Source organism: Oncorhynchus gorbuscha, unplaced genomic scaffold (assembly GCF_021184085.1).
Source record: "Oncorhynchus gorbuscha isolate QuinsamMale2020 ecotype Even-year unplaced genomic scaffold, OgorEven_v1.0 Un_scaffold_2599, whole genome shotgun sequence".
Lineage (NCBI taxonomy): Eukaryota > Metazoa > Chordata > Actinopteri > Salmoniformes > Salmonidae > Oncorhynchus > Oncorhynchus gorbuscha.
In genome coordinates, this window is record NW_025747065.1 from 6,615 (window position 1) to 72,059 (window position 65,445).

The 65,445-nt window shown below is 45.1% G+C and overlaps 2 protein-coding genes across 3 annotated transcripts; both read right to left on the minus strand.

Moving 5' to 3' along the window:
- Nucleotides 1-27,827: 27,827 nt before the first annotated feature.
- On the minus strand, nucleotides 27,828-52,589 carry LOC124026110 (dual specificity mitogen-activated protein kinase kinase 6). Of its 2 annotated transcripts, XM_046339281.1 has the most exons (12): nucleotides 52,215-52,589; nucleotides 40,191-40,260; nucleotides 39,564-39,612; nucleotides 38,673-38,786; nucleotides 37,416-37,535; nucleotides 36,551-36,667; nucleotides 36,043-36,094; nucleotides 35,669-35,796; nucleotides 33,625-33,702; nucleotides 33,214-33,353; nucleotides 30,900-30,945; nucleotides 27,828-30,556 (listed from the first exon to the last, which is right to left on the minus strand). In XM_046339281.1, exons 1-12 carry the CDS (start codon nucleotides 52,231-52,233, stop codon nucleotides 30,479-30,481), a joined length of 1,011 nt encoding a protein of 336 aa, XP_046195237.1. In that variant the 5' UTR covers nucleotides 52,234-52,589; the 3' UTR covers nucleotides 27,828-30,478. The 2 variants fall into 2 exon arrangements, with proteins under 2 accessions (XP_046195237.1, XP_046195238.1); XM_046339282.1 differs by lacking the exons at nucleotides 40,191-40,260; nucleotides 52,215-52,589 and adding an exon at nucleotides 39,855-40,060.
- A 2,516-nt stretch (nucleotides 52,590-55,105) lies between these two features.
- LOC124026109 (BTB/POZ domain-containing protein 17-like) lies at nucleotides 55,106-59,591 on the minus strand. The gene is made up of 3 exons (XM_046339280.1): nucleotides 59,344-59,591; nucleotides 56,359-56,645; nucleotides 55,106-56,183 (listed from the first exon to the last, which is right to left on the minus strand). Exons 1-3 carry the CDS (start codon nucleotides 59,422-59,424, stop codon nucleotides 55,115-55,117), a joined length of 1,437 nt encoding a protein of 478 aa, XP_046195236.1. The 5' UTR covers nucleotides 59,425-59,591; the 3' UTR covers nucleotides 55,106-55,114.
- Between the last annotated feature and the right edge of the window lie 5,854 nt (nucleotides 59,592-65,445).

Consider the following 65,445-nt stretch of genomic DNA (forward strand, 5'->3'; position numbering starts at 1 on the left):
CATTAACACATTAAAACATTAACATGACACACATTAACACATTAACACATTAACATGACACACACAAACACATTAACACATTAACATGACACACATTAACACATTAACACAACATGATGCACATTAACACATTAAAACATTAACATGACACACAAACACATTAAAACATTAACATGACGCACATTAACACATTAACACATTAACATGACACACATTAACACATTAACACATTAACATGACACACATTAACACATTAACACATTAACACATTAAAACATTAACATGACACACATTAACACATTAACACATTAAAACATTAACACATTAACACATTAACACATTAACACATTAACACATTAACACATTAACACATTAACATGACACACATTAACACATTAACACATTAACATGACACACATTAACACATTAAAACATTAACATGACGCACATTAACACATTAACACATTAACACATAAACACATTAAAACATTAACATGACACACATTAACACATTAACACATTAACATGACACACATTAACACATTAACACATTAACACATTAACACATTAACACATTAACATGACACACATTAACACATTAACACATTAACACATTAACATGACACACGTTAACACGTTAACACATTAACACATTAACACATTAACACATTAACACATTAACACATTAAAACATTAACATGACACACATTAACACATTAACACATTAACACATTAACACATTAACACATTAAAACATTAACACATTAACATGACACACATTAACACATTAACACATTAACACATTAACATGACACACATAAACACATTAACACAACATGATGCACATTAACACATTAAAACATTAACATGACACACATAAACACATTAAAACATTAACATGACACACATTAACACATTAACACATTAACACATTAAAACATTAACATGACGCACATAAACACATTAACACATTAACACATTAACACATTAACACATAAACACATTAAAACATTAACATGACACACATTAACACATTAACACATTAACATGACACACATTAACACATTAACACATTAACACATTAACACATTAACACATTAAAACATTAACACATTAACACATTAACATGACACACATTAACACATTAACACATTAACACATTAAAACATTAACACATTAACACATTAACATGACACACATTAACACATTAACACATTAACACATTAACACATTAACACATTAACACATTAAAACATTAACACAGTAAAACATTAACATGACACACATTAACACATTAACACATTAAAACATTAACACATTAACACATTAACATGACACACATAAACACATTAACACATGAACATGACGCACATTAACACATTAAAACATTAACACATTAAAACATTAACACATGAACATGACGCACATTAACACATTAACACATTAACACATTAACACATTAACACATTAACACATTAACACATTAACACATTAACACATTAACATGACACACATTAACACATTAACACATTAACATGACACACATTAACACATTAACACATGAACATGACGCACATTAACACATTAACACATACATCAGTGTGGTATTGATTGTGATATAGTGATTGGATCATCCTCCCCCTGACTTGCTCAGGGGTAGACATGTTGAGTCTACATACAGATGAGAAGGTACGTCATGTATAGTACACATCAAGTACTCCCTCTCTCATTCAGGCATTGGTCTGGGACAGTGGTTCCCAACCCTGGTCTTCCAGGACTGTTATATTACTTATATTACTTATTCCTGCCTTCTTTCTCTTCCTCCTCAACTCAACAGTTATTTATACCTGCTTTCCTTCTCCTCTCCCTCCTCAACTCAACAGTTATTTACACCAGCCTTTATTCTCCTCAACTCAACAGTTATTTATACCTGCTTTCCTTCTCCTCTCCCTCCTCAACTCAACAGTTATTTACACCAGCCTTTATTCTCCTCAACTCAACAGTTATTTATACCTGCTTTCCTTCTCCTCTCCCTCCTCAACTCAACAGTTATTTACACCAGCCTTTATTCTCCTCAACTCAACAGTTATTTATACCTGCTTTCCTTCTCCTCTCCCTCCTCAACTCAACAGTTATTTACACCAGCCTTTATTCTCCTCAACTCAACAGTTATTTACACCAACCTTTCATTCTCCTCTCCCTCCTCAACTCAACAGTTATTTACACCAGCCTTCATTCTCCTTTCCCTCCTCAACTCAACAGTTATTTACACCAGCCTTTCATTCTCCTCTCCCTCCTCAACTCAACAGTTATTTACACCAGCTTTTATTCTCCTCTCCCTCCTCAACTCAACAGTTATTTATACCTGCTTTCATTCTCCTCTCTCTCCTCAACTCAACAGTTATTTACACCAGCCTTTATTCTCCTCAACTCAACAGTTATTTACACCAGCCTTTCATTCTCCTCTCCCTCCTCAACTCAACGCTTATTTACACCAGCCTTTATTCACCTCAACTCAACAGTTATTTACACCAGCCTTTATTCTCCTCAACTCAACAGTTATTTACACCAGCCTTTCATTCTCCTCTCCCTCCTCAACTCAACGCTTATTTACACCAGCCTTTATTCACCTCAACTCAACAGTTATTTACACCAGCCTTTATTCTCCTCAACTCAACAGTTATTTACACCAGCCTTTATTCACCTCAACTCAACAGTTATTTACACCAGCCTTTATTCACCTCAACTCAACAGTTATTTACACCAGCCTTTATTCTCCTCAACTCAACAGTTATTTACACCAGACTTTATTCACCTCAACTCAACAGTTATTTACACCAGCCTTTATTCACCTCAACTCAACAGTTATTTACACCAGCCTTTATTCTCCTCAACTCAACAGTTATTTACACCAGACTTTATTCACCTCAACTCAACAGTTATTTACACCAGCCTTTATTCCCCTCAACTCAACAGTTATTTACACCAGACTTTTTTCACCTCAACTCAACAGTTATTTACACCAGCCTTTATTCACCTCAACTCAACGCTTATTTACACCAACCTTTCATTCTCCTCTCCCTCCTCAACTCAACAGTTATTTACACCAGCCTTCATTGTCCTCTCCCTCCTCCCTCTGCATTCCTTGATTTACCTTTGCCATCCATTCGGACCACTTGAGCATAAACTCTGGCCATCACTGTTCACCACAAGAATGTAAACACTTCCGTCTATTGAGTCATGTAACGTGTAATAAGATGTAGCAGCTATGGAGTCTCATATTGGGTCATAAGACGTAGCAGCTATTGAGTCTCATATTGGGTCATAAGACGTAGCAGCTATTGAGTCTCATATTGGGTCATAAGACGTAGCAGCTATTGAGTCACATATCGAGTCATAAGATGTAGCAGCTGTCAGGGGTTCACCTAGGGGTCATGATAGGGGCTGTACCAAATGATTGATGTATTATAGTAATTGATTATGCTTATGTTGTATTAAGAGAAGGGGAGGGGTTATAAGACCCCTTCCTTCTTACATTTATAGTTCCTAGACTACAGATTAACAATATATATATATATTATGAGGTGTAATATTGTTCCACAGTACTTTTCTAGTTTCTGCCTCTTATAAAGAAACTGTCTGAGAAATTATTATGAGTTCAGGGTGTCTGTGGGAAGAGCCTAAAAGATCAAAGAGATGCAGAGACACAGAACTCCCCAGAGAGTGTAAGAGATAAGAGACTAGTCAGACATTCCAGTATAAATCAAATTGAGGAGTGGACATTTACTGCTAAGTTTCTAGATAACACTGAAACTCTATGTTTGTGTCGCTGTGGATGCATGGGCTTGGTCTCATGAGTAGAAGGTAATGATGTAGGTAGTGACATCACTAAGGCTGGACTTTGGGTTTAATAAAATAACTTGGATCCTTGACTATTTTGCAGAACTTACTCGGAAACATGTCTGCTATGTTCCTGTTGTCAACTTCTGTCTGCAATTGCATTAATAAAGGTTTCTGAATGATTTACTTAAAGATATTGTCATAATGCTAATTTCTCCAATGAGCCAATGATTGACAAGAAACAAGGAAACGAACCCCAACACAGCTATGGAGTCACATATCGGGTCATAATATGTAGCAGCTATGGAGTCTCATATTGGGTCATAAGATGTAGCGGCTATTGCAGTCGTGACTCTCTGAGAACAAAGTAGCACTACCATTTGACTGTTGTGTCTGGGGGGTTGTTGATATTAGGTAACCTCTCCTGCTGCTACGTCAAGAGTGACCCATATGCACGCAAAGCCTTGTGTCCAGACCCCAAACAGAACAAGAGAAAGGAAGAGGGAGTGAGTTAAAGTATAGAGATATACTAGAGGGAGTTAGAGGGAAAGAGGGGGGCTAGAGAGAGAAAGGAGAAAGGGAGAGAGATGGTAAACAGAGCATTAAAGACGTTTATTTATACTACTATCTCCAAAGGGGCTCCTTTTCAGCTCCTTGTTGTTGGGTCACAAACAGGCACAGACTTGTATGGAGGCTGTTTCGATGAGTGCAGTGCAGTGTCTATTCACCCAGGGTCGCTGGGGACTCTGGATGTTTCCATTAGGACAGCTGGGCTCTAAATGGAAACTGTCCTCCAGGAGGGGAGAACACCCAGGGACAGCTGGGCTCTAAATGGAAACTGTCCTCCAGGAGGGGAGAACACCCAGGGACAGACGGGGTCAGGAATGGAAACTGTCCTCCAGGAGGGGAGAACACCCAGGGACAGACGGGGTCAGGAATGGAAACTGTCCTCCAGGAGGGGAGAACACCCAGGGACAGACGGGGTCAGGAATGGAAACTGTCCTCCAGGAGGGGAGAACACCCAGGGACAGACGGGGGAAACTCAGGAATGGAAACTGTCCTCCAGGAGGGGGGAACACCCAGGGACAGACGGGGTCAGGAATGGAAACTGTCCTCCAGGAGGGGAGAACACCCAGGGACAGACGGGGTCAGGAATGGAAAATGTCCTCCAGGAGGGGAGAACACCCAGGGACAGACGGGGTCAGGTATTACAGTGAGTGATACCTTGCACTGCTGCTACCAGCCAGCTCTCTCTGTAAACCCCACCATGGGAAACACGTGGGATATGGGATGGCAGACCGTAGCCTGGTCCCAGACCTGCTTGTGCTGTATAGCCAACTCGTCTTATGGTCACAGATCTGGGAGCAGGTGACATAGGCAGACCTGGATTCAAATAGTATTTGGTTTACTTTCAAAAACGTTGAGCTGTTTCCATTGTACTATAAAAAGGGCCGGGATTCAATCTGATCGCCACTTTTCAGCTTCACACCATTTAAGGGCAATTTAAACAACATTACCACAGTCTCTGAGATAGCATTCAAAGTAAACCCGGTCCGGATTCAATCCTTTCCAAGGTCAATCAAGTGCAGCTCAATGAATGAAAAGAATACAGTCATGTAGTGACCTCACTGTAACATCAGCAGCAGCATTCAGCAGGAGGTGGACGATGACGGATTAGAATACGGTCATATTATGTAGTGACCTCACTGTAACGTCAGCAGCAGCATTCAGCAGGAGGTGGGCGATGACGGATTAGAATACGGTCATGTAGTGACCTCACTGTAACGTCAGCAGCAGCATTCAGCAGGAGGTGGACGATGACGGATTAGAATACGGTCATGTAGTGACCTCACTGTAACGTCAGCAGCAGCATTCAGCAGGAGGTGGACGATGACGGATTAGAATACGGTCATGTAGTGACCTCACTGTAACGTCAGCAGCAGCATTCAGCAGGAGGTGGACGATGACTGATTAGAATACGGTCATGTAGTGACCTCACTGTAACGTCAGCAGCAGCATTCAGCAGGAGGTGGACGATGACAGATTAGAATACGGTCATGTAGTGACCTCACTGTAACGTCAGCAGCAGCATTCGGCAGGAGGTGGACGATGACAGAGTAGAATACGGTCATGTAGTGACCTCACTGTAACATCAGCAGCAGCATTCAGCAGGAGGTGGGCGATGACGGATTAGAATACGGTCATGTAGTGACCTCACTGTAACGTCAGCAGCAGCATTCAGCAGGAGGTGGGCGATGACAGATTAGAATACGGTCATGTAGTGACCTCACTGTAACGTCAGCAGCAGCATTCAGCAGGAGGTGGGCGATGACTGATTAGAATACGGTCATGTAGTGACCTCACTGTAATGTCAGCAGCAGCATTCAGCAGGAGGTGGACGATGACGGAGTAGAATACGGTCATGTAGTGACCTCACTGTAACGTCAGCAGCAGCATTCGGCAGGAGGGGGACGATGACAGACTAGAAAACTGTGGAGGATACATGCTGTATTTGGTTGAAAATCGTTTTTTAAATGTAGAGAAATAAATACATGTGGGGGGAGAAACAGCAGAAACCCAAGCTAAGCCAGTCACTATTGTACCCTTTTTGAACCGAGCCAAACTGTGAAATCTTTCACCGTTGATGCCTTATGTATCAGTGATGTGTTTATTTAAGAGAATCAGGTCGGGGTGTTCTCACCGCGGCACCACCACAACTCGCCGCGCCCCATCGACCCACAACACACTATGTGTGACAACCAACGCCAGTGACACCACCACATGGTGTGTTTCTCCCTGGCATGTCATAGAGGTGCCTTGTTTAATCCTAGTATGTCTGGTTCGTGCTGCCAGCCAGGCCTTAAACATCCTGGTTGTTTCAGTGAGTAGGCTGGTACTCTACTTCCCCAACCCAGGGCCTGCAGCCTTGCACCACAACATGACTGTTAGATCAATAGGATCGGGACAGTGTGGCTGCAGGACACGAATGGAAACTAATTTATGCAATGAGGCAAAAATCCTTTTCTACTACTACGTCAGTGAAACAAAGCCTGATGCAACAAAAACTGCCTCGTAAACAACACACATTTGGAACATCCTGTATTTACCCTGATGCTTGTGTCACGTTTCTACCAGCTACCACACTCCTCTCCTCTCTTCCATCCCTCCCTTATCAATCTCTGGTGACCAGTACACATCTCTAATTGGACCAATTATATTATTCTTGGCTCTGACACTCCAGCTCTCTCTTCCCCACCTTCCCCAGCTCTCTCTCTCCCCACGTTCCTCCAGCTCTCTCTCCCCCACCTTCCTCCAGCTCTCTCTCCCCACCTTCCTCCAGCTCTCTCCCCCACCTTCCTCCAGCTCTCTCTCCCCACCTTCCTCTAGCTCTCTCTCCCCCACCTTCCTCCAGCTCTCTCCCCCCACCTTCCTCCAGCTCTCTCTCCCCCACCTTCCTCCAGCTCTCTCTCCCCCACCTTCCTCCAGCTCTCTCTCCCCACCTTCCCCAGCTCTCTCTCCCCCACCTTCCCCCAGCTCTCTCTCCCCCACGTTCCTCCAGCTCTCTCTCCCCCACCTTCCCTCCTCTTAGGCTGGTTGTCACTGTTTGTTGTCACATGTCAAAGAAATCACTCCTAATTCCCCGGGAGGGTTTTGTTTATCTTCCATTGCCGTGCACAGTTCACCATGCAGTGCCCCGCTGCCGTTCACACACTCAACTGTGGTTGGTGTGCTGGTGTTTATGTCATGTAAAGACTAATGAAGGCAGCAATGTAATTGATATAAACACAACTGGACTAGTTTTAAGAAGACAGCAAGAGCCCAAAGACTAGTTGTGTTCTTTAGGGCTTGCAACAGAATATGTATTTAAAAGTTTTACAACTGAAACGAAAAAGTGTGTTTCTTTTCCAAGTCCAAGTAGTCCTTTCCTGTTTCAGTCAGTTTTCTTCATTATGGTGCTTAATGAACATGACCTAAAATGGTAGATACACTATATATAGCTTTTTATTTTTCCCCTCTCTCTGTTTCTTCCTAGGTTCCTGCCTACTTAGGAGTTTTTCCTAGACACTGTGTTCGGTCTCTGCATCGCTTGCTCTTTGGGGATTCAGGCTGGTCATCTGTACCAGCAATGTGTGACAACTGCTGATGGAAAAGGGCTTTATAAAATACATTTGATTGATTGATTGATTGATGTGGGGGCTGTGCTTTGGCAAAGTGGGTGGGGTTATATCCTTCCTGTTTGGCCCTGTCCGGGGGTGTCCTCGGATGGGGCCACAGTGTCTCCTGACCCCTCCTGTCTCAGCCTCCAGTATTTATGCTGCAGTAGTTTATGTGTCGGGGGGCTAGGGTCAGTTTGTTTATCTGGAGTACTTCTCCTGTCCTATTCGGTGTCCTGTGTAAATCTAAGTGTGCGTTCTCTAATTCTCTCCTTCTCTCTTTCTTTCTCTCTCTCGGAGGACCTGAGCCCTAGAACCATGCCCCAGGACTACCTGACATGATGACTCCTTGCTGTCCCCAGTCCACCTGGCCATGCTGCTGCTCCAGTTTCAACTGGCCTGGGCCCTAGGACCATGTCCCAGGACTACCTGACATGAGGACTCCTTGCTGTCCCCAGTCCACCTGGCCATGCTCCTGCTCCAGTTTCAACTGTTCTGCCTTACTATTATTCAACCATGCTGGTCATTTATGAACATTTGAACATCTTGGCCACGTTCTGTTATAATCTCCACCTGGCACAGCCAGAAGAGGACTGGCCACCCCACATATGCTCTCTCTAATTCTCTCTTTCTTTCTCTCGGAGGACCTGAGCCCTAGGACCGTGCCCCAGGACTACCTGACATGATGGCTCCTTGCTGTCCCCAGTCCATCTGACTGTGCTGCTGCTCCAGTTTCAACTGTTCTGCCTTATTATTATTTGACCATGCTGGTCATTTATGAACATTTGAACATCTTGGTCATGTTCTGTTATAATCTCTACCCGGCACAGCCAGAAGAGGACTGGCCACCCCACATAGCCCGGTTCCTCTCTAGGTTTCTTCCTAGGTTTTGGCCTTTCTAGGGAGTTTTTCCTAGCCACCGTGCTTTTACACCTGCATTGTTTGCTGTTTGGGGTTTTAGGCTGGGTTTCTGTACAGCACTTTGAGATATCAGCTGATGTACGAAGGGCTATATAAATAAATTTGATTTGATTTGATTTGATGATTGATTGATTGATTGATTGATTGATTGATTGATTGATTGACATTACACCCTCTACAGCAAGTCAGATATTTCTGAGGCAGAATTTGTCACGCCTCTTAAGATGTCTCCATACCCTTTCAACAACATTGTGGTTAGCTTTTACTGTGCCAAGCTATCTAGATATTTAATTCTGTCAGTGTGCTGAAATATACTGTCATCACATCTCTGGAGGGAGGCTTCTATTCCAATGGTCCAATGGTAATGATCCACATCTCTGGAGGGAGGCTTCTATTCCAATGGTAATGATCCACATCTCTGGAGGGACGATTCTATTCCAATGATCTGCTGAAGAGGTGATCCTACCTACTCAGATGTCTCTTATCCATCTGTTTGTTTACAAACACAGTACCTGACACGCACGCACGCACGCACGCACACACACACACCACACACCACACACACACATGCCAGCAAGCATGCTCACACCTACACACACATACACACCCACAAGCACACACACCCACCTCCCTCTCATTGTGGCCTGCATTAAACCGACAGGGACAGATGTCCGACCTTGGCATGGTGATTTGTGGTGGGTGGCTGCCACCAAGGCATAACTACTGACTACGTCTTCTCTCCAGGCTCAGCTGTCAAATCCACTAATCTATCCAGGCTATCACTTTCTTTCACATCCACATTAAAACAGGGATTGTTTCTTTGAACCTGTGCAAATGAAGCCCCGAGCCTCTGTAATGAATGAATTAGCCTGTAAGACTAGAGTATTTCCAGAAGTTTAATCAGGCAGACCACTTGAGACCCAGTTACACTCAGGTATTTATTTACAACTTAGAGATCAAGCTATCAATGTTAAACAGCCAAGTAGTCCAGTCAGACTACACCTCTCTGGATCTGTCTTTCCCGATGTCCACGTGCTCCTCGTTGGGCCCCAAACCCAGAGGCTCCAGTGCAGTAGGACAGTGTACCAGTATAATCCCATCTGCCCTTGTCACCGCGGTCCCGGAGATCACATTTAAAGTCAAAGCTGCAGATGTCAGCTCAATTGGAAATTACCTTTAAATGTCAACCCGCGCTGCAACGTGGATGTTCCACGGTCTGGACTGCATCCTGGACTTATACTTACATGTACACATATCAGAGGAGGCTGGTGGGGAGTTAAGGAGGACTGGCTCATTGTAATGGCTGGAATGGAATTAATAGAATGATGTCAAACAAATGAACCACATGTTTGACTCTGTTCCATGAATTCCATTCCAGCCATTACAATGAGCCAGTCCTCCTATAACTCTCCCCCCACCAGCCTCCTCTGAAACATATGGGTTACACCATGGCCAGGCTTGATGCATCTACTGAGACATTCAACCCTTTGACAGCCAGGTAATATCTCAGATAATATCTCTCCCACATGTTGGTTATGTAATGGCCTGATACAGTCTCCCTGAGACATCCTTTTGGTAGAGGAGGATCATTTATACACAGGGTTGGCTTTGTTTCCTAACCCTTTGATTTCAGAGGGGACGGTAACCCCCTAGAGGCTTTGGAAATAAGGGATAAAAGTTGGTAAGTACATTATACAAAGCCTATGGTGACCCTTGACCTTATTCCAACACATTTCAATGACATTACCATGGGCTTCTGTGGGAAAGCAAAGCAAAGACCAGTCCCCTCAAGGACAGTGGAAAAACACTCAATCTAAGCGTATGACTGTGAAACATTGTCTGCACCTTTCCCACTGGAAAAGCTTGGTACCACAATCAACGTGTCTGTATCACCTGTCTGTATTACCTGTCTGTATCACCTGTCTGTATTACCTGTCTGTATCACCTGTCTGTATCAATGTGTCTGGATCACCTGTCTGTATTACCTGTCTGTATCACCTGTCTGTATCAATGTGTCTGTATCACCTGTCTGTATCAACGTGTCTGTATCAACCTGTCTGTATCAACCTGTCTGTATCAACGTGTCTGTATCAACGTGTCTGTATCATCGTGTCTGTATCAACGTGTCCGCATCAATGTGTCTGTATCACCTGTCTGTATCAACGTGTCTGTATCACCTGTCTGTATCAACGTGTCTGTATCACCTGTCTGTATCAACGTGTCTGTATCACCTGTCTGTATCACCTGTCTGTATCACCTGTCTGTATCATCGTGTCTGTATCAACGTGTCTGTATCATCGTGTCTGTATCAACGTGTCTGTATCACCTATCTGTATCACCTGTCTGTATCAACGTGTCTGTATCAACGTGTCTGTATCAACGTGTCTGTATCAACGTGTCTGTATCAACGTGTCTGTATCAACGTGTCTGTATCAACGTGTCTGTATCATTGTGTCTGTATCAACGTGTCTGTATCACCTGTCTGTATCAACGTGTCTGTATCACCTGTCTGTATCAACGTGTCTGTAACAACCTGTCTGTATCACCTGTCTGTATCAACGTGTCTGTATTACCTGTCTGTATCAACGTGTCTGTATCAACGTGTCTGTATCACCTGTCTGTATCACCTGTATGTGAGTCTATATCACCTGTATGTGAGTCTGTATCACCTGTCTGTATCACCTGCATGTGAGTCTGTATCACCTGCATGTGTGTCTGTATCACCTGCATGTGTGTCTGTATCACCTGCATTTGAGTCTGTATCACCTGCATGTGTGTCTGTATCACCTGTCTGTATCACCTGCATGTGAGTCTGTATCACCTGTCTGTATCACCTGCATGTGAGTCTGTATCACCTGCATGTGAGTCTGTATCACCTGCATGTGAGTCTGTATCACCTGTCTGTATCCCCTGCATGTGTGTCTGTATCACCTGCATGTGTGTCTGTATCACCTGCATGTGAGTCTGTATCACCTGCATGTGTGTCTGTATCACCTGCATGTGAGTCTGTATCACCTGCATGTGAGTCTGTATCACCTGCTTGTGAGTCTGTATCACCTGCTTGTGAGTCTGTATCACCTGCATGTGAGTCTGTATCACCTGCATGTGAGTCTGTATCACCTGCTTGTGAGTCTGTATCACCTGCATGTGAGTCTGTATCACCTGTCTGTATCACCTGCATGTGAGTCTGTATCACCTGCATGTGAGTCTGTATCACCTTCATTTGAGTCTGTATCACCTGCATGTGTGTCTGTATCACCTGCATGTGAGTCTGTATCACCTGTCTGTATCACCTGCATGTGAGTCTGTATCACCTGCATGTGAGTCTGTATCACCTGCATGTGAGTCTGTATCACCTGTCTGTATCCCCTGCATGTGTGTCTGTATCACCTGCATGTGAGTCTGTATCACCTGCATGTGTGTCTGTATCACCTGCATGTGAGTCTGTATCACCTGCTTGTGAGTCTGTATCACCTGCATGTGAGTCTGTATCACCTGTCTGTATCACCTGCATGTGAGTCTGTATCACCTGTCTGTATCACCTGCATGTGAGTCTGTATCACCTGCTTGTGAGTCTGTATCACCTGCATGTGAGTCTGTATCACCTGTCTGTATCACCTGCATGTGAGTCTGTATCACCTGCATGTGAGTCTGTATCACCTGCATGTGAGTCTGTATCACCTGCATGTGTGTCTGTATCACCTGCATGTGAGTCTGTATCACCTGCATGTGTGTCTGTATCACCTGCATGTGAGTCTGTATCACCTGCATGTGAGTCTGTATCACCTGCATGTGAGTCTGTATCACCTGCATGTGAGTCTGTATCACCTGCTTGTGAGTCTGTATCACCTGCATGTGAGTCTGTATCACCTGTCTGTATCACCTGCATGTGAGTCTGTATCACCTGCTTGTGAGTCTGTATCACCTGCATGTGAGTCTGTATCACCTGTCTGTATCACCTGCATGTGAGTCTGTATCACCTGCATGTGAGTCTGTATCACCTGCATTTGAGTCTGTATCACCTGCATTTGAGTCTGCATCACCTGCATGTGTGTCTGTATCACCTGCATGTGAGTCTGTATCACCTGTCTGTATCACCTGCATGTGAGTCTGTATCACCTGCATGTGAGTCTGTATCACCTGCATGTGAGTCTGTATCACCTGTCTGTATCCCCTGCATGTGTGTCTGTATCACCTGCATGTGTGTCTGTATCACCTGCATGTGAGTCTGTATCACCTGCATGTGTGTCTGTATCACCTGCATGTGAGTCTGTATCACCTGCTTGTGAGTCTGTATCACCTGCATGTGAGTCTGTATCACCTGTCTGTATCACCTGCATGTGAGTCTGTATCACCTGTCTGTATCACCTGTATGTGAGTCTGTATCACCTGCATGTGAGTCTGTATCACCTGTCTGTATCACCTGCATGTGAGTCTGTATCACCTGCATGTGAGTCTGTATCACCTGCATGTGAGTCTGTATCACCTGTCTGTATCACCTGCATGTGAGTCTGTATCACCTGTCTGTATCACATGCATGGAGTCTGTATCACCTGCATGTGAGTCTGTATCACCTGCATGTGAGTCTGTATCACCTGCACGTGAGTCTGTATCACCTGCACGTGAGTCTGTATCACCTGCACGTGTGTCTGTATCACCTGCATGTGAGTCTGTATCACCTGCATGTGTGTCTGTATCACATGCATGTGATTCTGTATCACCTGCATGTGAGTCTGTATCACCTGCATGTGAGTCTGTATCACCTGCATGTGAGTCTGTATCACCTGCATGTGAGTCTGTATCACCTGCTTGTGAGTCTGTATCACCTGCTTGTGAGTCTGTATCACATGCATGTGAGTCTGTATCACCTGCATGTGAGTCTGTATCACCTGCATGTGAGTCTGTATCACCTGCATGTGTGTCTGTATCACATGCATGTGAGTCTGTATTACCTGCAAGTGAGTCTGTATCACCTGCATGTGTGTCTGTATCACCTGCATGTGAGTCTGTATCACATGCATGGAGTCTGTATCACCTGCATGCGAGTCTGTATCACCTGCATGTGAGTCTGTATCACCTGCACGTGAGTCTGTATCACCTGCACGTGTGTCTGTATCACCTGCACGTGTGTCTGTATCACCTGCATGTGAGTCTGTATCACCTGCACGTGAGTCTGTATCACCTGCACGTGAGTCTGTATCACCTGCATGTGAGTCTGTATCACCTGCATGTGTGTCTGTATCACATGCATGTGATTCTGTATCACCTGCATGTGAGTCTGTATCACCTGCATGTGTGTCTGTATCACATGCATGTGAGTCTGTATTACCTGCATGTGAGTCTGTATCACCTGCATGTGTGTCTGTATCACCTGCATGTGTGTCTGTATCACCTGCATGTGAGTCTGTATCACCTGCATGTGTGTCTGTATCATCTGCATGTGTGTCTGTATCACATGCATGTGTGAATCTGCATGCTTCAGTCAATTCATAAAGAACACTGAAATTGACTGGATTGACTGGAATTTAAATGGAATTGACCCCAACCCTGGCATGCAGCCACAGACATTCTCAATCTAATGTATCTCTGCTCCCTGATGACTACAATCCACCTGTCAGATCTGGGAGGACGGTTGCTGCCACCCAGCACTACTTCCTCTTCCACTCTCCTACTACCTCTTCCACCCTCCTACTACCTCTTCCACCCTCCTACTACCTCTTCCACCCTCCTACTACCTCTTCCACCCTCCTACTACCTCTTCCACCCTCCTACTACCTCTTCCACCTTCCTACTACCTCTTCCACCCTCCTACTACCTCTTCCACCCTCCTACTACCTCTTCCACCCTCCTACTACCTCTTCCACCCTCCTACTCCCTCTTCCACCCTCCTACCTCCTCTTCCACCCTCCTACCTCCTCTTCCACCCTCCTACTACCTCTTCCACCCTCCTACTACCTCTTCCACCCTCCTACTACCTCTTCCACCCTCCTACTCCCTCTTCCACCCTCCTACTACCTCTTCCACCCTCCTACTACCTCTTCCACCTTCCTACTTCCTCTTCTACCCTTCTCCTACCTCTTTCACCTTCCTACTCCCTCTTCCACCCCCACCCTCCTACTACCTCTTCCACCCTCCTACTTCCTCTTCTACCCTCCTACTACCTCTTGCACCCTCCTACTACCTCTTGCACCTTCCTACTTCCTCTTCTACCCTTCTCCTACCTCTTTCACCTTCCTACTCCCTCTTCCACTCCCACCATCCTACTACCTCTTCCACCTTCCTACTTCCTCTTCCACCCTCCTACTTCCTCTTCCACCCTCCTACTTCCTCTTCCACCCTCCTACTACCTCTTCCACCCTCCTACTACCTCTTCCACCCTCCTACTACCTCTTCCACCCTCCTACTACCTCTTCCACCCTCCTACTACCTCTTCCACCCTCCTACTACCTCTTCCACCTTCCTACTTCCTCTTCCACTCTCCTACTACCTCTTCCACCTTCCTACTACCTCTTCCACCTTCCTACTACCTTTTCCACTCCCACCCACCTACTACCTCTTCCACCTTCCTACTTCCTCTTCTACCCCCACCCTCCTACAACCTTTTCCACCTTCCTACTACCTCTTCCACCCCCACCCTCCTACTCCAATACTCCCATTTATGGGCCCTGGTCAGAAGTAGTGCACTATATAGGGGATAGGGTGTCATTTGGGATGTAGATATAGATCTGTATATCCTGTGTCAGACTTGGCTGTCGATGCCATCCAATGATGAAGTGCTGGTGAACAGAGATGCTCGGTAGATGAAGTGTTCTAGAAGGGGCTGTTGTAGCTCTGCCATCTAAGGGCACCGTGACACAAGGATAGGGGCTGCATTCCTTGGCAGGGCAGACTGAGAGGGAGGAGGAGGCATGGGGAGAAACAGAGATCTCCCAAACTGCTGACAGACAGACAGACATGCTGACCATCCCCTTTGGGTAGAAGAATCTCTCTCTCTCTAACTACATTATTCCAATTAGTGACCTCTCTCATGTCCCTCATTGTCTGTCCCCAAGAGATAATTACGGGAAGCACTGGAACCAACACGGGGACAAACACTGTGATGGGAAAACTGTCCTTTGTCTCTGGATCTAGTCTCTGTCTCTCTAATGAGTTGCTAGATCACATCCTAAAATAGAGCCTTCCAATGTCCCATGTTTGTTGTTGTTGTTGTAGTAGGGGGCAAAAGATCGTGAGACCTGGCATCAGATTAAGGCTCTAAACATGGAGTGTAACATATTGAACTTTGTCATACACTGTCCAATCCAGCTGAGTCTCTTATGGGGAGATTCCCTGTTACTTTCAAACCCAAAATCTGAGCAGGACTAGACAGGATGAGACTGGTTCTAAGCAGGACTAGACAGGATGATACTGGTTCTAAGCAGGACTAGACAGGATGAGACTGGCTCTGAGCAGGACTAGACAGGATGAGACTGGCTCTGAGCAGCACTAGACAGGATGATACTGGCTCTGAGCAGCACTAGACAGGATGATACTGGCTCTGAACAGGACTAGACAGGATGAGACTGGCTCTGAGCAGGACTAGACAGGATGAGACTGGCTCTGAGCAGGACTAGACAGGATGAGACTGGTTCTGAGCAGGACTAGACAGGATGAGACTGGCTCTGAGCAGAACTAGACAGGATGAGACTGGTTCTGAGCAGGACTAGACAGGATGAGACTGGTTCTGAGCAGGACTAGACAGGATGAGACTGGCTCTGAGCAGAACTAGACAGGATGAGACTGGTTCTGAGCAGGACTAGACAGGATGAGACTGGTTCTGAGCAGGACTAGACAGGATGAGACTGGCTCTGAGCAGGACTAGACAGGATGAGACTGGCTCTGAGCAGGACTAGACAGGATGAGACTAGCTTGGAGCAGCACTAGACAGGATGAGACTGGTTCTGAGCAGGACTAGACAGGATGAGACTGGCTCTGAGCAGCACTAGACAGGATGAAACTGGTTCTGAGCAGGACTAGACAGGATGAGACTGGCTCTGAGCAGGACTAGACAGGATGAGACTGGTTCTGAGCAGGACTAGACAGGATGAGACTGGCTCTGAGCAGAACTAGACAGGATGAGACTGGTTCTGAGCAGGACTAGACATGATGAGACTGGTTCTGAGCAGCACTAGACAGGATGAGACTGGTTCTGAGCAGGACTAGAGAGACAAGAATCTTCTGGACTAATTTCTAATGCGGAGTGTAAATCATTTGGGGAATTGTTGAGCTGAACTTGAGTCGGTAACACGTCAGACTGCCATCCCTCACCCCCACCCATTTACACCTGTTTTATTAGATGGAGTCATGAAAACAAGTCATTTTGAACCCACCCTCCCCTGACTGTCCCCCTGCATCTGATCTGGTGAATGTCTAAAGCCCAGGTCCAATCGTCTGGGTCATTAGGGCACGTAACAGAAAATGTGTTGAAGCACTTTCGCAGCAGAAAATGAGCTCTTCTCATTGGACAAGTCCAGGTAGTCCCTCTCAGTTTCAGCCTGTTTTCTTCCATTTGGTGCCTAATGAAGACGATCCTGCAGTAATGTTCCGTAGGTTGTCTGTTTATTACTTATTAACCTGCTCTCCAGGTGCCACCAGCACTCAACTCCTTGACTTTAGGGAACATATGTGCCTTAAACCTTCTCCCGTAGCCAGACAGATATGTTTGAAGGGAGAGAGAAGAGGGTGTGGAGGAAGTGGATGCTTTTTTCCACTCAATGTGCTTTAATAAAAACACAGGAAACCCCTAGCAAATTCAGGAAATGATTTAGGGCCCGCTTCCTGCCTGTCTGCTGAATTTTTCCTCTACAGATCTTGTCAATACGGAGCAACCATATATGGGGATACCCAACACACACTCACAGGCACACCTACATTTAGGCCTACACACTCAATGCATCCTCTGGCAAGGCCTGAAACGACCTCTGTTATAAAACAGAGGATCCCTTCGGCACCAAGGTTGCCTCTCCATTGGGATATTAACTGTAATGGACGTTGGCCCTTTTCTCTATCAAACCTCTTGAATTTCACTGCCCTTATATAAGTGTTCACTTTGGCTGACTTTTTGTTTTCCTGAAAAGAGTGCCTCCGCTTTGGCTGGTGGCCATGTCATGGACCACTCATCTCTTGAGCCGGCGGCTGCAGACTCCTGGCATTGAGCTTCCCCATGGTGCCGTGAATAGATTGGATCTCTGACAGACACACATTCAGAGTGGAGTGGTATGCACTGGACTGGTCATTTGTTAGCTGTTGCATTGATAGTGAAAGAACGCAAAAAGAGCCATGGAAATGTTATTTTGTGTTTCTTATTATGAAGCCTCTGAAATGAATAGGCAACACAGTCCTCTTTTTGTTTCCATTAAGATGCAACATAAAGAGACACCACTGCAATAGCATCAGGTACATGCACGTGTTATCATAATGAACTAAATTAATTAATATTACTGAATGGGGAAATTGGCTGTAAAGTGAACTCAGATTGAAAAGTCATACCGCAGAGAACAATGAGGTTGTTCCCAAATCCTGTGTGTGTGTGTGTGTGTGTGTGTGTGTGTGTGTGTGTGTGTGTGTGTGTGTGTGTGTGTGTGTGTGTGTGTGTGTGTGTGTGTGTGTGTGTGTGTGTGTGTGTGTGTGTGTGTGTGTGTGTGTGTGTGTGTGTGTGTGTGTGTGTGTGTGTGTGTGTGTGTGTGAGAGAGAGAAGGGGCACAGCTACCATCTTTCCTCTCAATCTTTGAAAAACTCAATTTCATCTGGATGATTTCCTACAATACAGATATGAGCAGGTGTAGACAACAACAGAACCCTACTTCCTGATCATCCTATACAGCCTCTAGTGAGTACTGGAACACTGTTATTCTTTAACATATCTAATGACTAAAGGTTAACCATTAAAAATATTCATGGTACACAATGGAGGAGAAGAATGGAGCTGACGGGACAAGTACTCTGGAAAAGCATCAAAGACTGAGAGCAAGAGGAGGAGGGAGAGAGGAGGAGAGGAGGGGGAGAGGAGAGAAAGAGAGGAGAGGAGGAGAGAAAGAGAGGAGAGGAGGGGAGGGTAAGAGAGGAGAGGAGGGAGAGAGGGGGAGAGAGAGGAGAGGGAGAGAAAGAGAGGAGGGATAGAGGGGGAGAAAGAGAGGAGGAGAGGAGGAGAGAAAGAGAGGAGAGGAGGGGGAGAGGAGGAGAGAAAGAGAGGAGAGGAGGGGGAGAGGAGGAGAGAAAGAGAGGAGAGGAGGAGGAGAGAAAGAGAGGAGAGGAGGGGGAGAGGAGGAGAGAAAGAGGGGAGAGGAGGAGAGAAAGAGAGGAGAGGAGGGGAGAGGAGGAGAGAAAGAGAGGAGAGGAGGGGGAGAGGAGGAGAGAAAGAGAGGAGAGGAGGGGGAGAGGAGGAGAGAAAGAGGGGAGAGGAGGAGAGAAAGAGAGGAGAGGAGGGGGAGAGGAGGAGAGAAAGAGAGGAGAGGGAGAGGAGGGAAAGAGAGGAGAGAGAGATGAGGGAGAAAGGGAGGAGAGGAGTGAGAGAGGGGGTGAGAGCGAGAGAGACTGTTTCTCTACTTTATCTGAAGGATCAGACATCTTATATCTCTCCCATCTCAATCAAGGTGTGGTTTCAGGAAGGATGAACTTAAGTGGAGCCCGTTAGTAACGCACAACTCAGGGTCAGGAGGCTTGAGCTTGATTGATAGAGGACCAGTCTCAATGGCAGATCTAACTGTGACGGCCAAGATGCAGGTTTTATTTAACCTTGATTTAGGCAGGAGTCCCATTGAGACCCAAGGTCTCTTTTCAAGAGTGCACTGCATGACAAGACCTCCAGCAATTATCCAAAGTAATTACAGCAATTACACAATAAAAGTTAGAGACAGATACTTCAATCATGTATTGGAACAGTCACAACACGACTCTAGTATTTATTGGACGACATGTCGACACTTCCTGGCAGTTTCCTGCCAGTCCTAGCATGGACTTCTGGTAACACTATGCCTGCCAGTCCGAGCATGAACTTCTGGTAACACTATGCCTGCCAGTCCGAGCATGAACTTCTGGTAACACTATGCCTGCCAGTCCTAGCATGAACTTCTGGTAACACTATGCCTGCCAGTCCTAGCATGAACTTCTAGTAACACTATGCCTGCCAGTCCTAGCATGGACTTCTGGTAACACTATGCCTGCCAGTCCTAGCATGAACTTCTGGTAACACTATGCCTGCCAGTCTTAGCATGGAATTCTGGTAACACTATGCCTGCCAGTCCTAGCATGGACTTCTGGTAACACTATGCCTGCCAGTCCTAGCATGGACTTCTGGTAACACTATGCCTGCCAGTCCTAGCATGGACTTCTGGTAACACTATGCCTGCCAGTCCTAGCATGGACTTCTGGTAACACTATGCCTGCCAGTCCTAGCATGGACTTCTGGTAACACTATGCCTGCCAGTCCTAGCATGGACTTCTGGTAACACTATGCCTGCCAGTCCTAGCATGGACTTCTGGTAACACTATGCCTGCCAGTCCTAGCATGGACTTCTGGTAACACTATGCCTGCCAGTCCTAGCATGGACTTCTGGTAACACTATGCCTGCCAGTCCTAGCATGGACTTCTGGTAACACTATGCCTGCCAGTCCTAGCATGGACTTCTGGTAACACTATGCCTGCCAGTCCTAGCATGGACTTCTGGTAACACTATGCCTGCCAGTCCTAGCATGGACTTCTGGTAACACTATGCCTGCCAGTCCTAGCATGGACTTCTGGTAACACTATGCCTGCCAGTCCTAGCATGGACTTCTGGTAACACTATGCCTGCCAGTCCTAGCATGGACTTCTGGTAACACTATGCCTGCCAGTCCTAGCATGGACTTCTGGTAACACTATGCCTGCCAGTCCTAGCATGGACTTCTGGTAACACTATGCCTGCCAGTCCTAGCATGGACTTCTGGTAACACTATGCCTGCCAGTCCTAGCATGGACTTCTGGTAACACTATGCCTGCCAGTCCTAGCATGGACGTCTGGTAACACTATGCCTGCCAGTCCTAGCATGGACTTCTGGTAACACTATGCCTGCCAGTCCTAGCATGGACTTCTGGTAACACTATGCCTGCCAGTCCTAGCATGGACGTCTGGTAACACTATGCCTGCCAGTCCTAGCATGGACTTCTGGTAACACTATGCCTGCCAGTCCTAGCATGGACTTCTGGTAACACTATGCCTGCCAGTCCTAGCATGTACTTCTGGTAACACTATGCCTGCCAGTCCTAGCATGGACTTCTGGTAACACTATGCCTGCCAGTCCTAGCATGAACTTCTGGTAACACTATGCCTGCCAGTCCTAGCATGGACTTCTGGTAACACTATGCCTGCCAGTCCTAGCATGGACTTCTGGTAACACTATGCCTGCCAGTCCTAGCATGGACTTCTGGTAACACTATGCCTGCCAGTCCTAGCATGGACTTCTGGTAACACTATGCCTGCCAGTCCTAGCATGGACTTCTGGTAACACTATGCCTGCCAGTCCTAGCATGGACTTCTGGTAACACTATGCCTGCCAGTCCTAGCATGGACTTCTGGTAACACTATGCCTGCCAGTCCTAGCATGGACTTCTGGTAACACTATGCCTGCCAGTCCTAGCATGGACTTCTGGTAACACTATGCCTGCCAGTCCTAGCATGGACTTCTGGTAACACTATGCCTGCCAGTCCTAGCATGGACTTCTGGTAACACTATGCCTGCCAGTCCTAGCATGGACTTCTGGTAACACTATGCCTGCCAGTCCTAGCATGGACTTCTGGTAACACTATGCCTGCCAGTCCTAGCATGGACTTCTGGTAACACTATGCCTGCCAGTCCTAGCATGGACTTCTGGTAACACTATGCCTGCCAGTCCTATCATGGACTTCTGGTAACACTATGCCTGCCAGTCCTAGCATGGACTTCTGGTAACACTATGCCTGCCAGTCCTAGCATGGACGTCTGGTAACACTATGCCTGCCAGTCCTATCATGGACTTCTGGTAACACTATGCCTGCCAGTCCTAGCATGGACTTCTGGTAACACTATGCCTGCCAGTCCTAGCATGGACTTCTGGTAACACTATGCCTGCCAGTCCTAGCATGGACTTCTGGTAACACTATGCCTGCCAGTCCTAGCATGGACTTCTGGTAACACTATGCCTGCCAGTCCTAGCATGGACTTCTGGTAACACTATGCCTGCCAGTCCTAGCATGGACTTCTGGTAACACTATGCCTGCCAGTCCTAGCATGGACTTCTGGTAACACTATGCCTGCCAGTCCGAGCATGGACTTCTGGTAACACTATGCCTGCCAGTCCGAGCATGGACTTCTGGTAACACTATGCCTGCCAGTCCTAGCATGGACTTCTGGTAACACTATGCCTGTCAGTCCTAGCATGGACTTCTGGTAACACTATGCCTGCCAATCCGAGCATGGACTTCTGGTAACACTATGCCTGCCAGTCCTAGCATGGACTTCTGGTAACACTATGCCTGCCAGTCCTAGCATGGACTTCTGGTAACACTATGCCTGCCAGTCCTAGCATGGACTTCTGGTAACACTATGCCTGCCAGTCCTAGCATGGACTTCTGGTAACACTATGCCTGCCAGTCCTAGCATGGACTTCTGGTAACACTATGCCTGCCAGTCCTAGCATGGACTTCTGGTAACACTATGCCTGCCAGTCCTAGCATGGACTTCTGGTAACACTATGCCTGCCAGTCCTAGCATGGACTTCTGGTAACACTATGCCTGCCAGTCCTAGCATGGACTTCTGGTAACACTATGCCTGCCAGTCCTAGCATGGACTTCTGGTAACACTATGCCTGCCAGTCCTAGCATGGACTTCTGGTAACACTATGCATGCCAGTCCTAGCATGGACTTCTGGTAACACTATGCCTGCCAGTCCTATCATGGACTTCTGGTAACACTATGCCTGCCAGTCCTATCATGGACTTCTGGTAACACTATGCCTGCCAGTCCTAGCATGGACTTCTGGTAACACTATGCCTGCACTTTAAAAAACAAATCCAATGCAGACATTTTTATCTCAATATCAAATCATTTCTGGTTAACAATTAAGTAGCTACCTTCAATTAAATTGGTTAAAAAAATGAGCAAAGAGTAATTTCTCAAGCAAGAATTTTGCTTGGACTGTCTGGGATTGGTTGTAGGGAGGGGAAAAGTGAACATGTGCTGTTATTGGGAGAGGTTTGGAACACTTTTTTATTGGTCGATTGGCTAATTTACCACATGGTGATGTCACCAGGAAGGCCACAACTCCCTCCCACCAAAACAGGCTGAAATGTCAGTTTATTGGAGATATATATATATATATATATATATATATATATAGTTCTTACACTAGGGGCATTATACATTTCACAACATTATTACAACCTCAGTGTGTAAATATATACAAAAAACATCTAATTGACTACACTGTGTATTCATGTAGTGTATTCTTCCCTTAGCTCATAGTAACATATCTACTACTGTACATTGCAATGTTTTTACACGTTATTTATACATTGGATTCTCAACATAGCTCACCGTGATATCTACTGCTGTACATACTCTGAGTATATATTTGTGTTGTATAAACTGTTGCACAGTTCACCAAAACCTGAACAGTCCAGGACTGTAATTGTACTTTCAGTTCTGTCAGATGTGTCTCACGTTTGGAAATCAACTAAATCTATTGAACTTATTAGAAAATGTGCTCAAGTTTATCATTAAACTTTATATGACAGACGAGCAACGACACAGGAATGCCCGTCTGTGTGTGTGTGTCTACCACCTTGTGTGGCCGTTAGCAATGCAGAATCTTGATTAATTAACAAAGTAGCCTGTCTACCAGACAGAATCTTGATTAATTAACAAAGTAGCCTGTCTACCTGACAGAATCTTGATTAATTAACAAAGTAGCCAGTCTACCAGGCAGAATCTTGATTAATTAACAGTTAAAGTAGCCCGTCTACCAGGCAGAATCTTGATTAATTAACAGTTAAAGTAGCCTGTCTACCAGGCAGAATCTTGATTAATTAACAAAGTAGCCTGTCTACCAGGCAGAATCTTGATTAATTAACAAAGTAGCCTGTCTACCAGGCAGAATCTTGATTAATTAACAGTTAAAGTAGCCTGTCTACCAGACAGAATCTTGATTAATTAACAAAGTAGCCTGTCTACCAGACAGAATCTTGATTAATTAACAAAGTAGCCTGTCTACCAGACAGAATCTTGATTATGTGCATCAATCCAGGGCTAAGGTCATGAGCACTTTAATGAAAGGGAAACAGTTTTTGGTGCCCTGACATGGTTTAAGCGTCGTTGTTGTTTCCCTGTGTTTGATACCATTCCATTGTTATGAGCAGTCCTCCCCTCAGCAGCCCCCACTGGTAACGAGTATAATAAACCTGGTATCCAAGTCAGAATGATGGTATCGTATAGACGCATAGATTGCATTTGGATTACTGAGTGTTATTTGGGTTGTTAACTGGTTTCCTTCTGACATTTGATTTCTTGTTTGACATTTCTGCTGCCCTGTACAGAGCTAGTAACAAGCATTTCTGCTGCCCTGTCCAGAGCTAGTAACAAGCATTTCTGCTGCCCTGTACAGAGCTAGTAACAAGCATTTCTGCTGCCCTGTCCAGAGCTAGTAACAAGCATTTCTGCTGCCCTGTCCAGAGCTAGTAACAAGCATTTCTGCTGCCCTGTCCAGAGCTAGTAACAAGCATTTCTGCTGCCCTGTCCAGAGCTAGTAACAAGCATTTCTGCTGCCCTGTCCAGAGCTAGTAACAAGCATTTCTGCTGCCCTGTCCAGAGCTAGTAACAAGCATTTCTGCTGCCCTGTCCAGAGCTAGTAACAAGCATTTCTGCTGCCCTGTCCAGAGCTAGTAACAAGCATTTCTGCTGCCCTGTCCAGAGCTAGTAACAAGCATTTCTGCTGCCCTGTCCAGAGCTAGTAACAAGCATTTCTGCTGCCCTGTCCAGAGCTAGTAACAAGCATTTCTGCTGCCCTGTCCAGAGCTAGTAACAAGCATTTCTGCTGCCCTGTCCAGAGCTAGTAACAAGCATTTCTGCTGCCCTGTCCAGAGCTAGTAACAAGCATTTCTGCTGCCCTGTCCAGAGCTAGTAACAAGCATTTCTGCTGCCCTGTCCAGAGCTAGTAACAAGCATTTCTGCTGCCCTGTCCAGAGCTAGTAACAAGCATTTCTGCTGCCCTGTCCAGAGCTAGTAACAAGCATTTCTGCTGCCCTGTCCAGAGCTAGTAACAAGCATTTCTGCTGCCCTGTCCAGAGCTAGTAACAAGCATTTCTGCTGCCCTGTCCAGAGCTAGTAACAAGCATTTCTGCTGCCCTGTCCAGAGCTAGTAACAAGCATTTCTGCTGCCCTGTCCAGAGCTAGTAACAAGCATTTCTGCTGCCCTGTCCAGAGCTAGTAACAAGCATTTCTGCTGCCCTGTCCAGAGCTAGTAACAAGCATTTCTGCTGCCCTGTCCAGAGCTAGTAACAAGCATTTCTGCTGCCCTGTCCAGAGCTAGTAACAAGCATTTCTGCTGCCCTGTCCAGAGCTAGTAACAAGCATTTCTGCTGCCCTGTCCAGAGCTAGTAACAAGCATTTCTGCTGCCCTGTCCAGAGCTAGTGACAAGCATTTCTGCTGCCCTGTCCAGAGCTAGTAACAAGCATTTCTGCTGCCCTGTCCAGAGCTAGTAACAAGCATTTCTGCTGCCCTGTCCAGAGCTAGTAACAAGCATTTCTGCTGCCCTGTCCAGAGCTAGTAACAAGCATTGCTGCTGCCCTGTCCAGAGCTAGTAACAAGCATTGCTGCTGCCCTGTCCAGAGCTAGTAACAAGCATTGCTGCTGCCCTGTCCAGAGCTAGTAACAAGCATTTCTGCTGCCCTGTCCAGAGCTAGTAACAAGCATTTCTGCTGCCCTGTCCAGAGCTAGTAACAAGCATTTCTGCTGCCCTGTCCAGAGCTAGTAACAAGCATTTCTGCTGCCCTGTCCAGAGCTAGTAACAAGCATTTCTGCTGCCCTGTCCAGAGCTAGTAACAAGCATTTCTGCTGCACTGGCTATAGCATCTGCTAAACTGTGATTTAATCACGATTCTACGATAATGGTCAACGAATGATAAAACGGGATAATCAAGAAGTTTGGTGCGATAACAGTAATTGACAAGGAGACATTTTTATTTAAGAATAAAGCCTTTATTTGGTCTTCCCACAGTTCAAGTTTGTCAGAACCACCCAATGACTTGGTGGCATGTAGAGTGAATGAAAGAGGTAGACCATCAGTTCCTCAGTTCCATCCACCCAGTCGTCAGCCTGTACAGTTCCATCCACCCAGTCGTCAGCCTGTACAGTTCCATCCACCCAGTCGTCAGCCTGTACAGTTCCATCCACCCAGTCGTCAGCCTGTACAGTTCCATCCACCCAGTCGTCAGCCTGTACAGTTCCATCCACCCAGTCATCAGCCTGTACAGTTCCATCCACCCAGTCATCAGCCTGTACAGTTCCATCCACCCAGTCATCAGCCTGTACAGTTCCATCCACCCAGTCATCAGCCTGTACAGTTCCATCCACCCAGTCATCAGCCTGTACAGTTCCATCCACCCAGTCATCAGCCTGTACAGTTCCATCCACCCAGTCATCAGCCTGTACAGATCCATCCACCCAGTCATCAGCCTGTACAGATCCATCCACCCAGTCATCAGCCTGTACAGTTCCATCCACCCAGTCATCAGCCTGTACAGTTCCATCCACCCAGTCATCAGCCTGTAAAGATCCATCCACCCAGTCATCAGCCTGTAAAGATCCATCCACCCAGTCATCACCCTGTACAGTTCCATCCACCCAGTCATCACCCTGTACAGTTCCATCCACCCAGTCATCACCCTGTACAGTTCCATCCACCCAGTCATCAGCCTGTACAGTTCCATCCACCCAGTCATCAGCCTGTACAGATCCATCCACCCAGTCATCACCCTGTACAGTTCCATCCACCCAGTCATCAGCCTGTACAGTTCCATCCACCCAGTCATCAGCCTGTACAGATCCATCCACCCAGTCATCACCCTGTACAGTTCCATCCACCCAGTCATCACCCTGTACAGTTCCATCCACCCAGTCATCACCCTGTACAGTTCCATCCACCCAGTCATCAGCCTGTACAGATCCATCCACCCAGTCATCAGCCTGTACAGTTCCATCCATCCAGTCATCAGCCTGTACAGATCCATCCACCCAGTCATCAGCCTGTACAGATCCATCCACCCAGTCATCAGCCTGTACAGTTCCATCCACCCAGTCATCAGCCTGTACAGATCCATCCACCCAGTCATCAGCCTGTACAGATCCATCCACCCAGTCATCAGCCTGTACAGATCCATCCACCCAGTCATCAGCCTGTACAGATCCATCCACCCAGTCATCAGCCTGTACAGATCCATCCACCCAGTCATCAGCCTGTACAGATCCATCCACCCAGTCATCAGCCTGTAGTTCCATCCACCCAGTCATCAGCCTGTAGTTCCATCCACCCAGTCATCAGCCTGTAGTTCCATCCACACTGTATTACTCCATCTTCTCAACACATAATGAATCAGTGTGTTGTGAGGAGCCTCTGTACTATGTGGAATAGTCCCACTCCACTTCTAGATCCTTAGGCTTCACAAACTACAAAGTGACCCATAAAGAACTAACAGTCAGTCGGATAGCCATGAACACATTGTGAATGGGCCCATCAAGCTAGGTTGTAATGTGTTGTTCACTGCTCTCGTCTGCTTCACTGAACTAAAAAGTGGAACGGAACTATTCCGAGGACGACAGTGGTCCACTTCTAAGATGGCCGACACAAGAAGAAGAAAAAAGGTCAAATCACAGCAGCTCTTTATTTGCTTTCCCTTCTTTACTCACATATTATAAATACTCCTCATCCACCAACTTTGATAAGAAGCCCACTACAATGTACGTCAGAGAGGCTGAGAGAAGAGCGGGTAGGCTTACCAGTTACAGACCAGGGCTGTGTCTGAAATGGCACCCGCTTCCCTAGAAAGAAGAGACAGGAAATAGGGCATCCTTTTGGGCGCACTCTAAAAACACTACGGGCAAGTGCCACCACCACCACTGGTGGTCACATGGCAGGATTCTCATAGTCCTGATGGAAGACCTGAGGGCCACTGCATAGCAGAGTCCAGAGGGTTGAGTTCCAGATCAACCCAGAGCCTCCCTTCTCCCCAGGGCACTTCTAGAAAGTATGGAGTGGAAACAGTAACCAATATGGTGATTACTTCACCTGGTTATAGTGCTCATACCTCCAAATCGGTCTCAGACCTAGATGATTGTCTAGGGATTGGGGGGGGGGGTCGATTTGGGATTCAAGCCTAGATGGCAGGTACCCATTCACAGCCTAGCATGATCTCACACATTAGTAGTCTTCCACCATAATGGGTTGCGTTCATTGGGGCATGCAACGGGAAGCGTCTAACATTTTGCAACGTGGAACCGAACATTAGTTCCTCACTGTTTGTTTTCTTCCGTATGGCACCTAATGAACGCAACCCAGCGCTGAAGAGAGGTACAACATGGTGGGGAAATAAACATGGCCGCCTCCGCCGACTTAAAGCAGGGCATTGAAAACCTGAGAGGTGGCTGCAGCAGATCGATCAAACAGATGATTACAGGAGGAGTCAGCAGGCTGCGTTTGCCTCTCTCACACACCGACTGCATTAAAACCAACGAGAACACATCAAATCAGCCGCGTAGCACACGACCACACGTCCTCTCTGCCGCCACGTTGCCAACGTTACATTTAAAAAGAGAAAAAAAGTTGTCCAAAATAGTATTTACATCTTCAACACACATAAATGATGTTCCCTGACGTCCTGTCCGTGTAAAGGCATGAGGCTTCGTAGGCCTCTGTGCTTCAGGGACCAAACACCATACTGACACGCTCCTGTCTGCCACTCGGGAAAAGGAAATTGAGAAAAATTACAAATGTAAAAGTTAAAATGGGTTAAACAGCAGCCCCCAACCACATCCAGGAAAACAAGTGATAAGAGTCACAATGAATAATGAAAATACAGCTTTTTAAAAACGGCTCGGAGGGACTGGAAGATAAATACAGCAGAGTCTGGATAGTTACATTATCATCTCCCAATTACAAGTCCATGTACTATATGAGAATACACTGTTCACATACTCTTTACAGCACTCTTGGTGACAGAGCAGATGGTTAGGAAGGGGCGGGGCAGAGGGGCGTATACAGGTGGTTAGGAAGGGGCGGGGCAGAGGGGCGTATACAGGTGGTTAGGAAGGGGCTGGGCAGATACAGGTGGTTAGGAAGGGGCGGGGCAGAGGGTCAGATACAGGTGGTTAGGAAGGGGCGGGGCAGAGGGGCGTATACAGGTGGTTAGGAAGGGGCGGGGCAGAGGGGCGTATACAGGTGGTTAGGAAGGGGCGGAGCAGATACAGGTGGTTAGGAAGGGGCGTATACAGGTGGTTAGGAAGGGGCGGGGCAGAGGGGCGTATACAGGTGGTTAGGAAGGCGCGGGCGTATACAGGTGGTTAGGAAGGGGCGGGGCAGAGGTGCGTATACAGGTGGTTAGGAAGGGGCGGGGCAGAGGGGCGTATACAGGTGGTTAGGAAGGGGCGGGGCAGAGGGGCGTATACGGGTGGTTAGGAAGGGGCGGGGCAGAGGGGCGTATACAGATGGGTGAGGGGGTTGTATATAGGGTCAGATGATAACAGATGCCTTGCATTCCCATGCCACCAAAGAGACCTAGGTAGGACTTGCAATTCCTTTTGTACAGGGCCCCCCAGTCACGCTTTCACCTTTGAACTTCCCTCTACAAAGAAACTTACTGAGTCTGACCCCTCCAGAGCCTCCCAAAACCCTGCCCGACGACAGCAGCTGCCGTCCCATTACTGACCAATCACAAGAAGTCGAGACGAGAAATGTAGGTCACCTCTTCCCCTCATGATACCATTCAGAAAGAGTAAAGACACACCCTTAAATTCATATTTGATGAAAATATACAGTATTACAAACTGTATCAGGAAAAACAAAAACGCATAAATGAAAAATATATATCTTTTCAATTCATTATACAGAGACGAACACATTTCACCGAATTCTTTTTGGCTTTCTGTGTAATTCAGAGTGATGGACATACAGTATGTGTAAAGAGAGATTTTCTTCCTGCTGACAGACACTGTCCAATCAGAAAACTGGTACAGTGAGGAGTTTGAATCAGTTCAGTTTGTAGGAGTAGAGGGAGGGAAAGGTTTGTTGGACCCGTGGGTGAGTTGACCATCTCCAGTTTGGGTGGACACCATCAACATCTTGAGTTCATATTACAAGCGCTTTCCCACGTGGCCTCTGTGAGCTGGCGTCAGTCTTTGGGGAAAGAAAGTTGGAGTTGTGTGGCAGATCAATTCCAGTGAGCTTTCTGAAAGGCCTTGGATTGGTGGGTGGGTGGAGAAGTCCCGCCTACCTCCTACCCTGGTGGGTGGAGGGGCCTGTCAGTCTGCCAGGATGATCTTGACAAAGCTGGCTACGTCCGTCTCTTTGGAGTCATGCAGGGTGAAAAAGGGGTGTTGCTGTAAAAAAATAATATATATATGAGAAAACACCATGAGTCAACAATTCCTCAAATAAAACAGGAGTCCAACAGAAAGTACACATTTACACACAAGACTTACACATATGTGGTGCACACAAGACTTAAATACAAGAATACATCATCATCATGGTTTGACTAAACACTTGGGTAAGCCTGTCCTCTTGTGGACACATAACAAAGAGGAAACAGAGAGAGGAAGTGAGCTTTTACAAAGATACTGTGAATGAAGAGAGAACAACAACGCCTACAATCCAACAACATTACACACGTATTCACCGGTCACTGATTTAAACAAATGCTGATGAGGATCTAAAACCAACCATTAGTTCTGTGTAGGCGGGTCTCTCGTTGGGTTTCTTTCTTAAGCTGCAGAGAGAGAACAAAACAAAACAACTGAGAAACATACCTCAATACTGGACACTTCTTACCATATACCTTTAGTAAGACCAGAGCCCCCAACACATCGAAGCCTGTTTGAGGACAACATTCTGATAACCTGGGATTTTTGGGAAAGTTTTCCCAGATGTCAGTTAGGAGATTCCCAGAATCAAAAAGGAATCAGCAGGAAATCCAGAATCCTCCAACCTGGGAAAGTTGCTGTAATTGTGCAACTCTAAGTACACCATAACACATTTACACCAGATAAGCCTACATGAAAGCTACAGCATGACATTTATAGAGTGGGCCAGGACAACTGGGTCATTCACAAAAATGTAGGTGCATTCATTTCCAGGCTGTCTTTTTCCCCCAGGTCAGTGTCCAGGCCTAGACTCACAGGGAGGGGACACCAGGACAGTGCCCAGACCTGGACTCACAGGGAGGGGACACTAGGCCAGGCCCAGGCCTGGAACCACAGGGAGGGGACAGCAGGACAGTGCCCAGGCCTGGACCCACAGGGAGGGGACAGCAGGACAGTGCCCAGGCCTGGACCCACAGGGAGGGGACAGCAGGACAGTGCCCAGGCCTGGACTCACAGGGAGGGGACAGCAGGACAGTGCCCAGGCCTGGACTCACAGGGAGGGGACACCAGGACAGTGCCCAGGCCTGGACTCACAGGGAGGGGACACCAGGACAGTGCCCAGGCCTGGACTCACAGGGAGGGGACACCAGGACAGTGCCCAGGCCTGGACCCACAGGGAGGGGACAGCAGGGCAGGGCCACCTGGTGGTGTTTGGTTCAACTGCATCATCAGTAAGGCCAGACAGGCAGCATCCCAAATAACACCATATTTCCTATACAGTGCACTACTTTTGACCAGGGCTCTAAACCCTACTCCTATAGGTCCTGGTCAAAGGTAGTGCACTAAATAGTAGGGATGGGCGGGTTACCCTTTTTTTTTTTTTACTGTTCGAGTTACTCAATTATTTTTTTAGAGAAGTCAGAATATAGAATATATAATTTTACTAATATATATATATATATACAGTCAATAAAACAATTGCCATTTAAGATTAATTTCTTGAAACCATAATATCAACTTGTTATATTATATGGTGAAACAGAATCTTCTAAAAGGCAGTAACCTCAGCAGGGGAGCTTGCATGTAGAACTCTGTGGCTTTGCAATGGCATAGCCTGGTTTTGTTCATTTCCTGAGCACTCATCACAGTCAAGACACCTATTTTAGAGCTAAAAACATGATCTAATATAACAAGAAAACACAACAGATTATTTTTCCAAATGAAAAAAAGGGTTGCCAGTGTGAAGTGATGTGCATCAGGAACTGTTATTCTCAAACAGGGATCGTCTGGAACGGGACTCAGTCTGGAACGGGACTCAGTCTGGAACGGGACTCAGTCTGGAACGGGACTCAGTCTGGAACGGGACTCAGTCTGGAACGGGGCTCAGTCTGGAACGGGGCTCAGTCTGGAACGGGGCTCAGTCTGGAACGGGGCTCAGTCTGGAACGGGGCTCAGTCTGGAACGGGGCTCAGTCTGGAACGGGGCTCAGTCTGGAACGGGGCTCAGTCTGGAACGGGGCTCAGTCTGGAACGGGGCTCAGTCTGGAACGGGACTCAGTCTGGAACGGGACTCAGTCTGGAACGGGACTCAGTCTGGAACGGGACTCAGTCTGGAACGGGACTCAGTCTGGAACGGGACTCAGTCTGGAACGGGACTCAGTCTGGAACGGGACTCAGTTTGGAACGGGACTCAGTCTGGAACGGGACTCAGTTTGGAACGGGACTCAGTTTGGAACGGGACTCAGTTTGGAACGGGACTCAGTTTGGAACGGGACTCAGTTTGGAACATTGAAATTTCTTCAGGGTTACAAACCAAAATCTGTCTTTTCAATATAGGCCTACAGATGTTCCATTTAGTTTATTCTGCCTGTTCTTTGAAATTTTCTAAATGGATTAACAACATTGAGATACTGCTCACACTGATGAATTACAGCCACAACATCAGTTTGGTTTAGTATGTTTAGGCTTAATAATTCTTAGGAAAATACACTAGTCTTTTTCAAACTAATGTTTCTGTATATTTTCAGCGTGGAAACATTCCACCAAATAGTTTTACAGTATTTGGGGAGAAAAAAGGTGACCCCCTGGTTAAATAAATGAGTTGTGATTTCCTTCCTTACTAAACAGAAGATGGTACCATTTGGAAAGCAGACAGAGAGAGAGAGATGGGCTCACCACTGGGAGCTGAAGTCCACAAACTCAGGGGAGAAGCGGTCCGAGGGCAGCTGTGGAGAGGGCTCATCCACTACCTGCTTCAGTTGCTGGAAGGGTGTACCCCACGAGTCATAGGGGAACTTCAGAATGGCCAGCTCAATCTGGGGCAGAGGACCAGACAGAGGTTTGTTATCCCACAGAGGGAGGCAGTCTGGTATTTACCATCACAAAGAAACATGGGACAATAGAGTAGAATCATCACTCAGACCAGGGTTGTATTCATTAGGACACACCGTTACAAACTAATGGTGCAACAGAAAACAATCACATAAATGCAGGTAGCCCCTCTCGTTTCAGTCCCATTTTCTTGTTTGGTGCCTAATGAACATGACCATGCTGTTGAAAGAATAGCCGATGGTGTCTGTGACTCACCATTGTGATTCCTAGACTCCAGATGTCTGACTTAACGCTGTAGCCTTTCTGGTTGAGGTCGGGGTTTATCCGTTCTGGCTGAAACCGAGGGAATGAAAACACTATCAACACCATTACACAATGACACCAACGCCATCACATAGGATAAGAATACCACTGTAACATATAACGACATCAACACAACAAGCACCAGTTCTATTTCATTCAGGCAGTGCGCTCCCAGCCACAACTAGACCAGGGTCGTGTTAAGTATTTGTTGTGTTAGACGTTTTCCATGCGATGCCTACTGAACGTGGCCCAGACGGTGTCAGAGCCACCTCTCCTCTTCTCCCCAGTCCTCCTCACTATCGCTGTTCAACTGCCTCTTCAACACTCTCATTGTCTTTCTGTTTAGTTTCTCTCTGGCATCAGTGGTTTCTTTCATCAGGATTATTCAGAAATTAAAACAAAATACATCATCTGCACAGAGGTGATCGTCACGTTTAGTATCTCAGGAACCACATCAATATGATGTAGCAATCTCCTGAGAGGCACAGCTTGACCACGAAGAAGAACCTGGAATCTGGCCAACCAATGCCTGAAGAAGCCTGGCTGCAACCAGGGTCGTGTTCAGTCGGCACAAAATGGAAACGTAGGAGGTACCACGTTAACTTCCATATCGGACAGGTTTCATTTGATTTCTTACGTGTCAAACTTCTCTAAAACAGGGTTTCCTTTAGGAAAATGTGGTGCAGTACATTTGACCGGCAGCATTTTAATTTTAACAGACATTTGAGAAATGTAGACATTGGGTGTGTAATCTGATTAGGGAGTCCACCCACTGAAATCACTTTTAGATGATGGTTATTCATTCTAACAGAACATGCCACTCCAGGACGCAACGGTGTGCGTCCTTATAACCAAATTCTGATAAGCAATTTGAAGATGTTAGAATGACTGTCACGTGTCCTTCTCCTCAGACAACAAGACCAGAAACAAACAGCAACATCACTCGCCTATGTCAAAGTAGTACCCCCCACAGCAGAAAAGTTGACCTATTCTATTGGTAGGCTTCTGGGACAGTTGTGGGGCTAAGGATCCCAAATTCATACAACCAGTAGGCCTTGGCAACATTAAAATAAAATAACGAGGCTGATGCAACAGAGCAGAAGGTTAAAATGTAAAATGTCAATAAACCATTATTTCTTCACATTATTAGCACAACAATGAGCACAAGGCAGTAGGTTATACGCCGATGTTTATTCCATAATGCAATTAGCATGAAAACACGCTTGTCAAAAATCACACACAATTTAGAAAGAGGGGAGAACTAGATGCAACAACTAGCACGGGTTGCTAACATGACTAGGATTGTGCCTTTGGCTTCTACACCTGCATTAAAATAATAAAAATTAAAATAATTACCACCACGTTTCTATGGTGGCATTTTACTTTGAAGGAAAGTAAGACATGTCTCCTAACATGAAGTAAAACATTCAGGTTTCAAACAATTACATGTAAGTTGTTTTCAAAATGTTACTGCCTCCAGCTCATTACAAAGTGGTGTGTGATGCACTGAAGCCTCTACACATACCGTAGCATATAGAAATGGGAAACAATTTACCACAGATGGACTCCAAGTTGTAGAAACCTCTCAAAGATGATCAATGGAAACGAGATGCACCTGAGCTCAATTTCGAGTCTCATAGCAACGGGTCTGGAAGCTTATGCAAGTAAGCTATTTCTATTTGTAATACATTTGCAAATATTTCTAAAAACTTGTTTTCGATTTGTCATTATAAAAATAAATGAATTGAATCCATTTTTAAATCAGGTCTGAATAATTTCCGAATGCACTGTAAGCTTGACCGGCCAATAGGTTAATGAATAGGTTAAAACGCATTATTCTGCAATAGGAGTTTATATTTTGTCCCTCGGCAGCTACATTTTTTTGGCTTTTCATTTTTTTTTTAACAACAAAAGCCGTCTATTACCAGCTAACAGAAACCCTGTTGCCTACTGAACATGGCCGAGAAGGTGTCAGAGCGCACCCATTCCTACTCACCGCCATGTAGGGCTTGCAGCCGGCGTCCATGGTCTTGGCCACAGAGTCCACCAGGTGGCCGCTGATGCCAAAGTCACACATCTTCACCTGGCCCTGTGTGTTGATCAGCACGTTGGACGGCTTCACATCTGCACAAAGTTAGAAAAAAACACATTTAATCATCAGGAATAGTTTAGTCCCTCCAAGCGTGGCGGAGAGCAAATAATAATAAAAATGCAAATCAAATCAAGGACCATTTCAGATCAACATGAGTAAAGGAGGTGATCGAGTGATGAGAAACCGTGCCCATGACATGAAGACTTGTGTTCGCTTGGGGAGCTGTGTTTGCCTTGGCTTTAGCTCGGCAGGCTACCAAAACCGTATCCTTCATTTACCTCGGTGTATCACTGACAGTTTGTTATGCAGATGCTCCAAAGCCTTGACGATCTGGAGAGAGAGAGAAGCAGTTACACACACTGCATTGTAATGACGTCACTCCAGATAACCTGAGGGAACTGTGTTCCTTATACAGCATCACAACAAGCTGCTGTGGACACTTCTTAAAGATGACAATATAAATCATATCAATAGGAAAGTGTACTTCAGTATTATGCATGTTTTTCTGTTCTGTTCTCGCTCTCTGGCATCAGTGGTTTCTTTCATCAGGATTATTCAGAAATTAAAACAAATACATCATCTGCACAGAGGTCAGTTATACTGCAGCTATAAGCATTATTCAGTAACCCTGCAGGGTTGTGCTCATTAGGCACCAAACAGAATAAAAACCTAAAACAGGAGGGACTACCTGGACCAATAAGAAACTCATTTGTTTTCCATTGCAAATCCTTTTTAAAATGATCTCCATTGCGTGTCCTGATGAACACGACCCAGGTGTCCACTCACCGCTACAGTGATCTTCCCCAGGATGTCTTCAGGGATGGTCATGCCTTTATCGATCACCTGCTTGTAGAACTTATCCAGAGACGTGTCCATCAGCTCCATGCAGATCCACACGTCACCCTGGCAACGCAGAGCAACACCTATTACTGTACAACTACCTCTTTAAAATACTCAGCCTGTTTGTTTTCTCTCTCTGGCATCAGAGGTTTCTTTCATCAGGATTATTCAGAAATTAAAACAAAATACAGCATCTGCACAGTCAGTGTGACACACAAAGAAAAACAAACAAGTCCTTCCATGACTAATACAGAGGAGACTACTTCTAATCGTAGTTTGAAAACCCAACTGAATTGAAGATGTATTTGAGGGAAGAAAGAAGTGGCCAAGTGAAAGCCAGCCGAGCCACAGGCTTCCACCATAATGTTGTTTTCACAGGTTAGTTTTTTTCCATTTATATTTTGAGGTTGGACTTTTAGCACGTATAGTACTTTAGCACGTAGGGCGCACTGACTGGTGTCATCTCGTTAGTCAGCACGTGTTACACCCAGGCTGTGCTACAGATGTGGTGCTGAGTGACAGTGTCCAGGCGAACCCAGGCTGTGCTACAGATGTGGTGCTGAGTGACAGTGTCCAGGCGAACCCAGGCTGTGCTACAGATGTGGTGCTGAGTGACAGTGTCCAGGCGAACCCAGGCTGTGCTACAGATGTGGTGCTGAGTGACAGTGTCCAGGCGAACCCAGGCTGTGCTACAGATGTGGTGCTGAGTGACAGTGTCCAGGCGAACCCAGGCTGTGCTACAGATGTGGTGCTGAGTGACAGTGTCCAGGCGAACCCAGGCTGTGCTACAGATGTGGTGCTGAGAGCTGACCTCTCTGAAGAGAGCGCCGTAGAAGGTGACCGTGAAGAAGCAGTCCACGGTCCTCATGGAGATGTCCAGGTCCATCAGCAGTCTCTTCTGCTCCAGGGTGTTCACTGTGGCCCGGATCCTCTGGGGGGGGGGGCAGTCACAGAAATACAATCACTAGAAGGAACAAAGCCCTTTGGCCCAGACCACAGCAATTTGAATGGAAGACTCCCAGGAACACTAACTATCTCTTTTATTTTGTGTGTAAATTACATATAGTTCAGGGGCATTCTTGTTAAAGATGATGACTTCCCGGTGAAAATAAACGTTACATTTGGTATGACATCTGCATACGATACCATAACCTCTTCTATTACTGTTAAACTACCTGTTTTTTTCTCTCTCTGGCATCAGTGGTTTCTTTCATCAGGATTATTCAGAAATTAAAACAAAATACATCATCTGCACAGAGGTCATTCATTGTCCCGTTTGGCTTGACAATAAAAAATAAAAACATATTTAACCTTTATTTACCTAGGCAAGTCAGTTAAGAACAAATTCTTATTTACAATGATGGCCTACCCCAGCCAAACCCTAACCTGGACAAAGCTGGGCCAATTGTGCGCCGCCCTATGGGACTCCCAATCACGGCCGGTTGTGATAAAGCCTGGAATCGAACCAGGGTCTGTAGTGACGCCTCTAGCACTGAGATGCAGTGCCTTAGACCGCTGTGCCACTAGGGAGCCCAAAATGACCATAGGAGTTGTCAAAACAGCACAGGTCTGTGTTGGTCAGGAGTGTACAGCACTTTGAGATATCAGCTGATGTACGAAGGGCTATATAAATAAATTTGTTGAGATAGAGCTGTGTGGCTCGTCTTTAAAAGTGACACGCACACTTATCTAATCAACATCTCAGATATATAAATATAGAATAAACATCTCTGATAAAGTGCCGTCGGTAAGATTTCAGAACCGTAGACTCCACATTTTGTTACGTTACAGCCTTATTCTAAAATGGATTCAGTAATTCATAAATAAATAAATGAAATACCTTATTCACATCAAGGGGTCTGAATACTTTCCGAATGCAATGTACAGAAATCTAAAATGTCTGTTTCAGTAGAAGGCAACATTTTGAAACATTCAGATACACATATGCTATGTAGAACAAACACGCCTCTGGCATAAGGAATCGTGTTGTCTCTATTCATGGCATTTCTATCTGCAACGTTCCATAACATAGGCTCATTAAACATGCACCCTGGAGCACTCCACCCACCTTGACGGCCATGATAAGCCCACTGGGCACATGTCTCATCTTGTCCACCACGCCATACGCTCCTCTACCCAGCTCCCCAATCTGCTCTAAGTCATCTGCCTTCACAACAAAGTTCTGTCCAGAGGGAGAAACACAGTGGAGAGAGACAGAGGTCTTTCAGCCAATCACATCAAGTTCAACCAATACACGCAAGAGAGAAAACCCCAGAGTCGTGTTCATTAGGACCCATCGGAAAACAAAAATACATATTTCTTATTGGACCCAGGTGGTATAGTTTAGGATTTCTGAGTCAGGTAATGACATCACCATTTTGACACTAAAACCATATACTTATCGTTGACTACAGTACAACTCTCTTCAACACTCTCCCGGTCTTTCTGTTTAGTTTCTCTCTGGCATCAGTGGTTTCTTTCATCAGGATTATTCAGAAATTAAAACAAATACATCATCTGCACAGAGTTGATCGTCCCGTTTGTCTGAGATGCACAGCGTGAGAAAAGTCTATCAGTCACATCAAAGTCAACCAGTAAAGGCATTAGAGAAAACGCTACGGCTGTGTTCATTAGGACATGCAACAGAAAACATTTTCAAAAAGCTTAGCAACGAAAAACAAAAGTAAGTGCTTCTTTTAGGACCAGTCCAGGGGTGTAAACATTAGTCCAAAGTTACAAAACATGAGTTTCTATTGGACAAATTCAGGTCCGTCCCCAATCCGGTTAAGAAACATTTTCCAACAGAATCGGCGTAATGAATACACCCCAAGCAGCCCCTCCCTGTTTCTGTCTGTTTTCGTCCGTTTGGTGTCTAATGAACATGACCCAAGTAAAACCACAAAAGGTGATAGAAAGTGAAGTACTACAGCCTGAACACAAACGTTCCTCCCTTCCCTACCTTTTCTCCAATGGTAACACAGGCTTTGGAATCCAGATCTCGAGGGGGGCTGAGGAGAGAGGATAGGTAGTGGGATTAATACCATGCATTCGTTTAAAAAAGTGACATCGATATCAAACTTAACACAAAAAACCAATGCTCTTTCTTATTGAACATCACACTGTATGACTGTAGTTTGACAAGATGCTATGTGAAACCTGGCTGGTATAATTTAGGGTGTGAAAGAAGAGATTCAGGTAATGACATCTGCATATGAAACCATAACCTCATCCTCTATTACTGTACAGCTACCTGTTCAGCACACTCTCCCGGTTTCTTTTGTTAGCTTCTCTCTGGCCTCAGTGCTTTTCCTCGTCACCATTATTAAGAAATTAAAACAAAACACATCATCTGCACTGAGGTCATCGTCACGTTTGTCACAAACACACAGCAGTGGCTAATTTCCAGGGCATCTTTTTTTGGAGTCGTGCTGCACAGATAATGAGCTCTCACAATATCTGGAGAAGTGTTTAGCCCACCATCTCAGAAACCATGTTAATATGATGTAGAAATCTTCTGAGATGCACAGCGCGACCACGAAAAGACCACCTGGAATCCGGCCAACCAATGAAAGAGAAGAAGCCTTACGCTGCGGCTGCAGGTGGGGGCTGATCAAAGACCTCTTTGGAGAGCTTGAGGCCTGGGTTCTTCTTCTTTCCTATGAGAGGAGAGGATAGGGAGAGGAAAGATCAGTCTAGTTCTTTAAGAAAACTTATCTATACCATGACCTGTCAATTTTTACTTTCAATAAAGCAGAACAGAGAAACCCCCAGTTGAACCATGTGTTGTGAGAATGCTTGGTTCTGTTTTTTGGTGTGGACTTCCGACTTGTACTGTAACGTGTTAGTGACTCTACAGCTCCATGTGTTATCTACCCAGAGATTGTTCAACAATAGAAAACTGGTGAACGACTCGCTCAAAAATCGGAACGATGACACAGAGAGCGAGAAAGCAGAAACAGATTACCTCACTCATTAACCCTCAGTTTTGTCTAACCTTGTTGTAATACAAGCAGCAGTTTAACCACCTTGGTTTGTCCCAACCAAAGTCTCAACCATAATCAGAGGAATACTGACTGAACAGTGACTCATGTTAGCTCCTGCAGTAGGTCTGCTTCTGCCTACACAATGGAGACCAGAGACCTCTCCCTGTGTGAAATGCACACTGCAGTGCATTTATAAACACTGTTCACAAGCAACAAGTGGGGACTTCTCATCCAGGCCAGGGCAACGGGGCCATGCTGGTGTAAAACAACAACCCCAACTGAAGGAACGTGGGATTCAGACGAGGACTGTGCCTCTATAGTCTAAACGTGGACCCTTTCCTCCTCTCCTGATCTGCACAACATTGGATGAGTGGGAGTGATGCAGCAGAAAGATATTTAGGATCTGCTCTCATCCGGGGCCTGAGGCAGGTTGATTTCTGCCCGCTATTGGCAGGTACGTTTGCAGAGGTCCTGTTAAATGCAGAATTCTGTGTTTTCAGACAAAAAAATAAAAATGCAAAAGAAAAATCTTGCTGCGTTTTGTAAAATGCTGGTTTAAATGCTTTTTTTGTGCCTAGACTAATTTTCTGATTCAGTTGCACTTCACTCAGATGAGAATGCATGTAAACAGGCATTCTATCAGCAGACAGGACTCTGAACTGGCTCTCTGTTTTACTTTTCTCTGGTAAAATGCACGATTAGCTTCCAGCAAAACATCTGGAAATGTAGCTAGCAACATTCTTTCTATGATAAACACTAGAAATTTGATGGCCATGTCTTGTTTTTTTGCTAAAAAATTGTTTTTAAATAACATTAAAAAATATATAGCTAGCTTTTTCATTGTAAGCTCATTTACTTGTGTGGCTGAATGCCAAATAGAGTTGCACTTCTATTGTCATCTGATGAATTAAGCTATTTTCTGCCGAATGTGTTGCACTAATGTATTTTCTGTGAAGGTAAACTATATTTTTATGCCCCTGATCACTACTGAAGCAAAATAATATATATACAGTGGGGCAGCCCCAAAACATCACTGCTCTAGAGGAGATCTGCATGGAGGAATGGGCCAAAATACTTTCAACAGTGTGTGAAAACCTTGTGAAGACTTACAGAACACGTTTGACCTCTGTCATTGCCAACAAAGGGTATATAACAAAGTATTGAGATAAACTTTTGTTATTGACCAAATACTTATGTTCCACCATAATTTGCAAATCAATTCATTAAAAATCCTACAATGTGATTTTCTGGATTTTTTTCTCATTTTGTCTGTCATAGTTTAAGTTTACCTATGATGAAAATTACAGGCCTCTCTTATCTTTTTATGTGGGAGAACTTGCACAATTGGTGGCTGACTAAATACATTTTTGCCCCACTGTGAGTGTGTGTGTATATAATAGACTTTCAAAATAAAATGCATGTGTAATGGTTTAAAAAAGGCAGATTTGATGGACTGCGTTTGAAGATGCAGCTGTATGAACTCTAAAGCAACCCCATGCATGTCTTCTACACCAGCCACCTTGGCAGGTAGCCAATTACAGGCTCTGCTCCATGTTGGTAGATCTGTGTTGGAAAGAACACGAGGAAATGACAACACTTGAGACTATTGAGATGCATCCTGGTACGTGTCCTGAACAACAACTGTCATTGACCTGGACATGATGATGTTCCCTCTAACCCAGACAGGCCATTAGGCAAGGAAACACCACATAACCAAAAGTATGTTGGTCCACCCTTTGCTGCTATAACAGTCTCCACAATTCTGGGAAGGCTTTGTCACAAAAGCCCCTTATTACCACCCACCACTGCGACCTGTATGCTCTAGTCGGCCCTCGCTACATATTCGTCGCCAGACCCACTGGCTCCAGGTCATCTATAAGTCGATGCTAGGTAAAGCTCCGCCTTCTCAGCTCACTGGTCACGATAACAACATCCACCCGTAGCACGCGCTCCAGCAAGTATCTCTCAATGGTCATCCCCAAAGCCAACACCTACTTTGGCCACCCTTCCTTGCAGTTCTCTGCTGCCAATGATTGAAACTAATTGCATTTTTTAAAATAAAACAAAAATCGCTTAAGCAGGGAGACATATTTCCCTCACTAACGTTAAACATTAGCTATCTGAGTAGCTAACTGATCGCTGCAGCTGTACATAGCCCATCTGTAAATAGCCCACTGAATCTACCTGCCTCATCCCCATATTGTTTTTATTTACTTTTCTGCTCTTTTGCACATCAGTAATTCTACTTGCACATCATCATCTGCTCATCTATCACTCCAGTGTTAAATTTTCTAAATTGTAATTCCTTTGCAACTATGGCCTTTTTTATTGCCTTACCTCCTCACGCCATTTGCACACACTGTATATAGACTATTGCGTTATTTGACTGTATGCTTGTTTATTCCATTTGTAACTCTGTTGTTTGTGTCGCACTGCTTTGCTTTATCTTAGCCAGGTCACACAGTTGTAAATGAGAACTTGTTCTCAACTAGCCTACCTGGTTAAATGTGGGGGCGGCAGGGTAGCCTAGTGGTTAGAGCGTTGGACTAGATTCGGATGGCCGTTTTATGTGTGGATTAATTGTTGGAGTAGAGGACCTTGTGCATTTCAGGTAAAATAACTCAATGTTTATATCCCAGGACAAATTAGCTAGCAACAGCAAGCTAGCTAAATAGGACAAATTAGCTAGCTTTTCGACCTGTCCCCAAATTAATGTCATTGGTTCAGAGTTTGTTTTGATATTTTAACCTGTGTGTTGTGATCGCGTTTGGTGTAGGGGGACAAAATAAATGTATGTATGCACGATAGCGCACGCACGCAGCCGGTTTGGGTTCCGTGTAAGGCCATTTTACTGCCAACTTTTGTCTATGGAGATTGCATGGCTGTGTGCTCGATCTTATAAACCTGTCAGCATGGGGTGTGGCTGAAAGAGACAGATCCACTCATTTGAAGGGTTTCCACATACCTTCGTATATAGTGTACATTGGCTCAGAAGTAACCAGACACTTAAACACCACTTGCTGTTTAAAGCTTCCAATGGCTCCCTGTACCACTAACTGGGAAAAGGGCTGCAGAGAGCATCAGAGACACCATTCATAAACAGGCAGTGCACCGTTATGCAATGTTTCAAGTGAAGCATTTAGGTTGGGTGTGCTGTGTTGGCTGGGTAATACAGTGCAGCCTAACCGTGGGTGGATTCTCTGCAGTACATACACAGGAGGCTAAATGTAAGCAAATAACCTACATATCCGGAGGAAAGCAAGTTCATATAGACTGGACTGGTAGCATCTCGTGCTCTCCTCAGATGAGCCACTGCAGACATCCAGCTTCCCAGTGAGGGGAGAGTCATTGACTTCCCAGGGAAACACAGCGAGGGGAGATTCATAGACTTCCCAGTGAGGGGAGATTCATAGACTTCCCAGTGAGGGGAGATTCATAGACTTCCCAGTGAGGGGAGATTCATAGACTTCCCAGTGAGGGGAGATTCATAGACTTCCCAGTGAGGGAGATTCATAGACTTCCCAGTGAGGGGAGATTCATAGACTTCCCAGTGAGGGGAGATTCATAGACTTCCCAGTGAGGGGAGATTCATAGACTTCCCAGTGAGGGGAGATTCATAGACTTCCCAGTGAGGGGAGATTCATAGACTTCCCAGTGAGGGGAGATTCATAGACTTCCCAGTGAGGGGAGATTCATTGACTTCCCAGTGAGGGGAGATTCATTGACTTCCCAGTGAGGGGAGATTCATTGACTTCCCAGTGAGGGGAGATTCATTGACTTCCCAGTGAGGGGAGATTCATTGACTTCCCAGTGAGGGAGATTCATTGACTTCCCAGTGAGGGAGATTCATAGACTTCCCAGTGAGGGGAGATTCATAGACTTCCCAGTGAGGGGAGATTCATAGACTTCCCAGTGAGGGAGATTCATTGACTTCCCAGTGAGGGGAGATTCATTGACTTCCCAGTGAGGGAGATTCATTGACTTCCCAGTGAGGGAGATTCATTGACTTCCCAGTGAGGGGAGATTCATTGACTTCCCAGTGAGGGGAGATTCATTGACTTCCCAGTGAGGGGAGATTCATTGACTTCCCAGTGAGGGAGATTCATTGACTTCCCAGTGAGGGGAGATTCATTGACTTCCCAGTGAGGGAGATTCATTGACTTCCCAGTGAGGGGAGATTCATTGACTTCCCAGTGAGGGGAGATTCATTGACTTCCCAGTGAGGGAGATTCATTGACTTCCCAGTGAGGGGAGATTCATTGACTTCCCAGTGAGGGGAGATTCATTGACTTCCCAGTGAGGGGAGATTCATTGACTTCCCAGTGAGGGGAGATTCATTGACTTCCCAGTGAGGGGAGATTCATTGACTTCCCAGTGAGGGGAGATTCATTGACTTCCCAGTGAGGGGAGATTCATTGACTTCCCAGTGAGGGGAGATTCATTGACTTCCCAGTAAGGGGAGATTCATTGACTTCCCAGTGAGGGAGATTCATTCGACTTCCCAGTGAAACACAGTGAGGGGAGATTCATTGACTTCCCAGTGAAACACAGTGAGGGGAGATTCATTGACTTCCCAGTGAAACACAGTGAGGGGAGATTCATTGACTTCCCAGTGAAACACAGTGAGGGAGATTCATTGACTTGTGCTATGCTCACATGCACCCAGCAGAGTAAAAATAGATGTTCATTTCCTCCGTCGAGCTAAAAAAGAGCATTCAAAACCTTCTTAAAATGACCTAGAACAACAGTATAAAAACAGCCTTTGTCCCAACTGAAGTAGCATGGCAAGAAATGGCCTTTTTCAACATCATTCACTTTCTCCAAAATATCGCTATTTTTAAAACCAGCCATAGAAAGCTGGTTGCAAATTTGGTTTAATATTTGTTCTGTCTTTTCTGGTGGATTAAACAAATATTGTTTTACTCAACAACAACAAAAAATATACATTTTTGAAAAATATGTTTAAAAATGGTTTAATATTTGTAAATGATATAAATAGGATGGGTGGAATTGTTAACAAAAATATGGAAATGTCTGCTGTATTCAAAATTACAACCAACTGACTGCAGCATCACTGCAAAAATGGAGGCGGCAAGTGGAAAGGGGAGGAGGTAAGGATTCACAAAACGACGCCGGATTCAAAACTGAGTTTTTCCAATTAAAATTATACAACATTTTTGCAACCAATACAACTGTTTATATATATATATATATATATATACACACATATATATATACATACACACACACACACACGTCAAAAGTTGACACCTACACATTCCACAGTTTATTTTCACTATTTTCTACATTGTAGAATAATAATGAAAACATCAAAACTATGAAATAACACACATGGAATCAAATAGTAACAACAAAGTGTTAAATATCAAATATATTTTGATTTGTTTGAGAATCTTCAAAGTAGTCACCCTTTGCGCACACTTGGCATTCTGTCAACCAGCTTCATGAGGTAGTCACCTGGAATTAATTAACACACAGGTAGGTGTGCCTTGATAAAAGTGAATGTGGAATTGCTTTCCTGCTTTATGCGTTTGAGCCAATCAGATGTGCTGCGACAAGGTAGGGGTGGTACACAGAAGATGGTATTTTACCAAATAGGGCTAAGTCCATACTATGACAAGAACAGGTCAAATAAGCAAAGAGAAAAAACAGTCAGTTAACTGTCTCTCATGAGGACCACCACAGAAAAGGAAGACCCAGTGTTACCTCTGCTGCAGAGGATAAGTTCATTAGAGTTAACTGTCTCTCATGAGGACCACCACAGGAAAGGAAGACCCAGTGTTACCTCTGCTGCAGAGGATAAGTTCATTACAGTTAAACTGCACCTCATGAGGACCGCCACAGGAAAGGAAGACCCAGTGTTACCTCTGCTGCAGAGGATAAGTTCATTAGAGTTAAACTGCACCTCAGATTGTAGCCCAAATAAATGCTTCACAGAGATTAAGTAACAGACACATCTCAACATCAACTGTTCAGAGACTGCATGAATCAGTCCTTCATGGTCGAATTGCTGCAAAGACACCACTACTAAAGGACACCAACAAGAAGAGACTTGCTTGGGCCAAGAAACACGAGCAATGGACATTAGATTTTTGGTTCCAACCGCCATGTCCTTGTGAGATGATCTCCGCATGTGTGGTTCCCACCGTGAAGCATGGGAGGTATGATAGTGTCACCAGTAAAGCACTGTCTGTGATTTATTTAGAATTCAAGGCACACTTAACCTGCATGGCTACCACAACATTCTGCAGCGATACACCATCCCATCTGGTTTGCACTTAGTGGGACAATCATTTGTTTTTCAACAGGACAATGACCCAACACACCTCCAGGCTGTTTTTGTATTTATTTTTATTTCACCATTTAGGCTAGTTGAGAACAAGTTTTCATTTACAACTGCGACCTGGCCAAGATAAAGCAAAGCAGTGTGACACAAACAACAACACAGAGTTACACATGGAAAAAAAAACAGAGTCAATAATACAATAGAGAAAGTCTAAATGCAGTGTGTGAAAATGAGGTAGGATAAGGGGGGTGACGCGATAAATAGGCCATAGTGGAAAACTTATTCCAGTATGGCAAATTAAACACTGGGGTGATAGATGTGCAGAAGATGTGTGTTCAAGTAGCGGTACTGGGGTGCAAAATAAATAACAATATGGTGATGAGGTAGTTGGATGGGCTATTTACAGACTGGCTATGTACAGGTACAGTGATCTGAGAGCTGCTCTGACAGCTGGTGCTTAAAGTTAGTGAGGGAGAAAAGAGTCTCCAGCTTCAGAGATTTTTGCAGTTCGTTCCAGTCATTGGCAGCAGAGAACTGGAAAGAAAGGCGGCCAAAGGACGAATTGGCTTTGGGGGTGACCTGTGAAATATACCTGCTGGAGCGCGTGCTGCAGGTGGGTGGTGACCAGTGAGCCGAGATAAGGCGGAGCTTTACCAGTGGGTTTGGCGACGTATATGAAGTGAGGGCCAGCCAACCAGAGTATACAGGTCACAGTGGTGGGTAGTATATGAAGTGAGGGCCAGCCAACCAGAGCATACAGGTCACAGTGGTGGGTAGTATATGAAGTGAGGGCCAGCCAACCAGAGCATACAGGTCACAGTGGTGGGTAGTATATGAAGTGAGGGCCAGCCAACCAGAGCATACAGGTCACAGTGGTGGGTAGTATATGAAGTGAGGGCCAGCCAACCAGAGTATACAGGTCACAGTGGTGGGTAGTATATGAAGTGAGGGCCAGCCAACCAGAGTATACAGGTCACAGTGGTGGGTAGTATATGAAGTGAGGGCCAGCCAACCAGAGCATACAGGTCACAGTGGTGGGTAGTATATGAAGTGAGGGCCAGCCAACCAGAGTATACAGGTCACAGTGGTGGGTAGTATATGAAGTGAGGGCCAGCCAACCAGAGTATACAGGTCACAGTGGTGGGTAGTATATGAAGTGAGGGCCAGCCAACCAGAGTATACAGGTCACAGTGGTGGGTAGTATATGAAGTGAGGGCCAGCCAACCAGAGTATACAGGTCACAGTGGTGGGTAGTATATGAAGTGAGGGCCAGCCAACCAGATTATACAGGTCACAGTGGTGGGTAGTATATGAAGTGAGGGCCAGCCAACCAGAGTATACAGGTCACAGTGGTGGGTAGTATATGAAGTGAGGGCCAGCCAACCAGAGTATACAGGTCACAGTGGTGGGTAGTATATGAAGTGAGGGCCAGCCAACCAGAGTATACAGGTCACAGTGGTGGGTAGTATATGGGGCGGGGCGTTGGTGACAAAACGGATGACACTGTGATAGTGGTTTGTTGATGTCAAGGGTGTGAACAGAGGGCCCCATGAAGCCGGTGGGGTTATGGGATGGGAAGGCATAAGCTACAGACAACGACACACAATTGCATTTTATCGATGGCAATTTGAATGTACAATACCGTGGTGAGATCCTGAGTCCCATTTTGAAATGTTTTTAGAAGGTATCTGTGACCAGATGCTTATCTGTATTCCCAGTCATGTGAAATCCAGATGAAATTCAATTGACTGATTTCTTCCCCGTAATTCAGTAAACTCAATGAAATTGTTGTTAATATATATTATTTTTTATTTAAAAAAATCTATATATATGGGGGATTGGAAATGATGCAGACAATTAGTGTTAGAAGCCACAATCTGCAATATTAAAGCTGATCCACAGCGCAACATTGTTTTAAGCATGGCAAGAAACTATTTGGTTTGGCTAAATACTGGCTTTAGCTCGTAATGCATAGCTAAAATGCAAGGCAGAAACGGATCTTACGTGGCACTCTATTTCAGCTGAACTCCCTGACATACAGTATACCTTGAGCGTCTGAGGTCACATATTTGACTAGTTGACAGCTAGGCCCACATCAGGCCTCATATCAATGAAGGAGCTATTAAAAATCCTACAACTCTAAGCATTTCAGGCATGGGACTATGCAGTATCCAACACTTTCTTTGTGGGAATGTCTGACGTCGACGAAACCAAGTTGGAAGTTCTCATGTTACAAATGGGAGCCCATATGGACGATGCTTACTGTGTTAACTTCCTCAGGGTTTGGGGGGGGGGGGGGGGGGCAGGTGTGCACTCCCCTCTAGTGCAAGAGAGGATGACTCCCAACCAAACAAGACATCCTTTCTGAATAGCTGTCACGTGATCCTTTGGGAAGCATGATATCATTGGGCACAGCTCTCCTCCAGCTTTCTGAACCCCTGGTACATCCACCTGAACCCTAAACCCAGCCAAATAAGCTTACTGCACGACAACCCTTTGGTTATAGACAGTGGGCTTACACTCCACTATACGAGTTGCTTTGCCATCAGCATCGTGTCAATGTGACATTCTACCTGCTACACAGATCGTTTTGTAAAGCATTGTAAAATAACCAGTGGTGGGTATAGTCAAGGCCATATGTAACCAAAATCAACTTGATTTTTCATTCAATTCACAAGATGGAATGAATGTGCACGTCAGCCATCGATTCTTGAGTTTGGACGCCGCCATCAGACATGACACAACTCGAGCAATAGAGCAGATTTCCAAGGAAGCCTCCCCTCAACGGCCTGAAGCATGCACAACAAGAGCCTATAGGCGGTAAACTGAAATAATTGATGCTGACTAATCAAGCTACAGCCGTAGCTGTGGTGTGTGTCTCATGTTACAGGTGATTCACTACCTTCTAGAGGAAAATAACCCCACCCGGCTTTAGTCACAGACAGGTGCACTGGTTTGAAGCCTCCTGCACAAGGTATGCTGTCTTCTGTGTGAAGATAAATACTCAGAATTCTTGGGCAGCCCATTGGATGACGGCGTGAGTAGCTGGGTCACGAGCCACCATCAACCCGCTTAAACCGGCAACGATGAAGCTACCAAGTAACAGGTTATTTTTCACTCTGGACAAGCAGCAGTACTCGCTCACTGTCAGAGTTCCTGTGCATGTATGTGCACGGGTTCACGTCACACTCCTACAACGTAGTAGGTACGGGACCAAAACAGCAGAGACGCTTAGCCTTGTGCTTCACCGTTCTTAGTTGTTGTCGAAATCGGCCCGATATTGCTGCGTGAAACTCATTTCCATCTCAAATGACTCAAGCAAACAGCAAAGTTATCTTAAAGAGAAAAAACATGAATAAAACAACACATCACAATGCCTCTCCCCTTTCTGACCCAAATAACTCTGGGGCATAAGTACATGTACTGATGTGTGGGTAACTCAGTAATGTGTGTAACTGTCAGTAGGACCTTTTTAGGGTTCTATTGTTGTTTAACATGTGTAGCTGTTCTTGTCTATTGACATTCTGGGATTATGTCATGGTTTTTTTGTGGATCCCCAGGAAGAGTAGCTGCTGCTTTAGCAACAGCTAATGGGGATAAGAATAAAATACATATTAGTTTTACCTATAAACCTAGTCCTGGACTACAACGCACTTTCCATGGAGATAAACCATCCCAGGATGGGACTGGCTGCCAGTCAGAAGGCACACCGGTCAGACCGTGTTAACCCACTGTGCCAAAGCCTAGCACTGTCTGTAAATCAGTATGGATAAGAGCGTCTGCTAAATTACTAAAAGGTTGTTGTAAAACAAAACAAAAAACGGGGTGCTTGAAAATGTGTCACATTGCAGCTGACATTTATTGTATGGGCAGAGAAAACACCATTGTAGATGAGCGCATTATTTGTTGTAAAACCTCCTTAAGCAACAGCAACTCGAAATGAACAAACAAGCATTGCAAAGCACTTCAGCCAACTCCACCCATTACCTTAAAGTGAAACTGGCTACAGCGGTCAAGAAAAGTCCAGACACAACGGAAAACCCAGGGCTCATCCTACACTTTTACTATAAGCAAACAGGCTGTTGCTGCTCCCAAAAGAAAGGTGAGCACCAATAACGTCAGCATAGCACAGCAGTGTAGCAGCTGTACAACCACAGGTTGCAGAAGTCGCTGGAAGTACAAGTCAACACATGCATTCAGGTAGCTAGGCTATAGAGGGGCTGCCTGTGATAGCATAATAGTCAGTGAGCAGGCCTCTCACAATCCTGGTGGTAATGCCAGTTAGGATTGTGTACATCAGCACTTCCCAAATTGGTGCTGGGGACTTCAAGGGGTGCACGTTTTGTTGTTTGCCCTAGCACTACACAGCTGATTCAAATAATGAATGCTTGATAATCAGTTGATATTTTGTATCAGCTGTGTAACGGTTAGTGTTAAGGCAAAAACCAAAATGTGTACCCCTTGGGATCCCCAGGACAAGAGTTTTGGAAACGATGGTGTAGCATAATATCACATCATCCACAACATAATGTCCCCATGTGTGACGTAGGGAGGGCCTTGATTTATTTTCCACCAGGTGTTTTTAATTCAGCATTGCTTGTTGCTAATTACACATCACTTAGTGTCAGAGAGACCAACTGTATGATGGATCAGGCATTGGTAGAAAATATGCGAGACAAATATAAGTGAACAACTATTGCAAGAATGCGTGAGAGACGACGCACACGGTAATATTAGACCCAAGTAACGCTGTCGGAAAAATACATGACTCATGTTTTCCCATCAAAACGACAAGTCGCGAGGCATGGCATGCGTGCTCCCAATGAAATAACGCACGAGATATCGCTCACGTTACATCGATACCGGTGTGGCCAGCTACGCACTTTTCGTTTGGTCGAATAGACAATGCTATAGATAACGTTAGCTCGGTAGGAAGGTAGCTAACGAACAAGCAACAGTTGCAACTTACAGCCCCAAGTAGCCTAACTTAACGTTATCGCGTGTTCACAAACAATTGTTTAAATTTCCAGGAATTGACAGGAAACAACCAACCACGGTGAATCCGCATACATGTAATGGTTTCTAGCCAGGTTACAGAGAAATGCAATTAGGCACCACATTACAACTTGTACTGTAGCTAGCTGGAGTTAGCTAGCAACTTTGTACAAGGACAGACCCTAACGTTAAGCCGGAAACGAACTGATATTTTTAAAAACGTCTAATGCAATGACTCAGTACATAACCCTGATTTCCAGCACTGCATCTTTTTGTCGGAAATTCAGTCTTGTTGCACGATTAACATTATTGTTAAAATTCTTACCTCCTTTAGAAAGAGACATTTCCCCCTTTGCTTTGACGAGGGGGAGGGGAAGCACAAAGACTTTTTACTCCCTCCCTCCCTGCATCTACCCCGCTCAGAAGCTGCGGCTTGTCCTGCAACTACGATGCAAGTCTGTTTCAATCTTCATGCATGTTGCGTTAGTTTGTTTCCGTGTCGCAGGGCTTCTAGTTTAAAAAAAAAAGTTAAACCGAAAGCACATATGATTCCGGCGAATTTAACTCGATAACGTTACATTACCAAACTGTACACTTTTTAGACAGCGAAGAAGTGGTCGTATTAGTTTTTCATGGCCCGGTGCTCCTGATTGTGTGGAGATTTTTGTTCAGGACCAATGGAATGATCTAAAATGAGTCAACTCTGTTCATCCGGGGCACCGGGCTATGCAAAACGAACTCGATCAATCTGACATCTGAAAGCTCGAGCGTCAAATGCGTTATGACGTTGTTCCTCCCTGTGTTGTTCATAGTTGTGGGATATGTAGTCTCTGCTGTCATTGCCAACAAGCGTGGACATGTCCAAGACCCGTCCATGGTCACAACAATCATGATTTTAAAATATATACATTCTAAGAATGCCATTGTACAATTTGTGGTTTTCAATGGCTTCAAAGCATTTTGATTTCAGGGAGATATCCCCATACACACATTTCTGAAACTGGAAACACTTATCTCCCTCACTAGTTTGAAGCACCAGCTGTCAGAGCAGCTCACAGATTACTGCACCTGTACATAGCCCACCTATAATTTAGCCCAAACAACTACCTCTTTCCCTACTGTATTTATTTTATTTATTTTGCTCCTTTGCACCCCATTATTTTTATTTCTACTTTACACATTGTTCCACTACAAATCTAGCATTCCAGTGTTTGACTTGCTATATTGTATTTACTTTGCCACCATGGCCTTTTTTTGCCTTTACCTCCCTTATCTTACCTCATTTGCTCACATCATATATAGACTTGTTTATACTCTATTATTGACTGTATGTTTGTTTTACTCCATGTGTAACTCTGTGTCGTTGTATGTGTCGAACTGCTTTGCTTTATCTTGGCCAGGTCGCAATTGTAAATGAGAACTTGTTCTCAACTTGCCTACCTGGTTAAATAAAGGTGAAATAAATACAAGGCATGTGGAATTCCTTTTGATAGGCCTACCTTGTTTGTTTTTGATTAAAGCTTAATTTATACCATACCTACAGTACTATAAAATACAAGAGCTACAAATAGCTATGAAAAATGTCAATGCTGTTTTGTTGAGTAGCAAAAACACACACACGTCTGCAGCCCCACGATTATAAATGTGATGCCAGTTTGCAGGGTTGCCATTTTGTGTTTGCATTACTTTGTTGCATGTGTACGATATAAATTAGGCTTAATTCACAATTGTCCTCTGTATCACATTGTGTTCTGCATATTAGGGTGAATCAAGTAAACAGACCAATTACCGACTGGGTAAAATAACATTTTATTCAGGATATAGGAAAAGGACATAGAGAGATATGGTAGCTACATGAACCAGTAACATTCTAAAGACCCGGAAGTATAATGTCGTCCATAGGTCTGTGCATAAGTCATTATATAAGCACTACTCACAACAACACAGTCCTTCTAATAGCACTAATACTGCAAGTTGGCTTAAAGATTCAATAGAAATGCTCCTCAATTGCAAAAGAGTAGGGCAACAGCAAAATGGCTTGTAGAGAAACTCTGGTATAGGAATTGTCCAGTCACTGAGTATCAGCATGGCTATAACATTTAGGCCTGGAAACGTATGTGTGTGATTGTGACTAATGGTATGAATGCATGCTTTTAAAATGGCCTGTACTTATGGTGTTGGCAGTGTGCAAAGCGACGAAAGAAGCTTCACTTGATCCTGTGAGGTTTGGTTAGCACCAACAAAGTGAGAGTTCAGCTAATGGAAACAATACCAATAACTGACACTTTGATTTACTAGTAGTATCCTATAGCTATGCAGATAACATCATACAGTTAAATATGTCATAAAGAATGTGCCTTTCCTCTAATCAGGGGCAATCAAGGAAATATCCAACTATTGACATGATCATATCTCAAACAAATACAGTGCAGTCGTGTTTGCCCCTACCATGTGTGTAACATTTGTGGGGAGGGACAATGTGGAGGAACTGGTATTTTCTGAAACTCTTTCATTGACTTCTTTAATAGATGCAGTACAGTTGGGGCAGCAGGGTAGCCTCGTGGTTAGAGTGTTGGACTAGTAACCGGAAGGTTGCGAGTTCAAAACTCCCGAGCTGGCAAGCCTGTCGTTCTGCCCCTGAACAGGCAGTTAACCCACTGTTCCTAGGCCGTCATTGAAAATAAGAATTTGTTCTTAACTGACTTGCCTAGTTAAATAAAGGTTAAAAAAAACTGTTACAGCTGGCTCCATACACCTATTTTCAGAGCTAAAACTGTTTGGAGAAACTTAACCACTACTGTAAAAAGTACCATATTGCAGAGAACAGAGATGCCCAGTACCAGGCCAATAAACAGGAGTTGTGATATGAGTGTGTGCATGTGTGACTTTGTCTGCAGGCTAGAGGGGGACTCAGCAGGGAGGGCGGTTGGTTACGGTCATCACTGTCTGGGCAAGTTCCAAAGTCATACAACCAGACTATTTCTACAATTTCTGTTCTTGAAATATAACCTCAACCACACTGCAAACCTTATGCCGTGTACCTTAAATTAAGACCAAAAAGCAAATGTTTTGTTTTCATCATTTTTTATGATATAGCCAATTTTTACTCTGCAACTTGACCATCTAATGGGAACCGTTGATTACATTTACATTTACATTTAAGTCATTTAGCAGACGCTCTTATGCAGAGCGACTTACAAATTACTAAGGCAACAACCTCTTGGCCTATTTCCTGGCAACGATGAGGCTGTGGTAAAGGGGCTTTACCACGACGTGCAGGTAGAGGGAGCTGTCGATGAGGTATTCAGACGCCCGGCGGTGAAGGTCGGCTTCCACCAGGAAATCCCCGGCCTCCTCAGTGCTCTGGTGGAAGTTGTAGACGTGACGAACCACCATTTTACCCCCCTGCCTCGCCGTCACGATCACCGTCTTCTGGAAGCTCACACCTGCGAAGTCGGGGCTGGAAGTGGCTGGGGTGACGATGATGCGAGGACGACCGCCGTCAGTGCGTGTGGCCTGCATCTCGTTTGTATAGGCGGAGCGCACGCTGAGCGGGAGCCAGCGCGGGGAGAACAGGGCGTTCCAGGTCACCCGCTTGCTGGCGTCGCTGCCGCTGGGGCCCAGCTGGGTCTGGAAGCTGAAGCTGCGGTCGTCGCGAGTGGGGTTATTGATGACCCACGGAGAGCCCCAGGACGGTGACAGGTAGTTGCGTGGCGTGAATATGCTGCAGTTGACGTCAAAGTATTTGGCCAGTTGGACAGGCGAGGCCGAGTGGAACTGGAAGGCCAGGAAGAGCAGGTCACGGATGGACTCGTAGTATTTCAGCATGATTGGGGACTGCTTCTGCAGACGGAACAGGTGCTGCGGAGGGATCATGCCGTAGCGTACCTGCCTCAGGGCATTCTCCACCGTTAGGCCGGCCGGCTGGTTCTGGCCGATCCAGGCTTCCAGGGCCTCGTAGAGCTCCAGCTCGCTCTGCAGGATGAGGTCGGAGCGCTGCATCAGGGACAGCAGCAGGTCGTCGCTGATGGAGCCCCACTCGCCGCTCTGCAACACCGACGACAGGTTCCAGGAGAGGTACTGGAGGCAGCTGTCCCTCAGGTTGGCGTCGCCGATCTGCATGGCGTACTGGTACCAGCCAACCACGTGGCCGGTCGGGGAGTCGCTGGACAGGTGTCCTGTCATGTACTGGCTCAGGCCCTGCTGGAGGCTCCACACACGGTACTTGCTAGCCAGCTTGTGCAGAGGGATTGCCTGGTCCAGGCGCACAGAGATGTCACCGCAGTAGAGGTACCTGCAGAGATAAAACAAGGCTAGATCGGTCTGCAGAAACATTGGCAGTCACTACTGAACTTGAAAGGAGGTCACTTTTTAAATAAAAACATGAAACACCACTAGCCCATTTCTGTTCCTCCCCCATCCTCTTGAGGTGTACACTCATTCTACCCCCCCCCCCCCAGTTCCCTCACCTGATGAACTTGTCAAAGACAGCAGTACAGTCGGCAGGCTCTCTCAGGACCAAGGTGCTGGTGTTGTGGCTGAGCAGCAGCTCCTCAAACACCTCGCTCTGCAGCGAGAGCACCAGCGTGTGCGCCTGGATCACCTTCACCTCATCCGTGTTGACCGTCTGCACGCGGAGGACCACATCACTGCCGTTGCCTTGGACCAGAAGACCTTCCATGCGCTGCACCATTGCCATGGAGTGATTCAGCGTTGTGGCGCCATTCTCCAGCGCCACCTCCTGCTTCAGCAGCGGCTGCAGGAAGAGAAGATGTAGGGATCCCATTCAACACCGGGTCAACTGCAAGTGAAAACACCTCTTTCTCAATTCATCTGTCCTCGATTCCTCACAACCTCATTCTATTCACCATTGTCTTTATTCTATATGTTATCCTCCCCTTGGACCTTCTCCTCCATTACTGTTGTGAAGGATGTGAGGAATTACGGAAAGACAAAGTGAGATAGAGCCCTTCTTCTCCAGTCATCACTCACTTCGACACTGAATGTTGAGTTGACAGTTGAGCCTTCTGCCAATCAACACCGGTTGAATTACAACCGCTAACCAATCATTAATTATGACAAGCAGCCTTAACACTCTACACTCTCTCCTTCAAAAGCTTAATTAACAGTGATGAGATAAACAGCCATAAACTTGAAGAGATGCTGAGTTCGTCTGCAGTTGAAAAGTGACTGACCTAGTCGCTAATGGGGAAATCCTACCCGTGGTTTGGGTTTAGGGTCAGCATCTTGGAGTGTAAAACACATTGTTAATAGACAGATAATAATGGATGGTAATAGTGTAGGCTATGAAACCAATAGGCTACTTGTCTTTAAGTACAATTATGCCTAGGCTATATAAGAACCAGACATGTCGAAAACATTTTTTTCTCCCCTGACTAAACTACTTTTTAAAAGTTTTTAAATCCATATTTGCAGATTATTACATGAATAGACTGAATTAAATTGCTCGGTGACTACATCACTGAGGAATTAACATGATCCTCTCACACCAGCACAGTCGTGCCTCTTCTCGCTCAGGAAGCTGATACGATTTGGCATGGTGCCTCAGATCCTTAGGAACTTTTACAGCTGCATCATCGAGAGCATCCTGACTGGTTGTATCACCGTCTGGTATGGCAACTGCAACCCGCTCAACCGGAAGGTCCTACAGAGGGTGGTACGGACGGCCCAGTGCATCACTGGGGGTGAGCACCCAGCCATTCAGGACGTAAATACCAGGCGGTGTCTGAGAAAGGCCTGAAAAATTGCCAAATGGACTGTTCTCCATGTTCCCATACGCCAGGTGGTACCGGTGCATCAAGGCTCAGACCAACAGACTCCTAAACAGTTTAACTCTCCTGGCCATAAAACTGTTAAATGGTGAACTACTGCACACACCTACACTGCTGGTAAAAGTATTATTAATTAGATGTATTACTAACGCTACAGGGTCCCTGTGAGGTTGAACACAAGATGTCTCCTTCTTCACTACAGGGTCCATGTGAGGTTGAGCACAAGATGTCTCTTTCTTCACTACAGTGTCCCTGTGAGGTTGAACACAAGATGTCTCCTTCTTCACTACAGGGTCTTCTTGAGGATGAGCACAAGTGGCACATGCACACTGTAGAGTCACATGAAAGAAGGTCTCAGCACGACAAGCTGCACGCTCACTCTCTTTTAACGCCCTCCTTCCTCTGCCTCCATTGACACCAGCTGCTTCCTCCTGTTACTGTAGGTTTAACGAGACACAGGGGGAGAAAGACTCCTGCCCCCCCACTCCCTTAGCTGCCTCACCCCCCAGTCTTCGTGTCACCACTGTCGGCTAATCATGCACCTCCACTTCAAAGCAACCTTTGTTCAGTTCATTAGACACAACTAGCCTATATCCTACATCTCCATGACGGCAGCTGATGCTTGTGGGCCATTGACAAATAACTTTGACATTTGCATATTGCATTTGTGTAATTTGTGTCATTCAGCCAGCTCAAACAAAATTGGACTTCTGAAGTTCAATTTGTCTTTTGCAAGCATATTAAATGTGATAGGTAAACATGCCATTTAATTGTGACGTGAATTGTGATTGATTTGTTCCGGCTAATTACTTCCTAGTTTAAATGTGCTGCAATCAAGCATTCCATTTGTTTCCTTTAAAATGCCGTGGTGAATTCATTGCAATAGATTGAAGTGAGAACTTCAGGGAAATTGATACAGCTGAGGAGGATGTTATTAATAAAAGATTACGGATTTTCTCCTCTAGTCAAGCACAGTGATTTTTAGAAGCTGGTGGGTTGAATCCCCTAAATTAAACATAGAAATGCATGTGTATCAGTACACAAGGCGAGCACACGAAACGCACAAGGAAAAAGCTGCCATGCAAGATGAAGGTATTATAGCCTGAAATAAAGTGTCATTCAATTGATGCTTCCCCGGTCAAATCCTTCAATTTAGGAATGAGCATTTTCTTCAGTCTCTAAAATAGCATCCTCATTGATTGTGACTCACAAAGGCCACACAAAAACAAACATCTCAGGCTCTCCCTGCAAAACATCACAGACAAACAGAGATAGGATGTGGGAAAGTGAACTGGGGGGACAGTGCTGCTATTCCAATACTCAACCTAGTGCCTCTGGGCTTAAAGAGAGCAACCCACATGCAACGTGTCCCACCAGAGTTTCCTCAACCCACTGAGTGTTGGGGACAATGTGCTTCAAGTCCAAACCATCCTAAAATATCTAACATTGATTGTGTAGCTCAATAGATGGTTTGGACATGATATTCCTCTAAAACAGAGTTGTATCTCTTTCCTACCCTTCTGTAGGATAAGAAATGTAAATAGAATAGGAAATAAAACTGATGTTGTTGATGTACTGTAGTGAGAGAGGAAATAGTGACTAAAATAGACAAGCTAAACAGTTGATCACTATGCAGAGCAGTCTGTCAGACAGTCACCTTACCTCCTCCAACGGAGATGGGGTGGAAGCAAAGAGCCACGAGCAGGGTTCCCAGATAGACCCGGGCAGGGATTCCTCCTTCATAGGTGTGTGCCATATCTAGATATATATCCCCTCTCTCTCTCTCTTCTCTGTTCCTTCTTTTTCTTCGTTTCACACTTTGCGTCTTCCCCTTCGTGCTTACTGTCTCTGTGTGAGTGTGTGCAAGAGGTGGGTTGCCCCCGTTGTGGCGCCCTGACTCCCTGTCCCGGACTCTTTATGTAGGACGCCTGGACTTTTTTCCCCGCCTGGCGCCTCTCACATCGCCTTGCGGACTCCATTGATTGGTGGAATCTGGCAGGGGCCGTTGCCATGACGACGGCTTTGATTTTTGAATTTCTCCCTTTTCCATGTTAACATGGCATCGATCTGTGGCCCAATAGGGACTCTCTCTTCATTTTCTGAGTGTAGGTGGATGAGAAAGGGTTATTAAACACTATATTATGGAGTCAATATGAATCAACTATTTTATGATAAAGTGCACTGTTATAATATAATTAGGGTATTGTATGTGAGGGTTTTATTTATGTTAATTAGAAGTAATGAGACCAATATATGAAATGTGTAACAATGGCATGATTAAGTAATTAACCACAGAGTTAATTAGTGAGGTGATATCTTCCTGGAGAGCTACTGTCCTGTAGGTTTTAACTCTAACCCTGTTCCTGGAGCGATATCATCCTGTAGGGTTTAACTCCAACCCTGTTCCTGAAGAGCTACCCTGCTGTAGGTTTTAACTCCAAGCCTTTTCCTGGAGAGCTAGCATCATGTAGTCAGAACTTATAGGACGGTATCTCTCCAGGAACAGGGTTGGAGTTAAAACCTACAGCAGGGTAGCTCTCCAGGAACAGGGTTGGAGTTAAAACCTACAGCAGGGTAGCTCTTCAGGAACAGGGTTGGAGTTAAACCCTACAGGATGATATCGCTCCAGGAACAGGGTTAGAGTTAAAACCTATAGGACAGTAGCTCTCCAGGAACAGGGTTGGAGTTAAACCCTACAGGATGATATCGCTCCAGGAACAGGGTTAGAGTTAAAAACCTATAGGACAGTAGCTCTCCAGGAACAGGGTTGGAGTTAAAACCTACAGCAGGGTAGCTCTCCAGGAACAGGGTTGGAGTTAAAACCTGCAGCAGGGTAGCTCTCCAGGAACAGGGTTGGAGTTAAAACCTACAGCAGGGTAGCTCTTCAGGAACAGGGTTGGAGTTAAAACCTACAGCAGGGTAGCTCTTCAGGAACAGGGTTGGAGTTAAAACCTACAGCAGGGTAGCTCTCCAGGAACAGGGTTGGAGAGCCTTGCATTAGAGCGATGGTCACTCTCCAAATTTTAATGTGACAATTTCAGTGCACTGCTCTCTGATTGGGTTAGTGAACATATCCTGCTAGGGACATCTGGGACTTTGTCTACTTCACTCATCTGTTTGTAGTCTTTGAAAATAAAATACATTCACATGGATGTACACCACAGGAGGTTGGTAGCACCTTAATTGGGGAGGACGAGCTTGTGGTAATGGCAGGAGCGGAATCAGTGGAATGGTATCAAATACATTAAACACATGGTTTCCATGGTTTCCATGTGATTGATGCCAATCCATTCGCTCCATTCCAACCATTATTATGAGCCGTCCTCCCCTCAGCAGCCTCCACTGATGTACACGCCTATCTTCTTGTGGCTTGACTTCTAATGGCTTGATATGAATTCAGTATGGACAATGCTTCAAGTCCAAATCATCCTAAAATATCTAACATTGATTGTGTAGCTCAATAGAAGGTTTGGACATGAAGTGTGACACATTTGAGTACTATTGTCTTGCATTGGATTTGTGCCACGAATGAAAAACAAAGTTAGCATTTGGAAACAGTGGCCAAGTAAATAAAACCAAAGCAAGGCACCGCTGCAAAGATTCTAGTGGGCTGGTCGCCACTTCCACCATCACAGTCCTTGGTCAGGTACCCCTTATGTAATATTATCTCTCAACTGCTGTATCTTGAACTGCTGTATCAACCCCCCCCCCTGTTCTTGCTCATGTTTTCATGCTGTGGTAATCATGTAATTGCTATATCTTATTGATTGACATTGATAAAAACACCAAATAATAAAACATTCTAAAAAATGTAAATGGATGCTGTCATCATACCTTGTTCATAGACTGCTTACAGGGTAAGGAGACCAATATGTCACTTAGTCATTTGGGTGAACTGTCCCTTTAATGTTTACTTATTGTGTTGGAAAGGATTGAAATGTGGTGAAGAGACAAACCACACTAACAAGTGATACCTGAGTCAGTGCATGCAGAGTGACTGTGTGTTCTGTGTTCTGTGTCACTGTGTTCTGTGTTCTGTTCCACTGTGTTCTGTGTTCTGTTTCACTGTGTTCTGTTCCACTGTGTTCTGTGTTCTGTTCCACTGTGTTCTGTGTTCTGTTCCACTGTGTTATGTTGCAGAGTGTAAAACGAATGTGCGTGATCCTCAGCGACAAAAGAAACAGCTGGTCAAAGAGTTCACAGGTTGCTGCTGCAGGCAGGGAACATGCTAATTGCTCTTACGGGGAACCATGAAATCAATACCGCGCATACTATCCACTCTGGTGAGTGGTATCAAGCTACATCCTAAAAACTCTTACTCAGCCTTATTGACGAGCATGAAGGTTACTGCCTGGTGCATTGTGGTCCCCCGGCAGAGAGAAGCCACCCGTGACATTGGCACATGAGAATGTGGTGATGATCTAAAAGGTCAAAGGAATGTTAAAGTAATTGACCAATGAACAAGGTGTTTAATTGACCCTTTCTCAGTTTCGATATCAATTTCCTGTCTCTGGGGTAATTGGGAGTCAATACCCGAATAGTTTTGATGATCTCTTCTTCAGGGAAAGATGAAGAGATGTTCTCAAAGTGTGTTGGACCGTTGACTGAGATGAAAGCAAATGAAGGAGCCTCTCAGACTAATTAAGCCGGTTGATGTTTATTGAGATGAGTCTTATACTTGAGGCAGAACTGAGCGATTATGGCTAGAAGGACCAGCTGCAAAGACAGCATTGGCTATATTGTAAACATTATTGAAAACAAAAAATTAGCTTTTTGGTCTTAATTTAAGGTCAGGCATTATGGTCAGCAGTGTGGTCAGGGTTAAGGTTATGTTAAAAATCAGATGGCATGACTTTGTGACTGTGCCAGCTAGTGACTGCTCTGCAGAGCTGCCTCTAGAGCAAGACTCATGCCAAAAAACCCTAACCTGCACTAATTAGTCTTCAGTCTAATCTCTCGTTGACAGACGTCTATCGAAGCATCTGAACAAATTACGCAAGATTTTAGTTCTGTGTTAAATGAGATTACCTTTCAGTTGAGTCAAATCATCTCTGTTGAATAACCTCCACATAAGACAGATAAATACATCTGTAGAAAGAATATGGGTTTTGTTCATTATGGTATCCTACGTAGTCCACCAAGGATAGCATAAAACTTTGTTTCAGACAGAATTGGGTTGCTAGTAAGAATGCATCTATGTAGTTGCCTACAGATGTCCTAGGAGATCCATACCTAGCCTGTGTGCTATGAATAGCATGACATGTTCTCTGAGGAGAGCTGGGCAGAGGTACTCTCTAATGAGGTCTGAGACAGGAAGGAAGGAATTGGAATGGCTACTGGAGGACAGGGGACAGGAGACACCGCATCTCCTTGAGAAGAAGTGATAGCTTGCCCTGGTCTTATGTAAATGTGTTGTAAATTAAATCAAATCAAACTTGATTTAAAGTGCATTAAAAATCGCAACACACTTTACATTAAAACAATCAAATGAATAAAGTTAAAGCGAACAGGTAGTATGAAGGATTAATAAAATAACACAACACGGAGGATGTTTAAAACAAAAAGACATGCTAAAAAGGTGGGGTTTTACATTTGATTTAAAAAACCTAAAATGGTACCTGACCCTCTTACCTGACAGGCTGTAACCAACTATAGTTGTCATGGAATGACAATGAAGAAACAAAGAGAGGCTGTGTTTGAGATGGTGATACATGATGCAAAGCCATCACTCTACGTACAGTCAATTACAGACACGGACCAATCCCATCCAACAGGTTTAATTCAGGCGGCTTTTTCAGGCACAGTGAGATTCAAAAGGAATATTTCACTACCTGATCTAAACGTGTCGTCTCTCCTCTCTCCTTAATAATTCTGAATCGCCTGAGGGTACCCAATACATTTTCTGCCAAACTGGCATCTTTTCTTCTGGAAATGTTTAAGCACTTTCTCGACCAGGGTGTCAAAGTCTGACAGAAGCAGTGTCTTTTAGACCAATGTAGCTTTTGTATCGAAACATTCAAATACCAGCAAAATGTCTTGCTTCTCTGTTGTGAAAGACATCTGCTTTGATATACATAATATTGGATTAGACAGGGTTTATTGAGCAATGTCCAACACTCCCTTTATATTGGGACGTTCCTGAGCATCCTTAGATTCAGATGTGTTTGACAGGAGAAAATGAGACTATTTATTCTCTGTGCCTTAAAATGTGGCGTCTGAGAAGTTATTTTCCTTGAATCATCTTTTGGACTTGTCACCCAAAGCACAGGAGGCTACCGAGGGGAGGACAGCGAATGGAAAGCATGTGTTTAATGGGTTTGATACTATTCCATTATTCCGTTCCAGCCATTACGATGAGCTGTCCTACCCAATTAAGGTGCCACCGGCCACACGTGCACCCAAGGCATCAGAGCTTACAAACTAAGTTCACATTGATTTCCACTTTTAAGGAACATGCGCCAAGGATGACCAATATCTACTCTGTTCTTTGTCTTTTGTTCGTCTTCTCATCCTCTGGCGGTGAGTAGATCAATCCTACACTGTAAAACTGTAAAACTGAGAAACTGAGCCGAAATGCAACAAATCATTATCTTGGTTGCAACTTAGAATTAGAACTCTGGGTGACTTCCAGAGCCTTACCAAGGTAATCTCTTCACCAAGACCAGTTCTAACAAGAATGTAGTGACAGGACAGTGGTCACAAAGTTCAGAATCCAATTGACACCCTGCCAAATCTCTAAAAGCACCCCTGGGGAGGACTGAATGGTAGGATCAATGAGACCACGGGGGGCCTTGCCTGGCCCGATTGCAGCCCTGTTAAACACCTTAGTTTAACGAGTGGTAAATGGCAGTGCTAACACCAGAAATGTGTCCTGAGTGACCTCACGTTGTGTGTTGGGACCACAGGGTATCAACCAGTTGATTGGCTCCCTTGGAGACCTCGAAAACTTCATGCCAATTTAAACACTCAATACTGTACTTAACTGAAAGCACGACCTGCATGTTCCTCTGTGATCTAAAATACAGGCGGTGCATTCAGTGATCTAAAATACAGGCGGTGCATTCAGTGATCTAAAATACAGGCGGTGCATTCAGTGATCTAAAATACAGGCGGTGCATTCAGTGATCTAAAATACAGGTGGTGCATTCAGTGATCTAAAATACAGGCGGTGCATTCAGTGATCTAAAATACGGGCGGTGCATTCAGTGATCTAAAATACAGGCGGTGCATTCAGTGATCTAAAATACAGGCGGTGCATTCAGTGATCTAAAATACAGGCGGTGCATTCAGTGATCTTGTCACGTCCTGACCTTAGTTCCTTTGTTATGTTTCTTGTTTACGTTGGTCAGGGCGTGAGTTGGGGTGGGCATTCTATGCGTTGTTCTAGTTTTGGTTTTCTATGTGTTTGGCCTGGTATGGTTCTCAATCAGAGGCAGCTGTCAATCGTTGTCTCTGATTGAGAACCATACTTAGGTAGCCTGTTTTTCCCATTTGATTTGTGGGTAGTTGTTTTGTGTTTTGTGTGTTTGCACCTTACAGGACTGTTACATTCACTCTCTTTGTTGTTTTGTTATTCAGTGTTCAGTTGATTTATTAAATATTAACTAGGACACATACCACGCTGCGCATTGGTCCGATCTTGACTACTCTTCCTCAGATGACGAGGAGAACCGTTACAGATCTAAAATACAGTCGGTACATTCAGTGATCTAAAATATTATGGTGTTCTTTTAGAGGACAAGCAAATGACACATTTGGTGCACT

Bases quoted from the DNA above. Each gene is read 5' to 3' on its own strand.
- LOC124026109 (XM_046339280.1), bottom strand. From the start codon at position 59,424: ATGAAGGAGGAATCCCTGCCCGGGTCTATCTGGGAACCCTGCTCGTGG. The intron at 56,646-59,343 runs GTAAGGTGACTG...CTCTTCCTGCAG, and splicing joins CCCCATCTCCGTTGGAGGAG to CCGCTGCTGAAGCAGGAGGT. The intron at 56,184-56,358 runs GTGAGGGAACTG...TTATCTCTGCAG, and splicing joins GTCTTTGACAAGTTCATCAG to GTACCTCTACTGCGGTGACA.
- LOC124026110 (XM_046339281.1), bottom strand. The intron at 36,668-37,415 runs GTCAGCTCTCAG...CTGCGTTGCCAG, and splicing joins ACGGCGCTCTCTTCAGAGAG to GGTGACGTGTGGATCTGCAT. The intron at 30,946-33,213 runs GTGAGCCCATCT...CTCTCTCTGCAG, and splicing joins GTGGACTTCAGCTCCCAGTG to CTTAAGAAAGAAACCCAACG.